Source organism: Strix aluco, chromosome 4 (genome assembly GCF_031877795.1).
Source record: "Strix aluco isolate bStrAlu1 chromosome 4, bStrAlu1.hap1, whole genome shotgun sequence".
NCBI classification, from domain to species: Eukaryota; Metazoa; Chordata; class Aves; order Strigiformes; family Strigidae; genus Strix; species Strix aluco.
The window spans coordinates 64,968,135-65,040,223 of record NC_133934.1 but is presented as its reverse complement, the minus strand read 5'-3'; the positions used below and the strand labels follow the sequence as shown (position 1 = coordinate 65,040,223).

The 72,089-nt window shown below is 44.0% G+C and overlaps 1 protein-coding gene across 10 annotated transcripts; it reads right to left on the bottom strand.

Moving 5' to 3' along the window:
* Positions 1 to 33,024: 33,024 nt before the first annotated feature.
* Positions 33,025 to 70,328, bottom strand: USO1 (USO1 vesicle transport factor). 10 transcript variants are annotated; one of them, XM_074823344.1, is made up of 26 exons: positions 70,174 to 70,328; positions 69,658 to 69,744; positions 69,475 to 69,539; positions 63,269 to 63,348; positions 61,054 to 61,065; positions 57,412 to 57,512; positions 55,321 to 55,423; positions 55,106 to 55,161; positions 54,344 to 54,464; positions 52,458 to 52,636; positions 51,537 to 51,677; positions 50,633 to 50,721; positions 49,720 to 49,874; positions 49,258 to 49,469; positions 48,385 to 48,405; positions 44,194 to 44,304; positions 43,403 to 43,521; positions 42,828 to 43,009; positions 41,736 to 41,857; positions 40,584 to 40,722; positions 39,170 to 39,333; positions 38,492 to 38,581; positions 37,613 to 37,699; positions 35,913 to 36,011; positions 35,224 to 35,439; positions 33,025 to 34,026 (listed from the first exon to the last, which is right to left on the bottom strand). In XM_074823344.1, exons 1-26 carry the CDS (start codon positions 70,237 to 70,239, stop codon positions 33,949 to 33,951), a joined length of 2,895 nt encoding a protein of 964 aa, XP_074679445.1. In that variant the 5' UTR covers positions 70,240 to 70,328; the 3' UTR covers positions 33,025 to 33,948. The 10 variants fall into 10 exon arrangements, with proteins under 10 accessions (XP_074679445.1, XP_074679446.1, XP_074679449.1 ...); XM_074823345.1 differs by having other exon boundaries at positions 49,258 to 49,463; XM_074823348.1 differs by lacking the exon at positions 48,385 to 48,405.
* Positions 70,329 to 72,089: the final 1,761 nt, after the last annotated feature.

The window sequence follows — 72,089 nt, the reverse complement described above, 5'->3', positions numbered from 1 at the left end:
AACTGGCAGTGCAAGCTCAGCTCAAAGAGCTCACAGGCTCCAGCTCTAGATACCAATCCAGAGGAAACCTGGGTTCATCAGTCACTGGGGAGCAAGTCCTTTAAACAGGCAGCACAGGGACAGACAGATGAGTGAAGATAAAAAAACTGTAGGAAAAAGCCTGTCTGCAGCTCAAGCCCATCCTTCCTTCATTCTTGCTCTGATCACAGTGTTTATGCAAATAATTTGATAAGCCTTAAGAAGTTGAACCGGTTGGCTGTTGACTTAAGCAGATGTCAGCTCACTGGCTGAGGGCTCCCACTGGTCCGGCAGATGAAAGGTCAGTGTGAAACTATGGTCTGGTTTAACACTCCTGACCTGTGTCGGCAACACAAACCAGAGAGAAAGTCAGTAGAACTTTTCCCATCACCTTTCTCCCTGACACCAAGCCACTGTTTTATTTACAAGGCTCAGGCTCAGGCAGCTCATCTACTCAGCCACAAGTGGTCAAAAGAGCATTCCACTACAGCTATACATTACAGACCACATCAAGCATGTAAAAAATAAATGACTGGGCCTCATAACTTTGATACTGCACAGAAACTGTGTTATTCTCACAGAAATATGTATTACAGACACTTCCTTATTTTTACCAACTGAATTCTCAGCTTGTTGGATGCACTGAAATTTTTTGTCAATTTTTTTGTCCACAGCCCTGAGGGAACAAAACCTGTTTTAAGGAAAAAAATACAGAGATTCATGCCTCATTCAGAAATCCCCATCTTCTGGGGTCTTAAGGAGTACTCAAAATATTGCCAAACTAGCAAGAACTGGCAATTCTTAGTCTAATATGTCAGAGTAGTTTGCATAGATTGTGCTTACGTATAGTTATGCTATGCCAAGCAGTTTGTCTCCTGGCCTGCTTGAAATTTACTGATGCGTGAAATAAAGTTGTTCACTTATCTCAGAGAAGCAGCTGCAAACATGGCCAACAAGTTCTGGGCATCCAAGGCCTGCAGAGCCCTGATCAAAATCCTCCAGCTCTAGAAGTAGACTGGTATGAGGCACTTAACCAAGCAACATTAGCTCTTCAGTGCTTGTCTACAGTAGTCACTGGGGCCTTGTTTGTCCCCTGTAACACACACTTAAAACCCAGTTTCTTGAATTTGGAAGATGGAGCTTGCCCCTAGAAATATCAGACAACCCTCATGGAGCTTTGAACTACTCATTCACACAGATCAGGAGGGGATGCTTTTTGGGGTCTGATCCTTGTGATGGTCACAGAAATCTTTAAGAGACAACACATCTTAGGAGACTGATGCCCTGGGATCAGTAGAGTTGTGTGAACACTACCTCTCTCTTTGTTGTTGGATCCTGCTGGAGATTTACACGCTGCACTGGATTCAAGATAGTGCAGGCAATGCGCGGAGCCAGCAGTAACCTGAAAGGAGCTGAACTCCAGCTGAGTGGCCCGTGTGGCTGGGGATCTCATTCACTCGATTCACAAGCAATGAGCAAGGGACAGTGTCTGAGCTGCAAGGGTCCTGGACAGTTGTTTAACAAATACATTTTAGTCAATCCTATTAAACCTGTCAGACTTACATATCTCATCAGCAGTCTCCTCCCTCCTCCACCCAGGGTCCACTTGCCTTTAAACAGCAGACGAGATTCAAAATAAAATGCGTAGGAAAAACATACCCCTACTTTCACTAAATGTGCTAAATGGGACTCTGTGGAGAGGTCACAAATCCAGCTGTGTATCCTTTGAAGAGCTTCTCTAGAGGAAATACATTTTCTGAATCAAGGCTCTGTTCTCCTCCTAATTTATGAATAGCAGAAAGCAAGAGCATCCCAGCTATGCATTTGGTGGGTGTAAAAGAATGACTCATTATCTTAATGGAGAGTTATCTGGGCAATAAATGAATGAATATGTGACAGTGAGTCACCATTTGATTGTACGCCTAGGTGGAACAGATGCAGGTACCATTTTGCTAGGGATTGGTGTAGGGCAGAGTTCAAGATGGGTTCAGGGAAGGTAGGATGCTTTTTTTATAGCTTAACTAAAGACCTTTAGCTGTAAAATAGAGTTGCCCAGTCTCTCAGGGTTCATTTCATTAGCAGCATCACCCAAATAGAATCGATCTTGCTAGATGGAAAGGTCTCAGAGCTACTTAGCTAGGTTTCCCCTGCAGGATCTCACAAAGAAAGCCCAGTCTTGTCCAAAGCCTGTCCAAAACAGGAACTGGCTCTGAGTATCAGGAGGCTGATTTGGTGCAAGTTGTGCAAAAGTACTGAACCACCAAACAGCCCTCCACAAGCCCTGTGTGTTACTGCGCTCAGATCACCTTAGGCTGAGCAGCAAACCCACCCCGGGGCCACTGAGGGTGGGTTTGCTGGAGACTGGAGGTGGCAGGCTGCCATGCGGTGTGGCTGCAGCCCCCTGTGCACAGTTCAGCAAGCTGGGGAGGTGACTGTTGTGCCCCCACACCATGGCAGACTCTCCAATTTGCTCATGGCCCCCATTGCACTTACAATCCTGATTGCCAGCTGGCAAACACACACCGAGCTTCTCCTTGCCAGTTTGCTGACAAGCCTGCTTAGTCCCCTCAGCCCTACTGATGGTCTCCTGAAGCAAATGTAAATACAGAGGCCTCCCAATCCTTCCCTCCATACCCAACAGGCAGCAGCAGTTCAGGTAATGCTTGCCAGTCGCCCACAGCATACAGACCAGCCACATGATGCAAGAAGGGAGATAAGCTGATAGGAAACACCACGACTGGACTAATTTCTTAGGCTCAAGGAGCCATGCTCCTCAAAGCAGACCCCTGGGACCACAAACCCAACTCGGCAGCAGGCCGTTGCCAGCATAGCACCCCGGGTGCCTTCTGGACGTCCCCTTGTCATGCTGTTTTTGATAAAGCACAGCATGTGGCAGGGCTGCTTTGAGGAAAGCGTTCTGAGGTCACACCTGGCACCTCCTTGGGAACTAAGTCTGGAGGAAGATGCAAGAGGAGCATAGGCTCATACAACTTCCATCAGACCCTCTGTGTTCGACCCTGCCCTGTGTCCATGTCCCCCCTCACATGTCAGCCAGCTGGTTGCGTGAGCTCCAAAGCCTGGCACGAGGCAGAGAGTGGTCATGTTTTGGTGTTGCCAAAAGCCTGTTAACACTGCCAGCACTTGTGGCCTCTGCCAATGCTGGCAGGTGGCCTTGGGTGTTCCTAAGCTGTGCCCCTTGTGCCTGTGGCACTGCTGTGCCTAAAACTTGTATGTGGTCCCATAGCTGAGGGAAGGATGCGTGTGTTCCCTGAAATTCTGGGCAGGGATCTTCATCTGGGGGCTCAGAGCTGACATTGTGGTTCAGAGGAGCTTTTGTGACTCACCTTGGGCAAGTGTTAGCTCCACGTCACAGCCTAGGGCTTTTGGAGCGACCCACAGTTTTGATGTCTGCTATGAGGAGGAGGTTTGGGGAGAAGGATTGTGCATGCCTGCCGAGATACCTCAATCCAAATGTTCAGCAGTCATGAGATCCTAAGTCATTAGTTGCTTTTTAAAGCTATGGCCTGGAATTTCTGATGGATGATAGATGCCAGAAAGTGAAATGACTCTTGTGATCAAATGAATCCTCCCAGTATGTGAGGGAGTTACAAAACTTCATTGGCATCATTACACAACAGACATTGCAACTGGTTTGGGGACAGGAGTCTCCACCCTGAAGTATGGTCAGTACCACTGCTCCACTCACGTTTTTCCAGGGACCGGACTGGATTTGCAGGTGCTGGTAAAGTTGCTTTATGCGAGGCCATACAGTAGGCAGAGGCTGCAGCTGACCTGGCTGAGTCTGTGGGCCTTCTGATAACCATGGAAAGAGGGCAACCAGACCTGGTGATGCAAATGTGGATGTAGGACTTAACTTCTGTATGGTTACATGATGTTTCTTGCCTCAAGCTTAAAGCTGACTTCTACAAACTCCTCTGTGGCCCGTACCAGTGGGGCTGGGTGTCATCTAAGCTGGTGGTGTTAGTCCAGAATCACTGTGCTCCCCACATTAACCCCATATCATTTATGGAGATCCTTCCTATCATTCTCATCAGTGCAGTGACATCTTCTTAGAAGATCACCTTCCCCCAGCAAGCTGAGTCCAAACCCCCAGCCTACCTGAATCCCAGCAGGGAGTAAACAGGCAGCACTATCCACATGCGACTCCAAGCACCTGTGTTTGATGTGGCTTGCTTCCCCAGGCCCAGCCAGATTCCCACCTGCCACGGCACTTGGGGTAACAGGACAAACAAGCAGTACCAACATGACAGCGCTTCCAGGTGTTTTGACACTAAGCAGTTGGGGGAGTTCACAGCGGAATAACAAACTGCACCGATGGAAAAAATACTTTCCCCCTCTGTCTAACAACTCTGCAAAAGCCAACAGACAATCCATCCGAAGTGCCACATGCATATTAGGACTTGGTAATTGAATGAAATCATATGGCCTTGTGATGACAGGGCATAGAAGTCTATAGGGCATATTACTCAACACTCTTAATGTCTTTCTGGAGCGGCCACTCTTCTAGGGGAGAACTGCCAAGGGTATCTAGCAAGGAAATGGACAAACTAATATGGCTTGTTGGAGCAAATACCTTCAACCAAACCTCCAAATTTAGGTCAACGTTTACACACATAGATGCTGTGTGTGTAAATTGTGGTGTTAGTGTAAATATATAGTGACTAAACTTTAAATACAGACAGTCTGATTATTTTCCCCCCTGTGCCACATCTGTGCAACATCCAGTGAGGTCAGGAAGCACTTCTATTTAGATTACTTACTTAATATGCGTATTAGGCTTTGTGTAGGAATACAGAACTGGAAAGTAATTCCTAGTGCATCAAGTCCAGCCACCGGTATGGCAAACAAACACATTATATAATCCTGTTAATTCATTTATCATACTCCAGTTTAAACCCACTTAGTTTTGCTGCCCTAGGAATGTCACCATACATTCCTGCTGAGTGTCTGCACACTTCTTACTTTCCGTTCAACTGGGTTTAGGCACAAGTTCAGTCTTTAACACGCGTTCCACATCCACCTTGCTGATTTATTATGGACTCAGAAACTCACAGGATTTGATGAATCTGAGCTTAAGAGTTTGGAAATCCCTTCTGAAAAAAACTCCAGGCCACAACAGCCTGTTAAACACTCCTGCTTATCAAAGACTCAGACCTAGTTCTTTGTGCTGGTTCTATGTTAGCCTTATGCCTAAAAGAAAAATACTCATAGTAAAAATGCAAACACTTCATTTCTACAATGCCAACAGTCAGTGGAGGTGAAACAATTACTGGTTGTTCCAACGCTTTCCATGTGGCAGTGCTATAAACAGCATTTAGTCTCTGGATGAAAGCAGCCACCAACAAGAAACTCAGAAGCAACAATATCAATTAATTTAAAATAAGCTTTTCATTGTCCCCTGGAATTGTATGCCTCAAAGCTTAGTAAATGTTGTACTTATTTATAGTTTTATGGATAAGGTAATGATTCATTTTTAATGGTGCAGTTGTCCTCTCTAGGCTTGATTTTCTGGCTATTTTATGTCTGTATTCCATGGTGGACCCTAGTCCTCTCTTTGTATGGCAGATAATGAGCAAATTGTCTGTAAGGTGCTTGGTCCATGAAAAACAAAAGGGACATGAAATGCACTTTTTTTTTTTAATAATTATTTGGGAAGCTTTCTTTTTTTTTTTTTACTTGTCTTTATATACCACAACAAACGTTGTGGTTTGTCATTGTAGGATCTTGTTCTTTCTAACTACTCAAAGAAACGGTGATAACATCAGTAGACTGCTAGGAACAACATCATTTGATGTCTCACTGGGCTGGTTTGTGTGTAAGGGTACAGTCTAACTCTCCTGAAGTCAATACAGAAATTCGTACTCATTTCCACGAGGATCAGACCAGTATTGCTAAAGACGGTTTTTTGTGTTTTTTTTTAAAAAAAGCAGGACCCAGGAGCATTTAATATGAAGCGTAATCAGTGCATGGGCAAGTCATTGTTTGTGCACACAACTGCAAATCAGACATGTGATGGTTGTGGTAATTAAGGGTTCAAATCCAGCTGCCATTAAAGTGAGCATTTTCCACTCAGCTTAAGACTTCCCATGTGATCCAACATGAGTCCAGCAGACAGAGTCCTGTCCACAAGCCCATTTCATTCACCTCTCTGCCTTCTCTCATGTGCCATGGAGAAGCCAGGAGTAAACTACTGGGGCAATGCATGTCTACCAAATAGCTCAATAACTTCTCTGGCACCTATGAACAGTGGCACTTAGAGCCAAAAGCCATTAATGCTGCTCCCATGGGAAAAAAGATGTGCACCTAGAAGGGCAATTCATCCAGTTGTACATCGAGGAGCAAGGCAGAGACCCACGTGCCACCACTGTTCATGCAAAGAAGAAAAGGGAGATCAGGAGGACTAAGGAGCATATTGTCATCCCAGCTGTGAGCTGGAACATCTCTCAGGGAGCTGACCTTAGCTGCCAAGAGCTCGAGCTTGCCACAGGCCACCATCCCCTGTGCCCTGAGATGAGGGGTGAGAGGGTGAGGGCGAGAAGGACAGGATGACAGGACAGGACAGGACAGAACAGGACAGGAGAAAGAGGTGGAGGCCATGCTTGTGCCAGGAGCATGTTGCAAAACCTGCAGCTGACCCCAGTAACTTGTGGCTTCTCTGGGCATCAGTCAGGACCCTCTCTGATGAAGTTGATGGGCATGCATCAGCCCTGCAGTAGCAGGCATAAAACACAAATCTGGGCTCAAGCCTGAGGATCAGGACCCTTTCCAGAGAAAAAAAAGAAAGAGCTCCTCTCCCAGTGCTACGCCCTTCCTTTCCAACCTCTCCCCTAAATCCAGGTTACCCAATTCCAACATGATTTAGCTCACAGCTGCCACTTTGAAATGCTTTCCTCCTCTCACCCTTGTCTGCCCTTCGCTATTTCTTAACCACTCTGTCACATGCCTTGCATCGCATGACTTAATCGTTTGAGACTTTGGACTCAATTTACATATATAAACAAATAAAAAGATACACCCCTGCAGGTGCTTTGGCCAGCTGGCAAGTGCCTGAGCAGTAGGTGCATTCCTGGATCATGACATTTAGCAGGGCACACATGTGACTTACACGAAGTGCTCCTCGTTGATAGCCATTGGCAGCAACCAGTGCCTTTGCTCCTTTTGGCCCTTCTCCCATGAAGATGAGATACAGCTAGAAGAAGGCCCAGAGCACCAAATCCAGCTATCTCTGCTCCTTTTTGTGCAAGCACCTTGCATCTGCTCCAGCACACGGTGCAGGAAACTCAACCAGTAGTGTGGGAGTGGTTGGGAGTCTCCATGCATGAACTGAGATGCAGCTGTATCCCAGTTGTACACAGGTAGCAAAGACAGGGCATGTTCCCGAAACCTCACTGTCTTCATCCAATAGCTTGCAATGGGAAAGGAGAATTGGAAGGGTGGGATGATAGATGCGTTGATGTCAAACCCTGACTTCCTTTAAATAATTAGCAAACCTCCCTTTGCCTTCTGCATATGGGCAAAAACCTCAGCTATGTTGTCTTTGTCATCTGATTCAGGTGGCAGTCATGGCCCAGGGTACCCCCTTTGTCCCTACCACATAAGCTTTTTGAGCTTTCATCTCAGCTGTAAGCTTATATACAGCTTGACAAAAGCATGTTGCTACCAAGGGCCACCATCAAAGTGTCCTGATATTTAAGTTTGGTGTGCAAATGTCAAAGCTTGGTTCCTGTCTTGAAAATTTTTACAAAAATGGTTCCAGGTATTACAGACCTCAACTGAATGTGGCTCAGAGGCAAACAAAAATCTATCAATACCTGTGGCACTGACAAAATCTAGACATTTCTTCCTGCAAGACTTAGGGAAAGAAAGATATAGTTAAAGCCCTGCTTAGTTTCAAGGGCACAGCAGTTTCTAATGAGGGATGTGAGTAGGAAATATGAGCAACTAAGGTTAATAAATGATCAAATGTGTTTTTAATAGTTAACATTTCTTGGCATTGCGTGAAAAGCATTGGTAGCTCCTGTGGCAGGCATGAGAGTGCCCACATGTTTTAATTCAGGCATGTCTTTAAACACTTGAGTCAATTAAAACTCCAGGGCAGCACAAGTTTCATTAATAATAATCCAGTGTTTCACCACAGGATACTCTAATTGTTCCTCATCAGGAAGATGTGATCCCAGGGACAGAAAGATTAAGCTTGTAAGAAACTCAAATGATAACATTCAAAGTGCTACCCTAAATGATAACGAATTGCCTGTTCATCTTGTAGGCTTTGATGATAGCAACCAAAACACATGCATGTTGGGCAGCTGGTTTTGGGGACAGACTTCCCCTGGATTACAGCAAATCACCAGATAGCAGCCTATCACAGTTTAAGGAGTCCCAGTACGTCATGATACTTCGCTCTTCCAGTTCAATTTTCATAAGACCCTTGGGAGCTTTGCAACCCAATAATTAAGCCTCTCTATTGAGAAATAAACATGTAGGAGCAACACAGCATCTCAGCATAAGCAATGAAAAATCTAGATGATTGATGTGATTTGGGATATCCTGTGTAGAGATGGCATCGGTTCATAATCCCAGGTGGCAACTCTAAACTTTACCCAACATGGCCATCCTTGCCACATTAACTTGCCAGTGTTAACTGTGCAGAAGGCACTGGCTATGGAGTTGCCTTTGGAATTAAAACAGCAAATGAAAGCAACAGAAATCACCAAGAAAGATACAGACTGTCTCAGGGACATCTGGGGAACACTTTCTAAGTCAGGATCCATTCTCTCCACCTAACTCCTAGCCACCCTGGCCTTTGTCCACACTCTGCTGCTTGTGACTCAAACACCTTTAGCCAGGAACTGTGCAGGAAAGATGTCTGGAGCCAGTGTGCAACCACACGAGAGACCAATGTGTGGAGGAACTTCTCTCTCTTAGTTTCTCACATTCAGAAAACCTCACCCTGCCTCATTTCCTCTAACCTCTGTTGGAGAACCAAAGATCCTCTACATGATGCAGCATGAGGTGAGGCGGGTGGATATCCATGACACAAGCGACAAAGCAGATCAAACCACTGATCATCACAATGCCTTCTCACCATGGCCCTAGAAGGCATTTAGTCCTGTTCCCTGCAGGGCAGCTCAGACAAGTGACATTTGGAACCAAGCCCCTAGTGGTAGGCCTCTGAGGGGACACAGGCAAGGACAGCTAAGGTTCTCATTAGCACTCCCACCCAGCAAGTTACTCCTCTGGCAGGATTTTATCCTGTGTGGTGTTTTAAGATAACACCAAGAATTCTCCTGCTCCTCATGTGCAGAAGGGTGTAGGCAAAAGCTATGTTATAAAGACAAAGAAGGAAAAAAAAAGTACTTTCTTGGCAGTAGTGCAAATGAAAGGGAACTGAAGGCAAGCCTGTGAAACTATTGGAAACTGGACTAACGAGCAGGAGAGTTGCAGTGCATTCAAGGGCTTGGAAAGATCTCTGCAGACAAGTGTGGTGCTGTCCAGAGTAGGTTATGCAGAGAGGAGACGTCCCAGTGGAGCGCTTACAGATCGATGGCACAAAGAGAACACCTGGTGTGGGTAACAACTGGAGCTTAGCATCATGGGCAAAGTAATTAACTAATTAGAAAATACAGGATAAACACCTGATAGAAGATGATAGGAGGATACGTGACAGAAAGAAGATGAAACAGTTTCAACCTAGATGAAAGGCCATCATGGGATATATTCAGAGGGCTGGGCAAATGGTACCCTCTCCATATGCTGGTCAGCCACTGGCTGTCACCTGTGTCACCCTGAATGAAGGGCCTTCCTGTTGAACCCTCATTGGAGTCTAGTCTTATAGCTGGACAAGGCTGGGAGAGGTTGGATCAGAGGCGTCTCTGGAGCACTTGGGCCACAGCCAGCAGAGGAGCAGCTGCCCGCTGGTGTGCTGATCATGGGAGGGGCAGACCCTGGACGTAGCAACCACCAGCAGCAGCTCAGCATGTCAGCACAAAGCACCCGGACACCTGGCTCTGTTGACTCACTGTGACAGCAAGCGTGCCCTTCTGCATTGAGAAAAACTCTGGGGATCAGGCCCCAAGGACCAGTGGCTGCTGTCCCCATGGCTGCCACGTGAACTAGCAGCAGCCAGACTGTGCACGAGGCAAAGAGGTGAGCATGGAGGAAGCCGGGCAGCTCCCAGGGGTCTGTCCAGACCAGCGCTGCAGCAGTGGAAGCTGAGATGTTTTCCCAGGGAAGGTTAAAGCTGGACAGAAGTCAGCATTAAAGACAGATCCAGAGATAAAAACCCTCAGATTTACATAGATTTACTTCGCCACATCATTCACAAACACACTTTGATCTTGAGTCATCTGTTGCTATAATTACTGAAAGATGGTTGATGCAAACACACTTCCCACTGTAGCTGGGTCACTGCAGCGGGGACTTGCTTGCTCTAGCACTGACCCAAGCCTGCATTCCCATTCCTTTCTCTGTTCAAAGGGCTTCACGCTGAAGGTTATCCAACAAGTAACTATTCTTTGGATATCAAACCTTCTTGACCATTATACCATGTGTATGAAGCAGTCGCCATGGAAAGAGGCTTTGGTATAAGGGAGAGCTATACAGAGCTCATCATGGGCAGACAAACTATTAAGCCATGCCTGGGGGTAGCTCAGGATCAGACAGTTCAGGTGCTTATCTGCGGATGATCACTGCACCTTTTGATGTTCCCCTGCTGCTGTTTGGACAAGCCCATTCAGGAGCTGTTCCAGAAAAGCCACTCCACTTTACGGTTTTAGCAGGGTAAGACAGGATCTGATCCTCGATGTAAACACGCCTTCAATAAAACAGGTGCATTTTATCTTCCGCAGCTCCCTGCCTTGCAGTCTGCCTCCACCAGCAAGGTCAGTCCTGCGTGCCTCCCGCTGCTCCCTCTGCCTGCTGATGGCATTCCTATGGGACAGGCCACAACTTGCTGTCGTTTTCTTTGATGCTGCCTGCAGGCTGCAGAGGATATGCCGATGCAGGGAAGAATTTGCTGCTTCGTGAAAAAGGGAGAAAGGAAATCATTGGGAGTAAGGATGACAACAGAAGAAGCCTCTAGCCTCTTGGACACAAGAGAGAAAGAGGTGCTTTAGAAATGCTGTCTCCCTCAAACTGGCATGCAACCATTACTCCAGGGGCTGGAGTTTCGTCTTAATTAAAAACAGTTGCAGACTCCAAAGCATCTTCACAGAGGAGGAGCCAGCACTGTCAGTTCTTGTCTTGAGATACGGCTGGTGCAAAATGGGCACCAACACAGCCTTGGAAATAGCCAGCATTAGGAGAAACCATCTGCACAAGCACAGCGGCATGGGGCAAGGGGCAGGTTCATATCTGTGGAGAGTCTACAGGGCTGGCGCTGAGACACAGGCCCATGCATCCCTAAAGGCCACCTGCAAAAAGATAGCGTTGCTCATTCCAGAGACAGGACCAGAACAAGATGCAAATGTCTCTGGGTGCAGTAGGAAAGAGACAAAGGCCTGCGGGCACACCACTCACACAGAGGGCCTGCCTTTAGTAACCACTTGACTGTTAAAATACTTCCAGCAAAATATTCCTCTTCATCTTGGGCTGGATACCTCCCTGCCTCGGTGCAAAGGCCTTTCACCTTCTACTAAGCGTGATGAAGCCTTGCAGAGAGACTGTGCAGAGCATGGCAGCCACTTGTACCTGGGGTGGAAAAGAAGATTTGGCCCCAGTTATTTTCTGTAGGGAGGGAGGAGGAGTTTTAGTGAGGAGGTGGTCAGGGAGACTGGACGCTGCTGCCTTCCTAGAGTTTGCTGTGCCACATCCCACCACCATTTTAAGTTAGAAATTGCCTTGGTCCTATCTGAAGTCACTGTTCTTTCTCTCTTTTTGTGCCAACAGCAGGAATGACATCAGAGGCACTGAGTCATCAGCAGATGTGCCTTAGACTCTGCCACGTTAGCCCAAACACTGTGCCCTCTGGTCTTTTAAAAAAAACCTTCCTGAAGTAGATCTCTGTCACCAATGTTAAAGGCCAGTTTACCAATGTAGTCCATTGCCGATCAGGAAAGGAGAGGGCCTTTTATTGGGTTTATCAGTTTGCACTTTGCCATATTAGTGGTTTCCGTTCCCACTTACTTGTCCTTCTCGTCCATGCAGTTTCACTTGCTCCTAGGGCAGTTACAGTCAGATTATGTATGTTAGCAGTTGCCACATGGTGATTTGACTTAAATAACGTAACAAGTAGCACACTGGAAATGGGAGGAGAAAATATTGATGGAAAGAGTAATTTTGGAGAAACAGGCCACTTTAGTTAGGTTTGTTTCACATGCTCTGTTTGGAGGCTCTTTTGCTTATATGTCACATAATTTCTTGGGTAGGAGACGGGGGAATTCCTCTGTATATGTAATGTAAGATTTTTATAATAAAACTACAGAAGACACTCAAATGGGAATACAGGCTTTGAAAGGGCAGGATTTCACAAGCAGAAGATCCATGCTGAAAGTTCCAGGTTAATCCTCACTGTTGCAGTGGTGATACAGTCTCTAAGAAGAGCCTTTTCCATGTTTCTTTTGCCTTGGATCAAAATCTGACTAGTTTGTTCTAGTAAGTCATGGTCCAGAAAGCCTGCAGCTTGTCCCAGGCCTCAATACATCTTTGACATCCTTGAACTTGAGCAACGAAGCCTGATGTATCTGTGATCTAGAGCGGGATGCAAGTTCCTCCCCTTCCACCCATGGCTTGAGGGTAAGGGCTCTGTAAATCGCACTGGTGTTGCAGTCCATCCTCCCCAGTGAGGAGGCCAACGGAACTGAGGGTAGTTGTTGGCAGTCATCACAAGCAAATCCACAGGGATATCAGTTGAGCAACATCATTCACTGTTCCAGCTGCTTGAAACCTGAGTCCCGCTTCACTCCCACACCACCCAAGGTGGCTCTGCCCACTAGAAGTCAAAACTATTCCTGTGGAAGATCTCAAGATTGAGGTCCTGAGGGAAGGACTCGACATAGCACTTGGCCCTTCACTGCTTCCTGCTCCTCTCCCACTTCCTTCTGTAGATCTTCAGCTTTCTGAAGTCATCCTCAGTGCCCTTCTGCCTGCTCCCGTCGTAACAAGACAAGAGGTATCTCTTACAGGCCCTGCCTGCTCCCTCCTGAGACAGCCCTTCCAGCAGAGCAGTCCTCCAGTCCCACCACTCCCGTGTTGCTCACCAGATCTGTTGCCTTGCACAGGACTCAAGCCCTTGCTCCTGGAAAGCCAGCTCTAGCTTGTCTTTGGGATAGAAAAGAAAAAAAATTACATTTTCTATTCCAGTCTTTACCCCTTGAGATGAACAAGCTCTTCCTCAAGACAAAATGTTTTCTTGGGGCAGGAAGTTGAGACATAGGCTACAGTCTAGGATCGAGACTCAATACAGGAGCGTGCTCATCTTTCATGTCACAGAATCAAGAATCACAGAATTGTCTAGGTTGGAAAAGACCTTGAAGATCATCCAGTCCAACCATTAACCTAACACTGACAGTTCTCAACTACACCATATCCCTCAGCACTATGTCGACCCGACTCTTAAACACCTCCAGGGATGGGGACTCCACCACCTCCCTGGGCAGCCCATTCCAACACCTAACAACCCGTTCTGTAAAGAAATGCTTCCTAATATCCAGTCTAAACCTGCCCTGATGCAACTTGAGGCCATTACTTCTTGTCCTGTTGCTTATTACTTGGTTAAAGAGACTCATCCCCAGCTCTCTGCAACCTCCTTTCAGGTAGCTGTAGAGGGCGATGAGGTCTCCCCTCAGCCTCCTTTTCTCCAGACTAAACAACCCCAGTTCCCTCAGCCGCTCCTCGTACGACATGTGCTCCAGACCCTGCACCAGCTTCGTTGCCCTTCTTTGGACACGCTCGAGTAATTCAATGTCCTTTTTGTAGTGAGGGGCCCAAAACTGAACACAGGAATCAAGGTGCAGCCTCACCAGTGCTGAGTACAGGGGTAAGATCCCTTCCCTGTCCCTGCTGGCCACGCTATTTCTGATACAAGCCAGGATACCACTGGCCTTCTTGGCCACCTGGACACACTGCTGGCTCATGTTCAGCTGCCTGTCAATCAACACCCCCAGGTCCCTCTCTGATTGGCAGCTCTCCAGCCACTCCTCCCCAAGCCTGTAGCGCTGCTGGGGGTTGTTGTGGCCGAAGTGCAGCACCCGCATTTGGCCTTATTGAAACTCCTACAGTTGGCCTTAGCCCATCGCTCCAGCCTGTCCAGGTCTCTCTGCAGAGCCTCCCTACCCTCGAGCAGATCAACACTCCCACCCAACTTGGTGTCATCTGCAAACTTACTGAGGGTGCACTCGATCCCCTCATCTAGATCATCAATAAAGATGTTAAACAGGAGCAGCCCCAAAACTGAGCTGTGGGGGACACCACTCGTGACCGGCCGCCAACAGGATTTAAATCCGTTCACCACAACTCTTAGGGCCCGGCCATCCAGCCAGTTTTTTACCCAGCAAAGGTGTCAAGGTGGATGTGTGCACCACTGGTGACCAGGACAGGTACATCTGTTTGTCAGCCAGTCTCTTGGCTTTCCAGCCACTCTCTTGTGTGGGTTATTCTTCCTCTTTCTTCTCTTCAGGTCTCCTTTTCATAGGGACTGCTCCCCTTCCCTCATCCTACCTCCAAAGACTGTAATTTTCATTAATTTCTTTGTGTTACAACTTGCTTTTCACAGTTATGTTTAATACTGTCCTAGATCTTAAATGCATTATATCATTACTACCTTTTGACAGACAAATTTTTTCACCATTGTCAAAATGAAACACACTAATATTATGGAAACAAAGCAATTGCATTGTCAAAACAGAAAGTTCATGTTCTGTAGGATTTCCATTCTATGGGAAATTACCAGCTCTAGAGTTTTGCTCCTGTCTGACCATGGGAAATGCTATAAAGTTACTGCTGAATGAAAAGGGGCTCCAAAGACTTTAACCCTCATGTTTTTCAGACATCTCCAGTGAGAACACAAATCATTGAATATGTATTATCTAGCTCCATTCCAATTCAACTGCAGGTGCTTTCTGGAAGGAAGGAATATCTACGATCTCTCATACCTGAAAATAATTCACTTTGCATTAGCATTACCAAACTGCTGAGGTATTCCAAGCCAAATCTGACCTTAGCTCTGCAAGGATCAGCCTCACTGAAGCTCATATGTGTCGTAACAACCCAGCTACCACCTCCCTGGTAGGAAAGCAAGTGGAAAAGTACTGCCAGGATGCACTTCCCTCACTCCCTCATCAAGGGCCGATGACACAACATAGCGTGCCTGGTATCCTCTGTTTCTCAAGCATCCTCTGTGCTAGGGAGGGACCTCTTCGAAGTCTGCAATAGATGGAGCTGATAAAGTGTGCCCACAGCAACTACGAGGAGTTGTTAGGTCACATGAGGCATAGTTCAAGATGGCAGCATCAAGAATTATGTCACATTTGGTTGATCCATGTATCATCACCTCGATTGCAGAAAGGATCAAAGCATCTATAAGTAGTTTAAGTAACCTGTACCCTGTGAAGGACTGTAAGGAATACTGGTTTTTAGGTCACAAAACAGGCAATTATGTACCAAGAGGAAATTGCCCAAATATTTGCAATGCATTGTTGCTTTTTTTAATTTCACCTTCATGGTGTGTCAGTTCCAAAGTGTCAATTATGTTTCCAAAAGGTACATGTTTCTGTAATTACACTGGGTCTACAGTTAAACTAAGATGTGCCCTGCAATCTGACACTTGACTATGGGAAATACTGTGGGTATGGGTAAGGCAGGCCAGGTAACCCATGAGCATCCTCACTTAATGACTGCCTTTCATTTCATCTAATTGCTGGTCTGCCTTGAGAAGAACCACAGCTTTCTCAGGCTACCAAAGAACCAAGCTGTCTGCCTCTGCTCCACTCCTTGATCATTTCCCAAAGCCCACCAGGGACCCAAGTTTCTGGGGGTAGTGACAGGAGGCAGCAGAGAAACACGGTGGTGTCCTGAGCCAGCAGTGAATTTCACTGGGAGAAGAAGGGAGCGTCTTAAGTACTCATAGTCCCAGAAAGAAGGCAGATCAGATCTTATAACTAACACAAGGCATCTTCCCTAAAGAGGTGCAATTCCTTTATGTTTGATTCTCAATTTTTAATTCACTTGATTTCAAATAGTTTGGGAAAAATAAAGGCGTGTGATGCAAGAGAAAACTTGGCCCAAGATTCACACCAAAGGTTTTCCTGGCTCACCCTGCCAGCACTCACAGAAAACAGCTGTCACTTAGGAAGCTGCAGGACATGTTTTCCATCTTGTGTATGGAAAGGGATGCATCTCCCTCCAGCATCAGCATCTGAGCAGCGAGGACGTACTGAGCCACTGAGCTAGGGTGTGGACAGCAGTGGGGGCCTGGCAGTACACCCCTCTCCTGGGGGCCAGAATGTCAGTGGGGTGGCAGAGCAAGAGTTCTTTCCCGCTTGTTTCTGCTCTACCTCTTTAGCCCGTGTCCAGCCAGACATGCATCTGATGTGCTGGCCTCATCGGACTTGAGTACTCCTGCTTCTGAAACGAGTAATGCTAGCTGGGAGAGAGGTGATAAAGAGCAGTCCCCTCCATGACACTGTTTACTCATGGCAGCACTCTTGGGTGTTGTGTAACTCTTCCAGCCTCTGCTTTGAGGCCTGCTGCTCCAGCCTCTTTTTTCAATATTTGTTTTTTTTCCTAGAGCTTTCTCATGATTCATGAGGCTATTCTGCTAGGAAAGAAAGGCGGGAGAAGCCCACCTGCGGGGAGAGCCCTGACGGCAGGAAGGAAGTGATTAGCAGGTGGCATTCGAGCTCCCTCTGGATGCCAGCCCTTCCCTACCAACAGGAAGTGCTCCTGCTTTGGAGTTTATTTGGAAAGCTTTAAAAATACTTACTAATTGCCTTGCATAGACCCATTGATATACGAGGAGCACTTTGCAATGTAAATATGCTCCCTTGGTACACTAAGAATTAGATAACAAGACCAAACTCATACCTCTTGCAGGAACATAGCTTGTCACCACTGCAGCCTCTGTCTCCACAGGCCTTTAGTTGTTCTTTTCTCTGTTTCCCAGGTTTTGTGCCAAAAAAATGACTGTGAAAATGTCTCTCTGATCAGTTGCTTGGTGTCTCTCTGATCAGTTTTATGTCCCATCTATAGCACTATCCGAACTCTGAAATTCACCCAGCCCAGTCCATCTTTGTCAGCAGACAGTGTAAATGAGTTCCCATTTTCCAACAAAAGCATACCTGAAAAGCAAAAAGGAGTAACTGGCCATTGTAGAGACACAGTCCTTCCCTGTTCTGTTGCAGGGCCTAACCTGTGGCTGTTGGCACTGACGTACAGAGCTGGGAGCCATAGCAGAGTCTCCAGGAGGACAGGGAGGTCATTAATACAACAGACTGTAATGGAGCCAGGTGCCAGATGGGAGAACATCCATAAACCAGAAGACGTAAGTGATTGATTGTTTCTGCAAGATAAATACACGTAGGGTTAGCTGGAGCCAGTCTGAACTAACAAGGGCATGCTGAGGCAGAGGAGGTGTGTGAATAGGGAAATGAAAAATTGATTAATAGTAAGAGTGGGTGGATTTCAGAAAAGATATGCTACTCTAGCGAAGATTCAGGCCAGGTGAAATGGGATGCCAGAGAGAAAAGTATGGGACTGTTGTCCCAGCCAGCTTCTTCCTTGTGAGTATTGTCTGTGTTTATGACTGTTTTGTTATATCTGTAGAATATGCACCTCTATCTGTTGCCTTGTAATCTTTGTCAGCTTTTGGATCTTGGTGAAGGAATGGTAAAGATGGTAGCAAAGACATTTTATGTAAGCAGCAATCCTTGAAACATTGCAACCCAGTTCTACCAAGAAATTTAGCCTTCCTTGCAGCTCATGGACATAATTCCCTTTCCTCATCCCTCAGCCAGCCCTGAATGCCCTGAGACTGTGAGCCAGCTGTATAGAGAGATACTGGCTGGCAGAAGTGCTCCTTTGACACCTGCATCATGATGAAGTGCCATTGACTCAAGGAGATCAGGATCAGGTCATCAGAGAGGAGAGAACCTCCCAGTTAGAGGAAACTGGTCAAGGGTGATAGCAAGGACTGATTTTTCACTCATTTGATAACGTTACTGTAGAACTAAGGGAATGAACGTCACTCACATTCAGTCATTTGCAAATAATCGACCTAAAGTAAACCATCCCCAGTTACCTCTCCTTCAGGTGTAGACAACTTCCAGGTCCTGGCTGGGTGGGGGATTTCCTGTCTGCGTTTAGTTTGTACCTCTTCCAAGGCTTGTGGTTTGCCAGCTGGTTCGTGCCTTCCATTAACACCTGCTGGATGTTTAACTCATTTTTAATTTTATGACTGGGGGAGTGAGTCCTGACTTCTGCAACTGGGAGAATTCATCCTGGCAGCTGAGTCTGTGCCTTCTTCTTCTGTCTTCTGTGAGCCAGAGGGTTTGCTCAGTTTTGTTTCACTGAAAATAACCTTGATAGTATAGAAATGGAAACCAAGAAAGGGAGCAACGCAGGAGCATTCTTTGTTCATTTGCCAATGGGCTATGCAAAGACTTGCATTCTTTCTACAGACTCTGCAAAGCATCCTCCACTCTCCCAAATAGAAAATAAAATTCATTAAATCTTCCCAGTCTACACATGAAGCTGCCTCAAATGAGGCTGGATTGGTGGTGCACTGGGAAAGCTTTTCCTGAGCACAATGAAGGAAACATAATCTTCCATTTTCCTAAACACCTGTGAGCTGCCAGTGTTTATGAGTATATGGTCAGTATGTATTCTGAATTAATAGGGAGCCAGCTTAAGCCTCTTTTTACCCAACTCCAAATCATACAAGATCAACAAGATCAGCTACAACAGCCTTGTCTTTGGAACAAGCACACCACAGAAACTCACTGGCTTTCAGATGCGACCATCTGCTTCACTGAGCAGAACGGACACTTTGTCTCAGTCCACTTTTGGTCAAGCGGCGTTTGCACCTTGAAGGGTGGTGCAGCTGCATCAACTTGGAAGTGTTGCTTTTATTTTTACGTTCTGCTTTACAACTCACAGGCTGTGAATAGATATATTTGAAATATATCTGTTGAGTAGATATATTTAAAAAGCTAGGATGAGAGGGGCATTTTTGTTAAAGAGGAACCAAAAAAAACAAATCCAAGAAAATACTGCCTTTTGCATCAACCCGAAAGCATGTTTTCAACAGAGTGAAAGGAGGACTCATAAAAACTTTGTTTGGTGTTGATCAAAGCATTTCCTTTTTTCAACATCTAATACTAGCTATTTACATCACAAACACATTTAAAAATTAAAAAATCCAAAGGGTTTCCTTAAAAGGAATTAAATTATATGAAAACAAAATGAAACTAAAATGAAAAATGTCACCCGCTCCTATTCCTTGACTCAGCTAAATGTATTTGCCAAATCTAAGCTATAATCCTTGTTTCCTGAAAGTGTATTTCTTTGAGTGTATAAACAATCCACCAGATTAAAATAATAGTAGTGCATCCAGTGGTAGCTTTTAAATATATTCTTGCCATAGTTTCTTTTCAAGTTTCATGCCACAGTAAAAACCAAATATTTTGACAAATATTAAGCCACAGGCTTCTTAGGTCAATGGGAACTTTTCATCAGCAGCTGTGGGTTTTGCTGTGGCCTGGACATACTCGTCCCCTGCGGATGTCCTGATGCAGTTAACCCCAGCACTGCAGTATCTCTCTTTCCAGATAAATACTGAAGAGCAAGGCCCCATTAGTACAGAGTTTCTGAGATAACAGGGGGGTGCCCCCACCCTGCTGATGCCAGCTAAGATCTTAGCATAGAAGGATCTTTGAGGCACTTGGAGGTATGTCATTTGACCTGCAGCCATGGCAATAAATTTTAAGTAGAGTCCCAGGCAGTTTAAAGGTACAGTCATGGATGTGTGTATCCATACTCATGCAAAATCCATCTCTGAGGTGCAGTGTTTCCATCACATGCCATAAATCCATCTCCAGGACACATTTCAGTCCTGTGTCATAAATATGCCATTGGCATGAATTCAAAAGAGGTGCTTTTTAAGCACCACCTTTTCTGGAGCCCCATTCAAAACTTCATGTGATAATAATGATAACAAAATGTTTCTACGAGGCCCCTCTTGAAATGAATTTTTTAAAAGCACAGAGAGGAACTGAAAAGCATTAGTTGACAGCATCCTATATAGATAGGTCAAAGCTGCCATGTCTGATTTGCTTTTGCTAAATCCAGAGCAGTCTCACTTTGGCTAACCTGCAGCTTTTCAGCAGGATAAGCGTGTGTGTGTGTGTGTATGTGTGTATATATATATTTTTTATATATATACATATATTATAATATATATGTAGTTGGTTTTGTTGGTGTTTGGAAAACTGTGAAGTCAGGTTTGGGAAAATACATGTTCATTCAAGTTTCCTCACTGACATGGTGTTAACAGCCCTCCCCACAGCAGAGCACAGCCCAGATACAACAAAACTACTTAGCGTGACACCAGAAATCCCCACAGACCAGAAGCACACCAGACCTGCAGTTGCCCTGTGTGCCATCACAGTCTTTAGAGTTGTCGGGTGTGCAACTCCCAGGAGTCTTGGTGCTTTGAGGGAAACAAAAGCAGTGATATAGGAAGGCAAAACTGCTTCTTGTGCTCTTACTCTATACTCTTCTGTCAGCACGGGGTGTGCAGGACGCTAGTATGAAGCTGTGTTACCTGTAAGTCTTTATTCTGCAGTGGCTGGAAGTTTCTAAAGAAGTCCTCCACCCTTTTGGGCTAGGGCAGTGGGAGCACAGGTGAGTCAAAGACCAACTCTCGGCACTGAGGTCTGCATGGCGTGTGAAGGATGTCTGGGTGGCTGTATGTGCTCAGCTCATGAAAAGGCAGCAGGAAGGTTGGAATCTGTCCGAGCAGCCCGAGCTTCCCAAGTGCTTTTGTTCACACAAACCGAGCAGCTCCCCTCTGCCGACGGCGATGGGACAAAACCCAGCTCCATACAAAACAAACACCGCAGCGGAAGCTGTGATTTTACAGAATACCTCCCGCTGCCAAGATTTCACAGGAGATTGCTCGCCGTTTACTCAGTAGACAGAGCTTGTCTTTGCCTGCTTGGTCTTCTGCCAGGCACACTCAGGCACTGGCTGCTGCCTGTTGCTCCAACATGCTGACTGTCTTCCAAGGCGTTACAAGAACCCAGCTTACATGGGGCCAGCTCCTTCCTCACTTACTTGCTTTCTGCTTTGATCCAGAAAACACTGAGCAGGCAGGACCTCTCCTGTTCTCCTCTTGTCCAGCTGAGGTATCGGAGAGGCTGGGCAGCAAGGAGCTGAGCACAGGACACATGAACAACATTGTCTTTAGGCCACAACTGCAAGGTGATCCCCATTTCTCTTCCCATTAGTGTGGCTTTTCCATCACACCAACAATCTTCTCTCACTTGTCCTTTGGACAAAGAACAGAAAGACAAAGGGTTGAAACAGTTTTGCTCTGTGCTCACCTGTGTCTGAGCGAACTGGACATAAGGGGCAGCTGTGGAAAGCATACAGGTGGCACATGCATGGTTTGAGACCTTCTAAGAGAGAGGCCATTTTAAATTGGGATCTCCTTCCATTTCTTTCCTGAGGAGTCTAGGACTCGGCTGTTTTTTTGGGGCCTAGATGGATGCAAGACATACACCCACACCTGGAAATCTGCATGGAAAACCACAGCCAGAGGTTCAGGGACAAACTGAGCGTGGGCTTCATGCTGCAAAAGCACTTGTCTCTCCAAGTGTGCTCCTTACTTCCAGGCAGCACCACAGCCTCTGACAGGTATGGGTCACAGGCACCATATGTGAGCAGGCAGTTGAGGCAGGCCCCAGAGCTTTAGTCAGCTCATGCACATTGCCGAATGCAGGATGCAACAGGCACTTAGAAGCACATCTTGGCCAGCATCCTCCAAGGAAAGGGGTGCTGCTCTCCCCTGCCAGCAGAGAGGGCTGGATGTAAGGAGTGGCTTTGGCAGAAAGCAGGGATCCTCTGTGCAGTTCCTAGTCTCATGTGGACTTATAGCTGCTGTCAGTCCTGTCATCTTCCCAGAGGTGGAAAGATGTGCTACATCATCAGTCCTGTTGCCCTGACACTTCATTTGGGAGATTCCTCAGGGAAATACAGCAGCAAATCTGCAAATAATAGATACTTGTAGATAGATCATCCTTGAAACAGCAGGTACCTGGAAGCAACTGTTTTGACTAATGTCCTGTTGCATACAATGAAGCAATAGGGAAGAAAGAATAACAGCCACGTTATCTGCACAATCAGAAGTCAGCACAACCTCTGATGAGGAGCTGGGAGCGTCACCAGGAACATTCAAACAGGAGCTGAAGGATGAAGAATACTGTATAGCCAGCCCCATTGTAAAAGCTACATTTCAAGGGTAAAAGCAGAAATGGAAGGGAATTTCTCACTTGGTCTTTTCCACTGTCTGTTGAGGTCAAAGCAGAAGGTTTCCAGAGCAAAGGGCAGATGTGACTCAAGTGTATATGAAACTTCAGGAAATTGTCTCAAGTCCCACAGTAATCACATCAGAGCACTTCACCCACAGCTCTGGGCCCAGCTCAGACACTCGCACGCTCTCTATGCTCATAGGAGGAGCCCGTCTTTAGATGGCCAAGTCAGTGATTTGTCTGGATGATGCAACCAGCCTAAGAGTGCATGCACATCTAGAGCATAGCTTTGGATAAAGGACATCTTTGCAAAGTTGTCCGGTGTCTGACATAGCTGCCATAAGTCCAGTTGCTTCTGTGGACTTGCAAAGCACACAATAAACAAGTGCAAGTTCTGACACTTCTTGTGATTGAGATAGCCCTTCACGGCCACCGACTCAGCTGTGACCAGAAAAACATAGCACTGCAGGCAGGACTGCTTGGTAGCATGTGTCATTCAGGGAACAGTAGTGCAGAGTCCTCAAAGCTGCACAGAGACATGAAGCAAGGCCACATGCACAGTGGCACAGCCAGATCTTTGAGCCCACTTGGTCGGCCGGCACAGGCAGGACAACCTGCGGAGATGGAACCTCATCACGACAACAGCACAGTGGTGGCATATGACCGTAGTTGGCATACGCTGGCTTCGGCAGCACACAGCACAGGAGGGGTGGGCTGAGGTGTGGCATTCTTCAGCATCCCAGCTTTATTTTAAAAGCAAACCAAACAAACAGATGTCTATACTGTATCCAGCTACAGTGGCTGTGGTGGAAACACCACCAACAAAATACACAAGCGACCGGGGCAAAGCATGATCTACCAAGAGCTGGGAGCAACAGTCCTGAGGAGCCTCGTTTACTCTGTTCCCCTTTGAATGTGCACTCACATGTGTGGGAAATAGGCAGCCACATGGACTGGAAATCCCAGAGAAAACATGCCTCTAGGTCTGGTCTTGGATTAAGAATAATGTGTTGAAAACACCATTGGGAATAAAGGTATAATTTCACTGCTGAAAGCTTCTAGCCTCTAGATGAAAGGAACTTGTTATTCTTCTTGTACAACAGAGCAGAAAAAATGGGGGACAGAAGCAGCAGTTGCTCTCAGTCCTTAGTGGTTGCAGGAGAGAGGCAGACCTGCTCAGGCTGCCCAAAAGGTAGCAAAACTCCCAGCAGTTCCAGCCCTGCAGAGCCCAATCCAAGCCCATTTAGTTCTGGCATGGCAGCCGGTCCTGTGGCCTGCAGCCACACATGTGTTTAGAAATACTTTGAAAAGCAGGTAGACAGGGCCCTGCCAGGAAGAGGAGTGAGTAATGGGCTACCTGCAGCTGAGGTTACTCACAGTGGAGGCCTTATATCAGTTGCCCAACCATCACCCCCTTCCTTCCCATTCAAGTGCATAGCGTGCAAGATAAAATCAGGTCCAGACAGCTTATGACAAAAAGTTGAGTGTAGGTGTCTGAGAGATTTAAAAAAAATAGTAGAGAAAGTTTGTTCTTATCCAAGCGGATTTCCTGGAGTGATGAGTGAGCCTGGCATGTTCCTACTTTACCTTTGGCATGTGCCTGTACATCTGAGCAGGCTGACACAACCTTGTCCTTTTTTACTGGGAAAGGAGCAGTTACCCTTACAAGCACTCTGTCAGAGCCTGCTCTGTCCTCACCTCGGCTGCACAGGCCACAGCACCAGCCCTTGTGCTGTGCACCCTCAGGGGTGGCTGTGCTGGAGGGAGCTGGGGAGAACTAACATGCTTAGAGAGCGTCTCACTGCTGTCGCCTTGGGGTGCCGTGCCTGCTCTTTGCTTGGTGGTCTGGGCCAAAACTGACTGCCTCCTACCACAAGCAGCTCCAGTAAATCAGACCCTTGGCAGCCTCCTGTATTCAGTACTCACTCTTGGCCCTGACAGGCTGGAGAAGCCCTTTGCTCATTCACCAGGCATCCTAACAGATGCTCTCTTCCATAACCACCTGGGAAAATGTTTTTCCCACCAACAGATGTTTGGGAAAACAGCTTCCCTGAAAAGAAACCAAAAAACAACCCTCCCAACAAATAAATGGCTTCCTGCATTTAAACCTTTCAGGCAGTCCATTCTCGTTCCTGGTGTTTGTGTGAGCAGAGAGAGACATTGACACATTTTGCACTGAAAAATGGGGAAGAGTTAGCATTGGTTTTATTTCCAGATTTTTTTTCCATTTTGTGCTTTAAAACAGCTTAGAAACCTTTAACAAGATATCTCAACACTTTCTCCTGCTACTCACACCCTGTGTGATCTCAAGCATGCCAGTATTTCCGGTCAGTAAAGCTTTTCATTCAACCTGGGTGATTTTTAGTAAATCCTTCATTTACTGAGACATAAGTAAACAAGCAGCCTTCCAGTCACCTTGCAGTGAACTCAGGAGCAGCAATTTAAACAAAAAGGAGGCAGCAAGAGGGGAGGGGAGAGGATGGGAGGGCAGCACAACGCCTGAGCTTGTCCTCAGCTTTGGAGCTAGCTGTGCCTGCTTTCTCACCTGCGTTTTCCAGGAGCCCCACAGCCAGAGATGTTGGCACCGTATCCACATACAGCACAACATGCATCACAGAAGCTTGCAAAAGCCCAGGAAAGGAAGTTGCGTGGAGGCTGAGGCACATCAAGCCGCTCATCTGCGGGGGTCGCACAGTGGATCAGTGACAAAACAGGACTTTTAACTTGGTCCAACACTCTCCCTCTTGGACTCTGTTGCTTCTCCATCAAAGAGTGGAAAGACAGGCCTTCAGGTTTCCACGTCTGTCACTACAACGCTGACTGGGAGTTTGGAAGGTTTGAACCCAAGTCGACACAGTGCTGGCTTCAGCCTGACAGCTGAAGCATAAACAGGTTTCTTTCTGTTCCATCTAAGGAGTAGGAACAAGGGGACTGACTGCCTTGAAACTGCCAGGCAGGTCCATTTTACTGGGGAGCTCAGCAGAAGAGCCTTGTTTTCTGTTTAACAACTACGCAACAAAACCCTCGGATTTCAGAGGCTGGCAGGCAGGAGCACACTAACGGAACCACCGTGAGCCTGCAAAGTCCAAACCCAAGTTCCATGACAAGCTCTTGTTTCAGATAAATTTACGTCCTCAAACTGTGCCAGCTGCTAAAACTATTTTAGGTTGAGAATTACTAGGCTTATGTAGCAGGAGAGTAAGTTATATTATAGCTGTTAGCCCTACAGCTCTGTTTAGTATCAAAAGCGACTGTCTAGTTAGCTTGGCAACCCTTCCACTGACCTCGGTAGCGGCAAGGCGCAGGGTTCCTGGCTGGGTGTCGGTGCCGTGCGTGTGAACACCATGACCTCTGGTGGCCATGACAGCGTTCGGCGAGCGTCAAGACATCTGGTGGCAAAGCCTTACCCAGGATCACTAGCCCAGATGGCTACAGAGACATGCCTAAGGATAAACAAGGTCTAACTAATTACCTCGGCAGCTTTCTCCCTCCCAGCCACACGCACACCCTCCTGAGCCACCGGCAGAAGAATGTAGCCTGCAGCAAACCCGCTGTCCCTTGCATCATCATTTTGGGGGCTGAAAGCATGCAGGTGAGAGACAGGGGTCCCCCAGGAGGGCAGGTGGAGACACAGCATGCGACTTTGTGCTGTCATCACCCAACTTGCTGGTGTCGTGGGAGATGACATGAAGACAACAGGTGGTTGTACTTTGGTCTCACTTTAGACTGAATCTTATTGTGAGTGTTCAGCAGTGAGAATCTGTCAGCATATGAGGTCCAGGAAGGCTTGTACTACTAGCTTAAACCTGTACATGTCTCAGCACTCCCCTAATTAGTGGGGAAGCACCATTTCTCCTTTGCCTTTGGACTGTATGCGTATCCAGGAGCTAAGCTCTTCAGCCAGTGAAATGTCCAGCTCCATGATTTACTGGTGTAAATACACATCAGCGAGGGAGCCTGTAGAGTTAGAGATGTGAACCTGCAGCAACCTGGCCCTTCCTCTACTGAGGCAGCAGAGATCCTACCATTTTGCACCTATTTCATGTCTTAAGCAGCAAATAGCAGCTATGCAGACCCTCTGTTCCACTCTGCACTTCATTCTGAAAGAAGAAGTATGAATAGACAGGACAGGCTAAAACTTGGGGTAAGTCAGATACAGAATGAATAAGAAAGGTCTTTCAGGTAACATCCCTGGAAATATGTTAAGGTACAGGCAACAAATCTGTCTGCAGAGGGAGGAGCAGGTTATTGGGAGTTCAAGAAGCAAATTCAGAGTCATGCAAGCACCAGCAAAGCTTCTGCCTAGACTCGTGTGCTTCCACAAGTTGGCTCCTGCTCTGTTGGAAATCTGGGCCAGCATGACTGAGAAGTACATGAGCACCAGCTCTGTCTTTGGCCCCAGTGTGGCCCAAATGGAGAGCCAAGCAGCCGAAGAGCAAGCTGTTTTCCTGTTGTGGATGCAGAACGTACCTTCCTTGGGCTCACCACGTGGCTCCTTGGTGTAAGACAGGGTGTTGAGAAATCCCTGCCCTGCCAAGAGCCCTGGCTGTGCCAGACAACTCAGCAGCCATCAGGAAAGCTCTGGGAACCCCTCACTGGTGGTGAAACCCAGATGAGAGCCTTCTCACTCTCTGGACGTGGGATATAGTCCTCCCATGCTGACCATCTTAGATGAGGGCAGAGACTGCAGAGCCAGGCACATCTCCATACTGCCCAGTTGATTTTCCTGGTGATGCTTCCAGGCACAGCCAGGGACTTGCATAAAAGTCAGACTGTTGTTCTGTTGCCTAAATGGAGACGCTGCACAGAATAGCCAGAAATGGTTCGTTCCCATAGCATGGACCTGATTTTGCGACTGTGTGCTCAGTGTCAGCCCTGTGAGCTGGGAAGCACCTCTCTCACCCAGTCTGTCACGTAGCCTCAACACCCCAGGTCAGTAAGGAGATAGTGATCTGACTGCAACGGCTGCATCTGCTGACATGGCTGGTGGAGTCTCAGCTGTCCTGTGCCTCAGGTCTCACCGATGATTGGGGGTAATTCATTTTTCTTGTTGCTGAGCTCATCTGCTGCTTGCTCTCATGGGGGTTGAGCTGGGGCCCCTCTGTAACACTAACCCCAGAGCACGTGCTTTCTCAAGGATCTTCCCATGTGTAAATGGACCAGCCTGAAGAGCAATGGCTCTTCTTGACTGGCACTAGTATCTCTTTCCAGTCAAGCAGGCTGTCTGCCCTGTGATTTATTACACTGCTTTTAGTGAAACACGTGCTGCCTGCAAGTAACCGTCAATGACTACAGACTGTCCCTTCTTTGCCCAGCAGTGAAATTTTCAGCTTCAAGGTGCAACATGATGCACCAATGGTATTTTCAGCCTTGGCCTAACCTTCACATTAGCCTCAGGATCTGAGTCCATTGCATCACAGTCTACTCCCAGTAGGATGTCCTTTATCAAGAACAGTGTCATAAGATTATTGGTTTCTTATATAAGTCATAGGAAGAGATCACAGGCTTGTCCAGAGCTGTTTCTTGTTTCTGAAAAGGCATTTCAAATAAATGTCATGTTCTGCGCCTGCTTCATGGAGCAAAGGAGTCAGATATGTACAGAAAAACCTACAGCCTTCACAACAGGGCTATAAAATTAGCAGAGAGCAATTTTTAAGTGCTGCAACTACCTATCTAGTGACATAGATTCACCACCGGCCTCCACAGAGAGGGCCTGTGGTTTTTCAAAGATCAGTTTAGTTGGATTGGCATGCCGGGTGAGCTACAACATCTCGCCTTGTGGGCACTTGAGCTGTAGGTGTCACTTCCCAACACCCATTTCTGCAAAGGGTCACTGCCAAGACTGTTTCCTACAGGCCACACATACATGCACACAACAGTGCCATGTAGGTAGGAGGTGTGATTTAGAAACATGCCAAATAGTGTAACAGAGAGAAGTAAGTAGTATGACAGAGTCCCACTTTAAATAGCAATTGAGAGGGATAGCGAGCAATTAAAGAAATGTGTTTCACTTCTCTTTTCACAACAGAGTTGTGCTACAGAAGAAAAGAGCACAACTCGGCCAACCACAGGGACTTTGCTCTTGTTTGATGGCGGTTGTCCTGCAACTGCTCTTCTTTGCTCATGAATGCTCGAGGCTGGGGTAATCCTGTCAGCTACTTATTTAAAGGAGAGATGCTGTTCGGTGAACACTTGCGCTCAGGAAGAACAGGAGAAGAGGTCCTGGTTCTCCTCCAGTGTCTTTTGGGGGCTGAGGGAGGAACGATCCTGTGGGACAATGGCAAACCTTGCTTGTAGGATGGATTGGTTCAGCAAGCAAGGTGGCTGGGGGAGTGCAGAACAGTTAAAAATCCTCTTGGTGGAAGGGAGAATGATGCTGCATGTGGTACAGGGGCACTTGATCCACCCTGAGAGGTGTCAAACTTGCTAGCATTAAGTCCTGCTCACACCACCGAGCACTGAGCACACTGACAGCTGGCCGAAGGGCTTTACTGAGCAGCCATGTTCCATGGACACCCACACTTGCCTCACCTGATCACCGCACAGGCTAGGGATTTGGTGGCTCAGCCACCAATTTCCCCCCTCAATCTGTCTCCCATCTCTCCTCATTCAAACTTTCCCTTATTCCTATAGTTTAAAGAATGGGAGACATTCTTTCTAGTAAAGTATTTACAAAAAAAAGAGATCTCTTAAGTATGCATTACTGAACACTTTGGTTTGATTTTAAGAACTTCACATAAATGAAGAGTGTTTGGCAATTTCTGAGCTTGCAGAAGACCAGTGGCAGGTGCAGGCTGCATAACTCGGGTAAGGCTGCTTTTGCTTCCCTGAAGTCTGTGCTTTGCAAACAACTGATCCAGAAAATGGTGTAGCAGCCATCTTAAAGAAATTACAAAGACTTCCCATGTTCAGACCAGGCAGCACTGGACCTTTCCTGAAAACCCTTGCCCCGAAAGGGTGTACAGGGAGGGACCCACACTGCCTGGTCTGGACATGGCGCATAAGCACCAGCTCTGGACTCCAAGTGGGTTATGGTGTTCTACTGAAGAGAATTACTTGCTTCTGGTCTTCACTCCTGGTATTCGCTGCAGCTCAGCCCCTCTTCGCCTGTTTATCTGTATTGATGTCGGTATGTGCAACAAGCAACCTAGAAATCTATGATGTATTTACCTCCTCACTATCATCAGTTGCTTGCTTTGACAAAGAGTCTATGTGGAAAGGATCCAAATGCTGTGCCGAGTGAGGAAAAACACCCTGCATTCATGATGTCCCAATCATGATGGGACAAGAACAGATTCCAACAAATTAAGAATAAACCTAATTTTCATGACACAGCCAAGAACGCAGAGTCAAGTGAATACCTCCTGGGCAAAGGCCACCCGTTTGACACTGATACAGTTATAATCCAGACGCGCCTGCTACCAGCAGGAAGATATACCACTAGGATGGTGCAATAAAATAATCAGTGAAACAGGTTTTCTAATTGGGAAAAGCGCTTTGAACAGGCTTCTTTAGAACTTGTTTGTAACCAGTTTGTCAGTCTCCTGAACTTCCTACCCCACCTAGTTATCTCTTCCTTCATTTTTTGCTATTTCAAACATTTTGAAGTTGCATCCAAAAGGAAGAATTTCCCAAGCATAACACTGCAGAGAACGGCAACAAAAAATGTTGCAGCATACCATCTTTCGGGAGTGGCACGGATGTCCAGGTAAGGTTGCCAGATCAACAGCTCCTGATCAAGATCAGGCCAGACCATCAATCATGTGCCTTGTGCTTTCACATACTGAGTCTGTGTTTATGCTTATTTTTCAGGTGATTCTGTCTCATCAGTGCAAGGAAAAGGTTTGTTTATTTTCCCCTATCTTCCTTTCTGTATTCCCCTTCCCTCTAGAGACACGCTTGCCTCCTAGGGCATGATCGCATACTGAAGAACAACTTACATAAATATCTATTTATTTCTGCCCACAGCATTTTTAAAGACCTAACAGAAAGGCACCCAGAAGACAATAAAGTAAAAACATCTGGGGCAATGTAAAAGGTGCGTAGAATAAACAAAGAGCCTGCAAGGTCACAGATCACCTAGTGAGACATGGGAGGGAAGAGCAGATTTCCCTGCTGGCCAGCTCTACAGGCCACATCAGCTTTCCAGGCTCTCCACACATGACAAAGCCACTATGCTTCCTGACACCACTCCTTCTCCATTGCCACCTTCCCTCTCTACGGGAAGATCCAACAATTCCAAAGAAAAGCACTGCTTCATAGGACAGCTGACAGTGATGGGGGAAGAGGTTCAAGCAGATACAAAGTAGATCCATCTTGTTTAAGCAGGGTAGGATGAACTGCCACCAGCTCCCTGGGGGTGAAACTGCTGACAGCAGCAACCGGGAACACCAACGCTCACAGGACACTGGGTGCTGAAGTTGTCACCTGTACCAGGGTTCATTAAAAAAGGCGTTTTTAAAACTGACTTCCCAAGACATGCAGAAAGTTGCTCCCATTTTTTCAGATGATAACACTGGTGACTGAATCACTCAGTGCAAATTTAAACTCCTTAAAAAGTGAGCATACTCCTTCTTTCCACTCTTCAAGTTCCATTCACAGTGGCACATGGGTACAGCTACATGCCTAGCAAGCCCAACTGTAGCCCCAGTTACATCAACGCACCTCTCACGGACCTCTAGGAATCCCTAAGTGAGGCTTGGAGTTAAGAGTAAAAATCTCACTGCAATTCTTATCAACACCATTTTATGTAAGACACATTGAAACTAGCAGGACAGCCCCATCCCCAGTCTGATTACCAGTCAAGCTAACTCTGTGTTTCAACCACACTGGAATAAAGTCCAATGGGAATAGTTAATAGGCCTTGCATCTGGTCAGGAGAGACAGCACATGGTAGCAAGCAAATGCAGCAGTAAATGAGACTGGAACTATCTCATGCTTAAATGCACTGAAAGGAGAAACTGCAATGCACAGATGGCTTCCAACACTTGTAAGTAGTTTAGTTTAAAGCTTGCAGAAGACATCACGATGACAAAATTCAGTTTAGGCAAGTCTAATCTAACATGAGCTTTAGAGAACCCAACAACAAAAATTATCTAGATCATTATATAAAACCCATACCATGAAGTCCAGATTTTTTTTTTCTTTAACAGATTACAGGCACCATGCTTAAAAACTCCTATTGCATTGTGGCTGAAGAACTCTAATCACAAACAGAATTTTCAAGGGATGAGAAATATCAGCCTATATCCATGCATACAGTGGGACCTGGGTACTTAAATTGTTCAGCTATTTGCAACAATCCTATCTTGTGACTGTAGTAAGGATGGTTGCATACCATTTCACCCACTTTGTACTAAGTCCCAACACAGAAAGCTTGAGCATTAAGTCACAGTTTTTATTATTACTCCCCCTGCTGACTTTAAAAGCCAGCACTCCATCCAGTTTGATACAAGAGCTCCAGAACACCATTGGCAAAGCAAAAACCCTTCACTTCCAGCATTTGCACTGAAAAAAAAAAAATTTAAAAAAAACAAGACCTATTAGCTGTCAATGCTGCTGTTGTACCACCTTCCACTTAAACAGTGACCACAGACTATCCTCTTTCTTCTATTTCATGTCAAGAAGAGTATAGTCATACTAGGAAGAGGTACTTGTTTAAGTCACTATATTGGGCTGAATTCATGCAATGTGGGTTTGCAAGCAGCAAAGCCATCAGTTCTTTTAGAACTTGTTCACATCACTGAGAAGCAGCAAGAGCACTGCAGGCCTTCCACCCTGGCTTTTTAACTCGGTGTAGTTTGTGCATCTCCTGCCTTTTAAAAAAAAAAATCTGCCTCAGAATCAAAGTACTCTTACCAGTAAATCTATCTGCAACTCTGGCTGTGTAAATAAACATGGCAAAGCCATCTAGAATAGCCTTCTAGGGCCTGCTGCTTCTGCCCTCATTCTTGGATTTTTGCATAGAAAAAAGAGGTGGACAGGCAACACCCATGATCTGCTTGCTCAAAACTCCTTGTTGATGTGTAATCTTAAGCAGAAAGCTGGTCACGCAGAAGTAAGGACCAGGCCTTGTTACATGGAAGTAAGCTCCCCACAGTCACCCAGCATTTCAGCTCCTGTTTTAGCATTGCTTCTCATCCTTGCTCTTTTCATCCCCATTCCAAAAAAATCTGCCCAAGGATGGAGTGCAAGAGTAGAGCTCATTTAAACTACTTCTTCCAACAATTTCATGTTAAAACACACATCAACTGTATGAAGTACCTTTGAAAGAGACTGTGTCCTGATCTTCCTCAAATTACCATTTGTTTAAGGATTCTATTTTTAACAAAAGCCTGAAGTTAAGCACCTACTGAAGTCCATGGTTTTGAAAAATGCAAAAACTGAACCAGCACCCCTACATACTCATGTGATGAGAGCCCCAGTAGGTGGCATATTGTTTTTTTCATCTGCCGCCCTAGACTGGTTTTAGACAATTTTACATGTGTATTAAAATATACTTTATTAAAACAGGACAAGAGAATTAAATGAGTACTAAGTGGACATACCTATTTTTATTACCAAAAAAAGAAATTGATGCATTTACTGTATTCAGTTTTTTCTTTTAAAATTTTGTCTTTTATTCACTCATCAAGAGCCAATAAATTATATAAATCATAGTTTTCATTTCCTTACTGAAGTAGTCAACGAGATTTTTAATTATTTTTATGCTGACTCGGTAGCACATTAGATCTTTAGAAAGAGTATATTGGTCTTTGTTTTTCCATAGAGATTCTTCTTAAAAACGCTACCTTTCTTATGCAGGTTTCCATGAAACCTCTTCCACATTATTAGCATAACGCTGCAGTTCCCCGGGGAGGTTCCGCATGCAGCCATATCAGGTGTCAAGGCACTCGACGCTGTGCAGGTCCATCCACACCTAGAGAACTAGCCCACGAGGCCGGCGCAGTGGCCACCGCGCACCGCAGCCACCCCAACCCTTCCACCTCGCTGCTGCTCTTTAAGGGAAGCCACAAATTACACTGAAGCTCCATGCTGAAGGCAGGGGCAATGATTCCATTTGACAGATGTTAAACCAAATACTTTTGTATTTAATTATGTTAAGAGTTCCAGAAGGTTAAAACCATAGACAAATGCACAGAACTTCTGTCAATGACAATGAACTGAGGCAGCAACATTGTCATCCCATGCTTTAAACAGTGTCTAAAGCAACTTCTAAACAAGTACAATTTGGGATACTCATGTAGAACTTAAACAGTGTTTTTTTGTTTGCTTTACCTAGTATGAAGGGTTTTCAAACACTTCAGTAACTTATAACTAGTCCCACTGGTTACCATTTCCCTGTCTGCTTCTCATAAGCAGACGTTTTGCTTTGTATACCAATAATAGATTTTTTTTTCCCCAATAGCAATGCAATCTATTTTTCATGGTAACACACAAAAGCATTCTAGTCTTGCTCCTCTTCATCTCCATCCTCATCTTCATCCCCCTGATCTCCAGATTCAATATCATCTTCATCTTCAACCTGAAATTAAGAAAGATTTCTTGTGAGCAGTAACATCCCTTAACTCCAATCCAACCTTTTGAAGGCAAGACAAATGCTAAGCGAGCCAAAGTAAGCTTAAAGCTAACCTAAAATTATCATGCTGTATCAATTAGTGCTTACTAAAGGCAGCTGTCATCTTGTAATGTCACAGAGTTTTTAACTCCCCTCCTAAGGGTGGCTGACTGCTGGGAACAGCCACCTCTGTTCACCACCATCAGTTCTGCCCGGTACATTCGAGTACCCAACTTCATATGCCGTTCACTTCCCCATACAGCTGCACGAACTAAAACGCCCCACTCTTCACCAAATAGGCTGAAGAGGAAAACATGTCCGTACAGTGCTTTGCAGTGCAACAGGTGAAGCTACTAATGTCTTCTAGGGTATTTTCTCCCCATTTAAGTAATTTAAGTCAGACTCAAAGATTCCTTAGCTACACTTACAGGATATTTTTCAATACAAATAATGCCTCTGCCCAACACACTCTTTAAAACCCCATTCCTACAGCTGAAGCTGAACCAGATGACCGTTAACTACCAAAATGCAACCCCTTCTTTAAGCAGGATCACATAAATGACAGAATGATTGTCTCCCGATAGGAGACCCAGGCTCTAGCCTGGCGTTCAGCCACAGTAACTGCAGCACAACAGCCACTTTACATCCTAATTACAGTCAGTCACACATCCAGCTGTGAGCCACAAACATTCTTGAAAGAGACCGGCCAGAAGACAAGGCTCCCAGAAACTGCCCTGACAGTTTTCAGTGCTGCTTAAGCAGCAGACTAAAGATTTCTAGTTATCACTTGTATTATCTGTGGAACAATTGCTTAGAACTATAACAGGGCCATCATCTGCTTTCTAGTTGGCAGCCAGGATAAGCTGCGGCAAGGCCAGGCACGTGGTCAGGTGTTGTTCCAGACATACACACGACAAGTGTTCCTCACAGGAGTTTGGCAAGTATGTCTCAAACATCCCTAATCTGAACACTTCTTTCACAAGGCAGTCATCTTCTGTTATTGATGGCTGCCAATATAAGTCGAGAAAGCAACTCTGGTAGATTCAACAACCCCCTATTTATAAAAGATGCCTCACCAGACTTACTGGATCAAGTATTGCCATACCCACATTGCTCAGACCTGCCTAGGACCTGAAAACTTGCTGGACCCATTGTTTTGCTTACCGGTACACCAAGATCCTTCAATTTGATCTTCAGTGCAGATAGTTTCTGATCCTGGTCAGCCAAAAGCACCAGAAGATCATCCTGTTCTTTCTTCGATTCTGCAACTTCTTGCTGAAGTTTGCTTTTCTCATCTTGCAAGATAGCAACCGTACTACTGGATGAATCCAGGTGCTGTTTTAGTGATTCTTTTTCCTCAGAAAGGGCTTTGACTTCACTCTGGCAACAGGAAAAATCCCACCCCAACATACACCATAAGCACTGGAACAGCTGAAGCCTTGTTTCCTACAAACACATTCCATATGCTACCTTTAACAGCTCCAACCCCACCAAATGCCCTGTGGCCTTGCTCCCACACACTTCCTTACCTAAACTCCCCTTATTAGCAACCAGGAGTAAGGTAGGTAGAAGTCTTAACATTGGCTACCTTGCTTCCAGCCAAACTGGACTGTCCATATCAGAGTAAAGCTATTTCATAAACTGCCTTTATCAACTCTTTAAAGACAGACAAGGCCTACATTTCCCAAGTGAAAAACAAAAGAGGAGGCACACCCAGCTTCCCCTACATAGCCTGAAACAAGATGCTGAGGAAACAAACCACTTCCACCCAAAGCCTTTCCTATTGTAGGAGTTGTCCTAACTGAAGGCTGAGCATCACAAGTGACTTTGTTTGGTGTTCATGCACTACCAACCTTCAATTCTTTTATTTCTTGCTCAAGTCGTCCCTCCAATTCAGAGTTGTTTGCTGCTGTTGCACCACTGTCTCCTAACACAGGATCTGCAGTTGTGTTCTGTGGACAAGAAATTTGGTATCAGAGCACTGACTATCTCACATACAAAGAAAGCAAGCTAAGATGTTATACAGTAAGTCAGTTGTAGAATTTAAAAGCATATTGTCTTCTTACAGTGTGGCAGTTATATACATCCTGTGCTGCAAGGCATCAGGAAACAGATCGATGTTTCCTGGGGTCTCAATAAACACATATGCAAGTGCACACAAAAAGCAGAACACAAGGTACAACCCTTATTTCATAGAAGTTGCCCTCTAAAGAGACTGTTAGTTTTTTTCTAGGCAGACCCTGTCTATTACAGGCCACCAGCCTTCACTCAGATGCTTCTTAAGTGCCAAAGATTTTTTTTTTATTCAGCTAAATATCCAAATCTTTGTATGTGACTAAAAATACCAATAGTTTAGTCTCAGCCAGCCCTACCCAAAGTAATTATTTCTAAAATGTGGCAGCTGTCTTTCAGCTAAAACTGCAGCATGGCATGAATTCAAGGTAATTGCTTCTCCAGTTCTACCAGGCTTAAGCAAAGCTCTAGGAGAGGTAGGCAGTCTGTAGGACGGCGAGGAGCTGGTCTGACAGCTGGCGGCAGCAGGGAGCACTTGCACTGCCTCTGCCTCATGAACACACAAGGCCAACACATGTGCAACGGCATCTTGTATCAGAGCAGCTGAGACTGTTGACAGTGGAAGCCTTAAAAGCCTTCCTCTCTCAGATGATCTGTACATTAAACACTTGATATTTTCCCCACATAAGTCCTCTTTCTTGCAATACCAAAATTAGTATTTGGTGCACAAGTCAGAACAAACCAGCCAGAAGCACGAATTTAAATTGGGGAATCCAGCTACCACAGACTAACTACCCTGTGTTGATTATAGCAGAGTTGTCAGGCAGGGCACACAAGAGCTACCCTCATTCGGCTTGAGCACCAAACATCACATATTGTCATCATTTCAGTTGTTTGTGTGGCCCATGCTCCTGCAGCTTTATCTGTTAGCTCTGCTGTGGAAACATCTAACATTTACACATGACTTGTTGTTTAAGTTCTCTAGCTCAACATTCACTTTCTAATGCTGTTAGCTAGTTTTGAGGACACAATCACATTTATTCAGCTATTCTATAAGGCTTTATGGGCTAACCTTTTCAATACACAGCTCTGAAGCATTTGGAGATCTGCACAGACAGATGCACCTACCATTTGCCATTCAACTGTACATGAACTTTCAAATAAGTATCCTCACCTGTTCAGAAGAATAACCATCCCTTCTCATGTACATGATATCATGTATTTGTGTCTCACAGGAGACTATTTCCTTTGATCAGGGTATAAGCTTAACACACTGAATGGTTAGTATTCCTTTGTTTAAAAATACGAAGGACCAGTGGCATCACAGAGCATTAATTTCACTGGAAGTCACCTCTTTCCTCATAAAGGATTTGTCTAGTTAACATGTTACTTCCTTTAAAACACTGTTGGAATCACTTGCTGATGGATATTCCTAAAACAAGCTTGATTTAGGACAATAGCTACAGACAGCATAAGCAGGAAAGCAAAGCCTTCAAGATTTAGTCCCCAAAGAGAAAATAAGGAGGTTTTTCAGTGGTACCATTATTTGTAGCCTTTGATTCTCAATCTGAAGCTTAGAGATTTCTGCAGACTGTAGTTGAATCTGACTCCTAAGCATTTCTAATTCCTTCGGGAAACAAAGACAAAACATACTTTTAAGTTAATTTGATAAAGCAAGGTAGTTACTCACATTAAATTTTTCTTCAGTTAAAATGCTACCAGACTAACTGCTTCATCCTAGCATACATGAGAGGAAAGCCCATCTCTCTCTCTCAATGAGAGCACAGCAACCTTTTCTCTAGAAGACAAAACTAGTCAGCAATATGCAGCATTTTCCATCCTGCTCTTACTAACTCTCTTCTGTGGAACACCCAACAAGGCACCTGTCTGATCTTCAGCTGTGTTTATGAAGGCATTTCACACCACTAGCACTCCCATTAGCATCCTCTCCTCATTACCATTCTTGGTGCAGAAACCCATTATGACTTATCAATCCAGGTATTATTAGTTCTCTACTCAGAGAAACACTGAGTATTGTTTGAGTAACAGCTAACTTAAGGTGCTGAATCTGCAGCTATTTAAACACTTACTCTATGCTGTACATCTAATACCTGGAAGCTTTAATAACAACATTTAAAGATATGTTTTGCAATGGATAAACAGATAGATTTTGCAAGTCTGAAGAGTCAGTTGAAGTGTCTTCTGCTGGCTCAAATGTGCTTAGCAAAAACAACTGATTCATTTTTGGATGCATAATCTTGATGCTCCAAGATTAGGTACCATCATCACATAAAGGTACACCATTAAAGGCATCAACATGCTCAGGAGTCAGTGCTCCTCCCTGAAGTCTGACAAAGCTCCCTTCCCATGCCGAGCTACCGCTGTTTGCCGCAGCTTTGCTGAAGTACCACAAGTTCACCTTCTGCAGTTCATTACTAAGCTCCAAGCCACCAGATTTGCTGGTCTGCGAAGACTGCTCTGTTGCTCCCATTTCCAGTTGTGAAGTCTTCTGTAATAACGACAGGAAAATCAGCCATAGAACTAGACAGACTAAATACAGTCATGTTGTCAGAACACTAAGCAAACTGTATGCTTGTGTGGTAAGAGTTCCCAGCAGAGAAGGTGCAAACAGGCTAAGAAATACATGTCAAAGCTCTCCCATGAAATGAAAGCAGCTGGATGGTCTCTTGAAGTGGATGCAAAAGCATCTTTCACCAATTCAAATGCAGAAGACATGCACAAAATAAAAGCAGCATGTGTCATCCTGCATTTTGACAAGCAGGCCACCATGTCTTAGGCATTACCCCCACTAAGCTCCTAGGAGATGCTTACCATTTTTTTTCCCAATCAAAACATGCTAAAAACCACTGATTCTACAGCACAACAGGTTAGCTGCACAAATTACTCTTGGAAACAGTGTGAAGCAGAAAAGGCTCTGCTCAAGCCATCTCCCACTGTATTTCCTATTACCAGCATGCAATCAGTTATGATTGCTTGGCTGCCATCATAATGAGGACTTACACAGCTTAAGGCAGATTACATTTGAAAACAGGAACTGGAAGCTGCATCAAGTTCTGCTGAGACAGGTAGCACTTACCAATTTTTCAATCAGAGAATCCTTTTCTCTTAACTGCCCTTGCAGTAGTTCATGCTTGTTTTTCCATTCTTCCAACTCCTCTTTCAATTTGCTCACTTCTTCCATCTGAATGCCATTCATCTGAAACGTATCACTGTGGGAATTATGATGCTGAGTGTCCTTTCCTAAAAAATGAAGTTTATAACAAAGGTCACAAACACTAGCATCATTTTGAAGTTAGTTTAAAATACAACAATTAAAGTATTTATTGCCTGTCCTCCTCCTGCCCCGCAGAGCAATGCAAGCCATTCTAACTCAAGAACCAAAGCAGAGTATTTAAGAATTCTCTATCAAAAGCTGAATGAAGAGCTCTAATTTGCCATTCCTTCAAGTATGTATTTGTGGCTGCATCTCCATGCTGCTTCAGTCATTCAGTTAATCCAAAGTAAGCTCACAGACAAATCATTCTATAGACAAAGAACAATTGTTTCCTTAGGTATTTTTAATCATAAATAATCCTGAAGGCAGAATTACTTTTTGAAATCATGTCATATCCTGGTTATGAGACATCCTGACCTTTGAATAACTTGAATATACTGCCCTGATTTAAGCATTCAGTTAGCAATCTCTCTAGTGACAGTAACAGACCCCATCTTGCACATCTGCCATACCACAATTCTTCCCTAATTCATGCTTTCATTCACAGATCCAAACTTCAGCACACACAGTGGCACATCTGTTCACGTTCTGAGTCTGAACAGCAACAACTGCTTTGAACTAGAAACAAAAGTGTAGGAAGCCTCTACCAGCAGCTCCCTGATAGCCAAAGGTTCCTACAGCAAGCTTCAGCTCTCACCCCCCACCAGGCACAGCTGCAGGGAAGTAGCTAGGGTAGCCAGGAAGGGCTTTGCTTTCATCATGGGCAACCAAAGCGATACCAGGATCAGGTCAGAAGCTACTGCTAATCCTAGTATGTCTATGGGTCCATCTAAGTGAACTGTCGGGTCTACGGTGGTCTTCTTCAAGTGCTCGTTTTCCCCATGAACAGGCCTCCGTGGCAGATAGGTCCTAGCTGAAGTGTTCAAACAGATCTTGCAGAAAACGGTAATATTATTTCAAGACCCAAGACTTGAGCACAAAGCAACAACAAATTAAACCTCATTCACAAGTTTAAAAGCACTTAAAGCAAAAACCTAATATTTTTAGATAATGAAGCAAATCTGATGCTCAAAAAAAAATTGTTTGCAGTGCTCAACATCAACTTGAAAAAGGTACATTTCATTGCTATGGGAAGTCTTCGTACGCTGCAGAACATACAACAGCATGCCTGAAGTGATAGCAGGTCATCTGCTGGAGCTGTTCTGTAGCTTACCATGAATCACACAATGTATCTTTGCACTAGTAAGATTACTTTATTACTCTTTCTGCAGCCTACCTAGCTGTACTTTAAGGAGATTATATTGGTCCTTATGCTGTTGGATCTGCGACACCTGCTGTGTAACTGTTCCTTGGAGCTGTTCATTTTGAGATGTTAAAGTGTTAATTCGTTGTTTTAATTCTTCAAGCTCCTGGTCCTGTGAGGAAAAAAAAAAGACAGAGTAATAACACTTTTCAATACAGTACTGTCAGGAGTGCAAATAAAGACAGAAAAACCTTAACTCCACCGTTACACAGCACTGGTTAGTGACACTGTCAGTGCTACCTGTGACAGATAAGCAGAAAAGCCTCATACAAACCTAGCTAGCTATTTCTAGGAAAAAAGCCTGGGAAAGACAGAAGCAGCCTGTCACACCAGACCAATGCCTTCCAAATCTTTTGGAGGAGACCTCCAGCATCCCCACACCAGGGACAGCAGGAGAAAGAAAAAGAAAATACATTAAATCTATCTGATGATTGTAATTTTTCTCCATCACACTGAAGCCTGCATGCATTTGGTCCCTTCAAGAGTCTTTAAAAAAGTCATGGTAATTGCAGTCATCACATGTTCAATAAAGCCTCACCAGCAGTTCAAAAGCACCCCTTAATTCCACATGTACCACTATATTGTGTCCATTCCAGACCCCTGAACTAAAAACACCTACTTCAGTTCCCCATTAGCCATTTCAGTTGATTAGCTGCTCCTCTGCTTCTCAGTCTAAGCTGTGGCAACAAAACAACTGAACTACCTTTGGAAAAAAACTTTTTGAAGAGTCCAACCACAGCAAGTATACCCAAAGTTCACTGACAAACTTCATTTCTTCATTCAGCCACATTTCATCTGTCACTTTTCAAAGGTGAGAGCACAGAACTAAGAATTACATCTCTTTGCAAAGGGCTGCAAGTTCTCCAGTTACTCATTTGAAAAGAAACACTTAAACACGGGGAAGAGCTGATGTACCCCAGAAAAAGAATTATACTTAACCACTGTTCTAACACTGACATTTCAGTTGAACCAGAACTTGTCTTAAGTGTTTTCAGAAGTGTTTCCGCATTGCTAGATCCCTTGTTACTTGTTTTGGAACATCAGGTATCAGACAGCACTGAGGTGCCTCTGAAAGCCAGAACAAACAACATCTGGAGGCACATGTACTGTGTTACTCCCTCTTACCTGCTCTCTAATGACTTTTTTGTAGTGAGTCACAATGTTGTCATGCTGTTCCAATGTCTTCTTGACCTCCTCCTCCTTTTTATCTTCCTCGCTGGACTTGTAAATAGCTTTACTTATGACACCTGCCAAAAAGAGTTTCTGTCAACTAAAGCCCAGTTCACCTATCTTTTTTTGTCCTCAAAACAGTCTCGCAGCCTCACCCAATTTAACTGAGTTCATGGCATTAGAAACTCAACCTGCACTTTAAAAAAAGCAATTGTCACAAACAGGTTTAAGAAAATAGGAAACAGCATTTTTTTTTTATAGCAAGGTTTGCACACTTACTGCTTTACACAGTTTCAGAAAAGCAAATGGGTGGTTCAAGTCCTTCCTATCAGAAAAGGTATGTTTTACTTGCATTATGGCTCCACTGCAACTGTTGCCCAAGTGATTGTGCAAATAAGTGAAAGACTTAAAGACTACAAGGGCAACACACAGATGAAATGTGACTGGGCAAAACCATCTTTACTGTTGCTGCTTCAAGGTTTTTTCCTTCTCTAGACCAATTTAAGTTGGGCAATATTAATAAACAGGACACTAGTTAGAGGGTAAGGATGATGACAACCTGTCTTTTGTCAAAGACAGAAAACCCTAAAGGAAGTCCTTATTTTTTAACAAGCCACAAAATTCAGCATTCATCATTTTTCTTAATGAATCAGAAACAGCAGATACTAGATTGCGTACTTGCACGAATCAGCTTCTATTACCATCATATATGCTCAATAATTTAGTCTCTATGTGAGTACAGGTAAATATACCTCTTGGCCACAGTGTGTGATAACTCACTGCATGTATTAAGAATCATTTCACCTAAGAATATAGTTATCCAGTTAGTACAAGCTGATTATGGGCTTGAACTGAGAGTATTTTTACCAAATACTTGAACTGTGAGCTTGGATATATGACTGCTTAGAGCCATTACTGTAACATGTTTTTCAGAACATTCCGTTTTAGTACCATCACACTACTTTTCAGGAGGATTACATCCAGCACATTTGGTAGTTCAGTCATCAGTTCATCACAAAAACTGCAGAAATGAGCATAACATCTCACCTTCTAATTCCTTTACAAGCTTGGTAAATTCATGATCAAACATCATGTGGTCTGGGCTAGAAAAACTAGGCTGTGGTTTCTGAGCAGCTCTGGAATAAAGTTCATGTTTGCTAATGAAGCCAAGCTTCTCAATGAAGTTCTCCCTGCCAATCCTCTTCTCAATCAACTGTTTCAGCTTCTCTCTGAAAGGAAGAGATAAATCTATCACAGTGCAGCACTTGAAGAGAAATGAACCCATCCTTCCCTCAAGGTGGTTTTTGCAGTTACAACTCGGATTATCTGTCTCAAGTCTGAACTGCACTAGATGCTTCATATTCAAGAAGCAATTTTTCAGCTGCCACTGGCATCTGTTCTCAGCCCAGAAATACACACGTTAAGACAATCTATGCAAAACCACTACCTGCTTTGCCTAGCTGGAGGGGCATTATTTTGCATCCTGTAAAGAACACATATAGGAAACATTCAACCAAATATTCTCAACTGCACCGCCTCAGTTAAAAGCCTCTTTCTTAAACCACCATCTGCCCATTCACAGAAGCATTCCTACAGTTTTCTTATTTCTACATCATACTTACTTCCTATAATTTTCAAGGGAATTGTCATTGTAGTAGATGGAAATGCCAAGCAAAAGTGCACACAGGCCTTGGACAAGCTGCTCCTCTTCTCCAAGGTTTTCAGCTATCTGCCCTGTGAGCTAGAGCTCATGTTAAGGATATTTAAGATATTTCATAAGCACAACACATGTAGCATACTTCTCCCTGTATAAACTCCCAATTAAAATTGTTTTCACTCATAAACCCAAGCTTGATTAGGAAGCAGGCAAAATAACTGATGAAACCCTCACAAAGCTAACTCCTATTTTGAAGGACTTGGGTTCTTCATTTTAGGCTTCCCTGAAATGTCTTTTCTCAGTAACTGTCTGCTTAACAGAAGAGGTTTGAAAGTTTGTTTTGGAACAACTAGTTTAGATAAGGTGACAGTTTAGCATTACGTACTTTAATCACATTTTTTCCTGAAAAGCAAGCACAGAAATAGGCTTCAACAGAAATAGGAAACATTCTTCCTACCTCTTTGGTATAAGCGTAAGTAACACTAAAAATATCAATGGGCTTGTCACAATAAAAAAATACTTTTTGCTGGCAGGAACGATGTAACTTTTCACCATACTTTACATGCACATCTTACAGACAGGTCAGCGTACGCAGAGCACTGTCAACACAAGGCTGGTTATATCTCCTGCCCCAGTGCATTCTCTGTCATGTCATGCAGTATCCCTGCAAACTGATCTAGATAAACATTTAACCTGAATGTGAATAATCCAAGTAATTTCAAGGTAAGCGGTTCTCTGCAAGCAGGTCAAGGATACAAAAGGTATATTGGCTGGATTGTGAAGGAAGTGGGTGACAGCAATCGAGCAGTTGCTTAGCCATGTGCAAAGCAACATCAGTAATCCAACCCTTGTCTGTACTTTGCTGCCCTGAAAAGAATAAAACCCCCCATTGTTATCCTTCCACAGTGGAGGACTCAAATACCAAAAAAAAGCTGTACTCATTCAGAACTTGCCCGCTTTCACCTCATCATTTTAAAAATGACAAGTCATGTCTTTCAAAATACGTATTAGTTAGTTATACTGAACACAGCTTTAGTGCTTTGATGAAACAAGTATTAAACCATTCATATTTAACTGTTTTCAGGGCAAAACAAGCAACACAGATGTGAAATATGACTCAGTACAAATTAGCACCAATACAAATTGTAACAAATTAGTTCTGCATTTATAATTAATACTAGGGTAACATGAAGGAACACACACACAACCCCTGTAAAGAAGGAATAAGGTGTAAATTAAGTCAAGTAAGGATTCCCTATAAGAAGAGATGCATCACTAAGACTTCCCCTGCTGACTAAAAAAAAAAAAAGCTATGTGTTCCTAATATTATCTTCTAAGTAAAGAAGGATAATACTGGAGTGACTTTTGGTTCACACAATATCCACATAAAGCCATAAGAGGAATGCTAACTGCAGTATTTGTTTTTGTTAACCAGGGAAAATTAGTCTTCACCTGCAAATTGACTTCTCATTTCTGTCCCCCTTGTCTTTGCTGCAGATATTGTGGGCACAGCAGCGTTAAGACAGGCATACATCTCTTCCAATAGTCAACATTCAGAAGGCAACCAAGAAGAGCATTCCCTGCATGGAAAACTAAGCTTCACACAAGCACCTAATAAATTGGGTAGAGTAACTGGAAGATAAAGTCAAGTCTTAAAGCCAAGATGAGGCATACAGAACTGCTGGAATATCTTCAGAAAGGGCAAGAAAATACACTGGAACAAGTGGTCACAGGGATCAAGACAGTGGCAAAAGAGAGAAGTATCCATCAATAACAAAGAAAGTCTGTGCTTGAGACAGTTATCTGCACTTGAAACACTGAACTTCCATTCTTTCCTCTGATAATCCCTATGCTTTGGAGCTCAAGACAGTGTTGTTTTTAACTTTAGCTAAGCATTAGGGGGGTGGGGGAAGCTCCCCAGTGTCTTTGAATAAGCCAGTTTGCCCATCAAAACAGCCAGTGAGCAGCAGTCTGGTGAAAAGTTCTTCTGTAGCAGGCTCCCAGCTACCCCACTGCCACCATGGACCACAAGACAGGCAGGAATTGAGTCTTAGCAACTCAAAGAAAATACCAAGCTCTGAAGAGACTGCCTTCAAGGACTTCCTTCTGAGGTGCTGTGATTGACTGCAGTACATCATCACCACTAAGATGAAATGACCTCCTTAGAGGAGGAGAACACAGATTACAGATACCGAGGCTGTGGTTGCCATCCCTAATGCCGCACGCATAGGAGAGGAAGCATCTGGCCCTTTTTCATTATTATCATCATTACTTCCTGAGACCCAAGTGAATGATGCCAGAGCAGAGAACACAGCCACCACCACCAACCCCACAGCGCCCACCTGTTGTATTTCACAGTGAGTACTACATACCCTACTAGCAATCAGTTTACTCTTTGCTATAGGTTTGTCTGCAGCCTTGTTGTGACCCTGTCGTGCTGCTGCATTAACACATAGATTATCTTCCTTGCTGCCACCCTTCTAGCTGAAGGCCACAACTGGTTTCCAATGACCCAGACCTCACTGCGAGTTGCAAACTTCTCCTCTTGCCCTCTCCTTTCCCCTGCACTGGCTCATTTAGCTTTTTTCCCCCATCACCATTGTGCATCTCCCCTACCCAGCTTGCACTTGGTAATTAGCTGAATGACTTGCATGTAACACACCTCCAGATCTCTGCTCATGAGGTGTCATTTATTTCAAAGACAGTCTAATGACAAGACACATTTAAGAGATATTCACTAGCATATAGGAGGTTTACCCACAAAGGCAAGACAGGATGCCCAAAGAGCTGTCTCACCACTTTTTATTATCCACTAGGTAAGGCTAAGAACTGTGTTCTCACTCCAGTCTTCAGGTGAAGCATGAATTAAGACACAAGGTGACAAATCATAGGTCTTACAAGCTCATACAGAAAACTGCCACATGACACTAGTGTAGTGAACTACCATAGTACTGTCTTGTCAAGCAGCTTAGCTGAAGAACCTGCAGAACACGCAGGCCCGTCTTGCCTCTAGACAGATGATTTGCTTCCTCACTGCCATCTCACAGATCTACAGGGTCACTTCAGTTGAAACGGACCCTGGAAATCACACTGGCTATACACTGCTTCACCACGAGAGTGCTGTAAAAGCACCAGTTCTGCCCAAATTACTTCCAAATTAGATGCATTAACAGCCTCATGACAATGCCAACTGTGTGACTTAACCTGCCCAGAAACCCCTTCCAGGAAACATGACCCTAACGCAGCAGCACTGAAGGATGGAGTGAGTGTTCTGCATCCACTGGATGCATGGAGCATCCATCCTCCACACTTGAAGCGTGCTCTCAACCTGCAACTACCATTACGCAACAGAAAAACTGCCCTTTTTCCCCACTCATTGCTCTTCAAACCTCAGACTATTTCAAAACTTCCTGGAATACCCTTGCCCCAGTCCTTCCACTCTAGGGGGAGAGCTGTGCCCCTCCCTGTGCTCACTGGTAAAGCCTCTATCAAACCAGAGAACAGGCCACTTGGCTTAACCACCTCCACCAAACTCCTATTTCTACAAATGCCAGACTTTGCTACACTTAACCAGTTTAATTGCTGACAGTCTGCATTTAATCCCCCAGTAACCACCTATGCAATGCTGCTTTCACCCTTCTGGGATAGACAAAAGTTACTTGGAGTGACCAGAATCAGTCCAAGGAAGTTAAAAAGTTCAGACTAAGTAATCACTGACAAAATGGCTATGACACCCATTATGTGCACAAAGACATCAGTCATGCCAAAATTTGTCAAAAGATCAAGTCAATTCTCCCCTCACTGAACAAAAATAAGTGCTTTCTTCAAAAACAACAAAAAAGCAACACTAGAAACCCTGTTCCACTTATTCACATTCATAAATACAGGTTCTTACGGTCCCAACACTACTAGCCAGGTCACATGCTGGAAATAACCACTGTAACTAGCAGTCTTGCCCTACAGCACACTGGCACACCTTGTGCTTCTTAAGACAACACTGATAGAAGGGTTGCTTATCTTGTCAGAAATACAAAGTTACTTTTGCTTGTATGACCCAGCATTTAGAGTCATCTGCTGGAAGCAGTCACAAACCACATCTATTCTCAAGCACCACATGCTATTCTGAGGTCAAATTAACATGTTCTGCCTAAGGATTTCCACACAGTCCAAAACACCATCTAAAAAAAACCCACACGGCTATTTTCTAGACATAGCATAATGCCTACTGTGATAGATGACAGCTCTGCATGGCTGGTGTTCTACAATTCAGGACTGGTAACAACACAACCCCACCTCCCAGGACAACTGTGATAAATGTGGTAAATAAAGCAGACAATTCCACAGCAGCTATGTTTCAAAATTGTTTTTTCGGATGCCAATAACCAGCTTAGCAGTGCTTTATGTAACACAGCCTGAAAGTCAAACAACTTGCTTCAGGGGTCATTTGCTAGTAATGAGATCCCTGTTATTCACAACTAGTAGCTCCAAGGTTAAAACTTCTGCTGTTAAGAATGTAGAAAGTGGCCAGAAGGTTTTTCTTTTAGCAGTCAGAAAATCAGCAGCATGTTCCCACTTCAGATTGTACCAGCTGTTTGCTACAGGCCCGTCTAAGAAAACAGCATTTCTAACAGTTTTAATTTTTCTTACAAGAAAGTGCATCTGTTAGGTGAACAGACAGTGAATGAGTTCGCCCCACTGGAAAGAAAGCACCCGTGCTACCCAAGATCTTTATCCCATAGTTTTGTGGAGCACCCCCAGAGAATCCCCTGGAGACACAGAAAGAGCTTGTTATGCTAGGAAAAAACCCAAACCCAACTGCAACACAAAGCTGTAAGTGGAAACACGTCAAAAAGCAGTTAAAGAAAACCTCCCCAGCAAAACCCAAGACAATAGGAAAAGGCCTGCTTTTGGCAAGAAAATGCCGAAGCTGTGCCAAAACATACATACCCGTCTGTCGATCTTATCACCCTGCAAGTTATATACACATTACTTGAGAACCTTGAATGGAACACATTTCAGAAACATCCCCCCCAAGTTTGAGTCCCTTGGGTCATTTAAGGCTAAAGAGCCACAGGCAGTTTTACTGACTCAGTAACTTACCTTAGACAAAAATGCCAGGCAACAGATAAAAAGGAGTACTGTCTATTTTCAGGTAAGACAGGTTTTAAAAGTCACATGAACTAATACAAAATTCCAGCATTCTGCCATTATTCGCAGTTGCAGGGAAGTCTAATTGCTGCCAGAGTTAACCAGCTCATTATTATTACAACCATTTGGGAAAAAAGCATGCGTAACAGAAGCAAATGTCACAAAGAAGCACAGGCTAGGAGATGAAGTCCACTCACTTCTCATTTGCTAAGCCATGTGTTAACATGTTGAAGAAGTTCAAAAAAGCTTTTAGCTTTGAATAGCAAAACCAACAACAATCAATACATGAGAGCCTGGTATTTTCAAGATGTTTCAAGTTAGCAGTTACAGGTTAAATACTAACCAGGCACCACTTCAGAAACAAAATGTGACTGGGGATCCTGCCAGTTTGCCTTGCCTCTTAAACCAAGTTTAAGGTCTAGATGCTTTAGGACCCTCTGCCTACCTCCAGACAACATCAAGCAGCAATCACTGATAAAAAAGCAAGATTTCTTGCTTTTCTCTTCCCCCTGAAGCATAGAGTGCTTTAAGTAAAGCTTAAAAACATCTGCAAAATCCTTGTCCTCATTAAGCTAGCACTCATGTCTTCCTGAGATGCACCTGCACAACAGCAGCATTGTTCCTGGATTCCCGGAGTTTTAACCCAAAGCAGGGGGGCAGTTGGTGCCGTACCTGCGAGAGGATGTTGGTGCACTGCTGCAGCAGCGACACTGGTGGGTTGCCGATGCTTGTTGCCAGCTGAACTCTCAGGAGCTGTTCTTTCAAAGTGGCGTTTTCCTGTAACGCGTGGGCCAGGGCCACAGCAGCACACCAGTTTGAGAGAGAGTCCGTGGAAAAGAGGCCCCCACAGAGCAGCTGGCCAGCTGAGACAGAGTTACCTGTCGCTACCAGAACGGCCAAGAGGTATAAGTAAGATTAAAACAAGCCACAAAACCGGCAAAATATTTAAGACAGCAACATACAGTTAAAACCCAAAAAAATGAAACTAGTGAAGTTTTAGAGAAGTCATAAGCCAAATCATCTTGCTTGGATCACACTTAATGGCAGGTAAATAATTTTGGAAAAAACATCAGTTGATGCAGTAAACATTTGTGCTAGTTTACAATTCACTGCAGAGACGTTAGCTTTGTGTACCGTCAATAGTAGATGGCAGAAGCGTTGAAACAATTTCTCCTTGTCCTTTTTGGTTTTTGTATAAAAAGCACTGGAAACAGTAGAGAACGGCACAACGCAGCACAAAAGGCTGCCTCTCATTTACCATGGACATCAGAAGCACGACAATTGCAGGCCTGTTTGGAAAGAAACAAGGAAAACCATTAGGACAAAGCTGTGAATGAAGACAACTGCAGATACACTATCTGGAGCATGTTCTCCAGGTAAGCAAACAGACTTTTGCCTACTCCATCTATTACATTTCAAACACTTTTGTAAAACCTTTGATTTTAATTCCAAAGTTTTTCAGTTATTTAAAACACAAACCAGTAGATTCATTATACACGACTGCAGCGAGCTAGTGTTCCTCCACAATACTTTCATTTCCCATTGAGTCCCCTGCTACTCCCTGATAGCTTCAGTGATACCATAGAAGATGCCTCATAAAGCCACCAGCAACTTGTAATACAGAATGCTCTTTTTCTACCCTCACCCTCATATTCAAATGTTGAGATTAAGATCTCATTAAGCCAACACCTGCTGTTCCCCAGTCTGAGTAAATATCAATTACCTGCCTATTTTCCTAGCCTGTAAATCCTTTTGCAGACTGTCCTCTGGCTGACACTGGCAGCTTGTCCCAATCTGGGATTTTCTCAACTACTGCCCATTTGCTTTTCAGGTACCACACAACAAATAAAATCAGTTCTAGGCCTCATCTCTGTGGAAACACACCCGACACCTCCATGCTATATCTAATACACCCAACGTGAACTTGAAGCTGTTGCTCTGCATCCTAATTCCAAACTCTGAATTTAAACAATCCTTTGGATTAGACTGCCATTGCCCATACCAATACATCATTACCTAACACAGTTAAACACTTTTCTTCCTCTACCTTGGTGGATTAGAAGGTGCATTTACAGAGGCAAAGTAGTCTTGATTCATCTGGCATCCTCGAATGACCTCTGATACAGTATTAATAGTCTACAGAAAAGACAGAGAAAAAAATTAAATGGACAGTTAATTAAATGTGAGCCATAATTACCATCTAGATCACTCGAAATTATTCAAGATCACCCTGACAACTCATACCAGGTCTCAGCATAGAGATTTATTCAATAAAACCATTTCAATTTAAATCCAAACAACTAACAGCTGTGAAGCATGCTGAGCAAAGGTTAAGGGACAGAAATCTCAGACAGCTCTGTCATACCTAGTTACCTCCAATTTAATTTTCTATGTCAGATCAGTTTTGCTATGACAGCCAGTTAAAGTGCACATTTTAAAGTTGAAAGGTGAAACCTTTTAAGAGATAAAAGCACTGGAATGGACGCCATGCCAAAGGAACCAGTCTACACTCAATCTAAGCATATCATTTTATCAAGGAATGAATACCTCATCCTACACTGCTGACAGGGCTTTCTAGAAGCTAGAAATCCCTCATCATTGGAAACCTGCCAAGTCAGAATACTTCTAAGACTCTCTCAAAAGAGAAAAACAACAAAAAACCACACCCCTAAAACAGGGAAAAACATGAATCAGTTCAGCCACCCTGGGGTATGCTGAAATCCAACAGAAAAACAAATCTGAATACTTTCTGGTTGCAGAATATAACGTAAAAAGCTACCTTACATTTCTGTTGCCCACACAGGAAGCTGACATCTCTTGCACCTTTCTTGCTACTTTCTTAGCAAGTACTTTAATTGCAGTTGGTCTCTACAGCAACCAGTTATCCCTGTAGACTCCTGCTTTCACCCATTTAGTTGCCCCCATCCCTACATCTACTTGCTCCCTCTTACTTCTGTCAGGATATCAGCAGGAACTCCAGTTGCCATCAGGATTGTGCAGAGCTGCTGTAACAACCCACAGTGAAACATTGCCTTCTGACAACTGCTGGTAGCACCAGGAGGATTTGTGGGAGACACAAGTACCCGCACAAGCTAGAAAAAAGAAACGTTTCTATGTGAAGAGAGCCTGAGACCTTCTGAAATGCAAACAAAATTTGCCCATTTGAAGTTTAGCCATGAAACAGAATTGCTCCTAAAAATGGAAATAGAAGACAACAATTAAACAGCACGTTCATCTCGTCACTACATATGGCCATTTGATTTTAAGTTCAAGTGAAAACCGCCAAAATCTTCAAATATCTGACTTCATTGCAAACATTGCAACTAAGTGATGAGAACTCAAGCTGTAACTAATCTATTATTTGGCTCACCATTTGTCAGAACTACATATCAGAGAGTGAGAAACTACCTTCATCATTAATGTTCAGTTTCCACACAAAGTGCACAGAACAGGAAAACTTTATTTCAGTTTTTTTGGAGAGATGAGTAGAAGGTAAGATGTCCAACAATCAATAACTATGAACCCATAGTGAAAGCAGCTACCGGAACTCTGTTAATGCACCACAGCCATACATGGATTCATACAGGAGGATTCTTTGTACAGAACACCCCTGATTATGTATTTCACTCAAATCACTGTTACATCTTAAGTTTCACAAACTGAAGTTATGCGATACGCCAGCCGTTACAAATTCACAATTCGGCAATAGTATTTGTGCTGAAAGCAGTACGTCTCATGAATGTTGGTAGCCAATTCTGAGCTAGACAACACATGGATTTCGCAGTTAACTGTTACATTACACTTACTCTTCATTGCAAGAGAGCTGAAAAAGCACTGCCAACAGTGCTTAGGAGTTAGATGAATTGTTTTACCTGCAGCATTAGGTGAAGATTAGTTACTTTCTGTGCAGACCACCCGCAGTTGTCATCTCCAACTTCAAACCAAGGCTTCATACGCTGAATGTATGAACCTTCTTTGAAGAAATTCTGATTTGAATTATTATTCTTCAACAAGTTTTGTAATAAGAGGAGGCAGTCTTCCACTACTATTCCTGGTGAGATAAAAAACAAAAGATCAAAATATCAATCAAAAGATGACACAGAAAACTAACTAGCTCCTCCATGCACTAAGGCTGTTCCAGATGGAAGAGAGCACACACTTCTGAACTCTTCATTCTTAACAAACATTAGATTTGGATCAAGCACTGTGAACCTCACGTGTGAAAAAATAATCAAAGGTCACTCTAAATTAAATATATCGATGTTGATCCAGCATATTTCCAAGGAAACCATAGTTGTCTTTCTTCCACATGTCTGAAGCAAAAACATTATTTCCAAAGCAAATACAGTTTGTATGAGTTAATGGGTAGGAATGGGAAGAACTTCAAACAAAGACTCACAATCACTTTGTGTCTCGAAGCATACATATTTCAGAGTCAGGCTACACTGTCTACTTAAGCACTAAAATGAAGTTTCTCTTGAACTGCATTGTGATTCAAATGCAGCAATACTTACTGGCTTACACATTCATTCTCTTTAATTGCTGGCTACATCTTCAACTCATTTCACAGCTTCTTTCTGGGTTATTTTGGTGGAGAAACAATTCTTAGAAATAGCCCTTACAATGAGCCAATTCAAACTCAACTCACTGGAGTTGCAACAGCTTTTTTTTTTGCCCTCAGATTTTAGCTGTACTGAAAAAGCACTACAGATGCTCATCAACTACGTACTCTGTGAAGAGAAAACCCTCAGACAACTCTGTCCAGAAGATAACACAAATAAAGGCACGCCGCTTCTAGTACTGCTGGGATGCCTCCAAATCCAGACTCGACAGAAAGGATAAAGACTTACTCCTTGCACTTCCGAAAACACACAGGCAGTGCCAGACTGGGGAGTGATAGAACAGAGACCCGCTGACACATTCCCCCTTCCCACTCCTGCTACAGAGCCATCGCTAGCAATGCAGCCCTCAGCAGGGCTGCAGGCAGGAGGAATGGACACGCAAGTGGGGGGGAAGCACTTGGGAATTTATATACCAAGTCTCCTAAAATTATTAACTGCCTAAAAATAGCAGCTTTGAATCAAAGGTTTGCTTAATCCTTCCATGCCAACATACCTAGAATAATTGAGCCGCGAAAGAAGCATTAACTGCTCCTGCAACCCACAGAAAGGTCATGGAGCAGCAACCTGTCTTGTTACTGAAACAGATCCTGTAGCAAACTACGACTGGTGGTAAAAAGAGCACTTAAGTGCTGCATCATTTTTGCTCATTTTTATATCCTTTCCCCCCACAACAGGTAAATGATTTAGCAAGGAGCTGACCAGGAAACTGAAGTTATTACTGCAGCTGGGGAAACTCAGCAAGCTGTTATCCCCAGCCACTCCTAGCATTCAAGGTTCTTGCAGGAGGAATGCAGATGCTTAACTCTGTGACAAATGCAGCATACACATATCTGACACTGCCATTCGAACTATAGACATCCACAGACCTAAGCCAAACAGGAACATACACACTCATGCACACATGCGCAGACAAATTAACTGATGTTTTAACTATCTCAAGACTAGTTTTCAAAGATCTTGAAACCCTGCCTACTTGCTCAATCTCTTTTTGCTTGATTTGTTACAACCAGGGTGTTTGTTTTGATCCTTCTATCCACTGACCTAGCTCCACTTACATACTCACGTCAGCCTGTAAACATTGTCACCTAATAGTTTGTACAGAAGTACAAGACTCTAAGTCATAGACTTTTCTGTACCTCCATCACTGTTTCCTTCTTCTGTTATGATATCCAGAAGTCTCTCAAAGGCATTTTCAAAGGCAACAATCTTCTGTATGGCTGCATTACTTTTTGTCAATTGCTGTAACAACAAGACTCCCTTAACAGGTGGGAGAGAGAAGAAATTAAAACTTAGTTTTACTAGAACTACCTTGCTTTTCACAAGTCACAGCTCTTAAAAGGATGCTAAATCAGCAACATAATCCTCAGCCAGAATCACAGGACAGAACTGCATGCCCTGCAATTCGGCACATCTAACAGAACCCACCATGGACACCACACGATAGCTCCTTCACGCCTCACTGCACTTCAACATAGAAGCACAGTACTGTTAAAAAGGATGCGACGTGGCTATTCAAAAGAAAGAGGGAACTTGTAAAGCACATCATCTCTTCTGCAGTAATTAGACCATTCTGACATCTGATGAGTAACGAGGAAGAACTGAAGCGAACCTGACAAAAGGCCAAGAGGAAGATCAGCTAACATACTAGGAAAACCCTACACAAGGGTCAATGTTTGCATTAAATAACAAAAGCAAACTGTTACTGTGTATGTGAATTGTGGTAAGACATCCAAAAGCCACCCAGCTCAACTGAGGAATGAAATATTCCCAATTAGCATCCACAATGATTTCATCACGTGCATTGGTTTAACTTAATCCAAATTCTGCACAAGTACTAAGCAATTCAATTGACAGCTACTATTTATTCAGAGGATAAACTGCCTTTGTTCTGTACTTACATCATTTCGTATAACCTCCCTAGAGTCTGCTAATAAATCCATGAGTCTGGAAACACCTGTAGGAAATGCATTAAAAAAGAAGAGTGTAAAAAAGGTGCAGCTTTTTCATGCTAGAGGTCTTTAAAACACCTTGATCAGCACTCCTCTAGCCCTCTGCTATGATGTTTGCTAAGCTTCCAGCTTCAAGTTTATCAGCAATAAACTTGGCTGCTTACCCATAGGGCTGACAAGAATTATCTGCTGCACTTGAGTTCCTTGCTGCTTTAAGAGGGATGTAAGTAGTTTCACTCCAGGCCAGCGAACATGGAAATCGAATTCCTGCAAAGATGGAGAAAAAGTACATTAATAAATTCCTCAGTATTAACCTTTCTCTTCTAGATGTCAGTTATGAATAGACACCAAAGAATTTAATCTGTCACTTTTTTCATCCATCCTATTACAGCACACAGCCAGCAAGTCAAAACACTATCCTGTTCTGTGGTTCTTTCTAGTCTACCATCAGCAACATGGACTCCCAGCCATTTCCTTTCCTCCCTCTCCTCTGGGGGTAGGTTTCCTAGGTATTTCTTCTTTCTAAACACCAGTCAGTCCAATCCTCCCACATTACTCATAAATCCAAGAGGGAAAGAACAGCAAGCCTTTTTATATCTTCTTCCTATTCCCAAACAGTAACAGCAGCTTCTCTGTTTAAAGTGGGTCTTGTCAGCAAGAAAAAAAAACTCAAGAACTGAGTCCATGGACAGACTTGACCAAGCACAACAAACCTTTGGGCTCCCCGAGTCAGCTCAAACTCATTCAACAGCTGGTGTCTGGACCCACATCTCAACTGAGTCACCTCACAGAGCTTTCTGTACTTCCAACCCCGCTGGTTTTAAAGCATCACCTGCAAGTAAGCCAGCTGATCATTTATTTGGACAAGCAGTCTTATTTTAACCCTGTTTCTGGTTACAAGTGAAAACTGAGTGCATGTCATCCTCTCCTCAGTACCCTACCTACCTCAGCTACTGGTCAAGGTAAACTTCTCCACTCTTGCAAGACAGAGGTCGTAGCTAATCAATTTTCTAACTGCCTCATCAAACAGGCTAGATGGTTTATAAAGCTTTTTCTAAAACTGACTCTTGTACAGGACAAACTCTGAATGGCTTGATATTGCTAGCAAAGAGGATGCTGAACTATGGCATCAGCAGAGAAAAAAGAACACGACTTAAAAAAACTCACTGCAAGCTTCCAGTTCTGCACAATGCTATATACATTTTTATCAAATGACACTTGTGTGTGCAACTGCACGCCAAGCTAGTGCCAACAGCCATGCAGCTCCACGTACAGGTTTCACCTATCTTTAGGACAGATGCTTGCTGTTTTGAACTGGCAGATCTCAGATTTGGATCAATAAAATCAACAGCACCCTGCTGCAGAGTAGATCCTAGTCTAACTTGTAACAGATACATCAATCAAGTATATCTTGGATTTTCCTAAAACATGTATTGCATTTATTAATCTCAGGAGTATGTTTATAAGCCAACCTTTCACCTCACAAAATAGTTTTATAGGACTGTCAGCCACAAACTGAAGTTTCAGAAAAATAATTTCACTAACTCACTAATCATAGCCTACAAAACTGTGCTCCTGATTTGCATTTCCATCTACTGAGGCTAAAATTCAGCATTCAAGGGATTAAGCCTCACATATATTGACAAACGTTTAATACTGCTGAAAACATGACTTAAGTTTCCTACGGGAAGAGAACAACATCACCTTTTTACTGAAGATGGACTGAAAAGAAAAAAAAAGAAAAAAGATTCATGTTTTTCTTTCTCTCTCTAGCACAATCATATTCTTAGTTTGGAAATAAAATTTTTAGCAGTTGAAAATAAAGAAGCAGTCCTTGAGAATAAAACCACTGGAAAATGAGTTAAACACATCATGCTGATGGAAAGCAGTCACTCTTTCTATTTGAAGTGCATCTCAACAGCCATTACTATCTCATTATCATTTAATGGTAATCTGAAAAGTTATCCTTCTATGAGTGACAACAGTTGCTGTTCGTGGACCAATAATTCTTACTGTTTCTAATCAAATATCTAAAACCCTTTCAATATTATCCTGTCTTAAAAGCTGCACTAATGGCATTCATCCAGGTCATAGTCTTGACTCACCTCCAAACCCACATTCACTGTGTCTAAGAATACCTCACATTTGACATAGGCTTCACCAGTAAGGTAAAAACATAGCTTTAACCATTAAGATAACCTCCCTGTACAGCACTACATATCCCTCAGTATTCCAAGTATAATACTGTTACTCACCTCCACAAGAGTCAACAAGAGTGTGACATTTTCTTGCTGTTTAATGAAAATCTCTGTAAATTGACTTCCCAAATCATCAACTTGTTTTGGTAAGTTTTCTTCTGTAATAGTAAAAAACAATGTATTACAGCACACGATTGGAAAAACTTCAGGTAGTTGTGATTTTTTTATTCTTACTAAAATAGGGCCATGGGTGACAAAAAGGTTGAAAGTCACTGCTATAATGTTGATTGAATTATTTTCAAAATAAACACTGACACAAACTTTGCTCAAAAGAGAAAACCTACATTATTCTAAACATAGATTCTGTTAATAGATATTTTGTTTTAAAAATAGGAGGGAACCAAGAATCTACTAAACAAACTCATTTCAGCATTAAAAGAAAAAAATCCTATCTCCATTGATCATAATCAACCAGTTTCACAGTTGTCACCCTCACACTTGCCTGTTGCAGGTATAACCAAGCACACTCTTAAGTGAGCAGAGAATTCAGAGAGAAAAAAAGAATCCTCCCAGAAGAGGAGAAGCAGAAAGCCCCAAAGTGGTTGCATTCGCATGCAGTTGAACTGATCCAGTAGAGAAGTTCCTTATAAGGACTATTCACTACTGCACAAAAGCAAAGTACATTTCATACCAGGAGGCTTGAAGCAGGCGCTGGGGAATATAAACCATCTAAAGCTAAATGGCTCAAACACCTCATTTATTTATTTTGGTTTAGCAATAGAAAATACCTAAACATCAGGAAAGGAGAGTAACTTTGACACAGATGAGCATCAAAACCTCTCAGTTTTGGAATCTGAATTAATTCCACAAGGGAAATGAAGTCCCATTCTGTTATTTACTCTTCAGTTGTGAGGAGCTGGGGTAGTACATGAACTGTCTTACACAATTATTTCATGCATCACTGTTGCACAAAAAAAAAAATCAAAAGCATTCCACAAAACAACAGAAAACATGCAAACAGCATCTCTGCACCACTGCTGTTTTCTAGGCTGAAGGACAATTTACAAAGCTATTTCACAAAACAGTTGTATGTAGGTACTACTGGTTGGCATAGTTAAGGAATTTCAGTTGAAAAGCTGAGGAAGAGCAATTCTAATTCAAAGGGAGTGTTTTATTATACTTTCATTTTGGACAGGAAGAGAAGACATTTCATTCAAGTCCAGTACAGTTTCTGAGACCTCAGCTTTTCAACAGCTCCCCAGTAGTTCAAATCGAGTCCCTCTCAATAGGGGCAGGAATTCACTTGTACATGACACCAGTGGCCACCCCATATGAAATGAGTCTCTCACGAAGTTTAAAAAACAGGTTGGGTTTTGCTTGGTTGTCTTTACACAAGGCTTCTGCAACATCACAGGAAGCCAATGAACACAAATTAACTGCTAGGGGAGCAATACACAGGGTACATCCACTCATACCCAATTCCAGCCAAGCACCCTTCCCCCTACAAAGCTCCCTCTCCCTACACATCCCGCAAACAACGTGCTGCTTTGGTGCCTTCTCTCTTCATAACCGCCAAGCCCCTCCTGTCCCACAGAGCACGCTGCCACCTGCCCAGGCTCTATTCTGCAGTTTAGGCAGTTCAGGCAGCCCAACGCTTCACTGAAGAGCCGCAGCAAAGACACTGCTGCTCATCTTCGAAATCAGGTTGCCCTAGAAATCATGCAGATGTACATTCAGGACTGCAACACCATCCCACACTAGCTGATGAAACCACAGGAAATACGTGGTAAAGCCACTGAATTTCTGACCAAATCCTAAGGTCTTGATTTGGTCAAGTAAAGGCAAAACAAGGATTTTTTTCTCCTGCTTAAACCACAGGATTTACAGCCTTATCAAGGAGTCACTAACAAACCATTAACAACTGAGCAGCTGTAAAAAGGGTCAAAGACCACACATAATCTTCAAACTCTGTACCTTGTTAGGGGTATGGCAAAACAGAGAAATGAAAGGACCATAAAAATTTAGTGCCAAGAAAACAATGTAAATTCAACCAACCCAATTCAAGCTGTTAGTGGTGGTGATTTGCTTCAAGGTATCAGTTTGTAAGATCTCATTTTTAAGGATTTCCAATACAGGAAGGAGGTTTGGTGTCTGGAAGGCCAAACAAAGAGAGTAGCTGATCATTTCTCTAACGTAGTACAGCTACAGTTCTCCCTTGGAGCAGGCTTATAGGTAGGTAGCTTACAAGAGGGAGAGAGAAGCAGCACCAGTCTGTTGTAAATTTACAGCTGCAGAAACGATGAAATACTAACAAAAAATGCCAAAAGGGAGGACAGACTGTGTGCTAAAATAACTCCAGCCCAGGCATGCAGCATCTAGCAGAATACAAGTCCGATAGTGAGCTCTCTGAAGCTGAAGGGCTTATCAAGTCTGGGTCACTCCTGGTTTACATGATTAAACAAAAAAAACCCAAAACAGGTAAGCCAACTCCACAAAAGTTCAGTTGCTGCACTTGCTACTGTAGAATAAGAGCAACTCAGCTGACTGTCATACATGGATTGCACACGCTGTAGCTTGCTGTAAACCAAGGAAAGCTTATAGACCTAAACTTTTTTAAATAGATGCTTAAGTCAAAATATTTCATTTTGAATTTTCCACGAGCCGTGACTGAACATCTTGTTCTTTCCCAAACTCACCTACAAACAGCAAGTGTTTGACCTATGGATTCCTCCTAATCTCAACTCTTGTCCTTGCACAAGTTCTGAGTACCAAGGCAAAACCTGAGCAGTGTACTCAACTTACACGGCCTCTTACAAGTTAGCTGTAGTTTTTATTTATTCCAAAAGCTTGACTCTAGTTCAGGACGTTTAGAATTCTTCCATAAAAGGGACAAATTAAAATTGTCTTCTTTTTTTTCTCTCTCAACTCTTGCTTTTTCCTATCAGTATTTCTTCCACTAAATTTAAATTTAAAAAAAAAAAAAAAAAGAGAGGAGCCAGACAGAAAGAAAAAGGCAAAGTGAAACTGCATCTTCTACTTATGTGGATACACTACAGATCTTGCAACCAGACTTCAACCCATAATCGGTCTTTAAATCTACACATTCACAGGGCTCAAAGAGAACAACTTCCATCTATCAAGATTAGCTCTTAGTGATTCACTAACAAGCAGCACTGCAAACTAGAATTTAATCTTAAAATAAACAAAGTACATTTTGATAAAACCAGTTTTAAAAGGAGAACATACAAAGTGTTAGTAGTAACTTACAGTAGAATTGAACACTGTATTTTAACATGCATTGCTTAAAAGAGACACTGTGAAGGATGCTTACGTGTAGCACATGCATTTGTGTCGAACTTCAGGGCTGCCTGAAAACAGACACTGTTCACAAACTTTTGCTCATTAAAATCCTACCAGTTCTGAAGCTGCACATGACATCCTAAACAAGAATTTATTATTATAATCTCCAGAGATCTGCTGGCATTCAACATGCCCATTATTTCTCATCACATGAGAAATAAAATTGGGAAGATGCTTCAGCTCCAAAGAAAATGTACAAAGCAGAATGCAAAAATCTTTCACTAAGCTTCAATGCAAGTCTTTACAGTGTCTTTTTTAAACAGTAGCGAGTGTTACAGGTGTGAGTAGCAAACTAGGCCTAAAACAAAGTGCCATATTTATACAAGTAAAGGTTTTTACCTTCAGAATCATCTGTCAATGCAGATAAAAGAAAAAGAAACAAGAGAAAGGTTTACAAGTTGAATAGCTTTCCAAACAGCACAACCAATAGCAGCATAGGCTCAGATTTTACAAGCAGCCATCCTAGCTTTCTACAGCAGCAATTACTCCTTCGAGTAGTTCTTATGAAAGTGGCTGAACTAAACAACCCCATACTGTTACAACACTGGTGATCTCACATAACTCAAGTTTGTCAGTTCTTTGCTCCTTGTAATAGCGTGCTAATAACATTCTGTCGAGTCCATAATCAAGGCCACCACCATGAACATGGATTCACCAGCACTGTAAAACTGATCTTGTTCAAAACCTCTTTCATCAAGATCAGGCAACTGGACAAACAAGGAAAAGGAGGACAGATAAGCAAAGCAACAATTTGAGAGATGGTTAAGAATATCATATCACAGAAGGATTTCAGCTTGAAAGTCTCTTGCAGCTACGTAAGACAAGACAGTTCATTGCAGAAGGTACTGTGAAAGGACAGATCACGCAACATAATGCCAACATACTGGCATAAATTTATTCATATTGGAGAACCCTCACCTACTTTCCATAAGGTTATTTATCACTTAAGGAGCCTTTGAAGAAATATCGTGGGGTAGATACTGCAGACAAGATACTTCAACTCAAATGGCAGCATCACCTCATATTTTGCCCATTCACAGGAGCATTTGCACTCCACTACATGTAATGGAAACTGAAAAATGAGATACAAGTGCTGTGAAGAACTAGAAAGACTCTTGAGGTCCATGGCAAACCAGGATGTTATGAACCCACAGATATTCAGCCATCTTCTGCTCACACTCTATTTATGCTTGTCAAAGACCTCTGAATTTTTTGGGGCAAGCTGGCATGATAGATTTTCACATTCATTAGAATGGATGTCCTACAAGCTTTTTTATTTGTTGTTGATATCTTCCCCTTAAAGTCTTGGAAAGCAAGACTACAACCCTTTGGCTTCAATTACTAGTTTAAACAGTGATCAAGCCAAGACCTGATTTGCAAATACAAACATAAGTGGGTTTCCAAATAACACCTGCAACAATGCACAAGTAAAATGTCAGAAAGGTCAACTGAATCCCGCAGTTGGCACTACTATACACCCTGCTTCAGCTTAACGGCTAGTAATCTTTCTGGCAGAGCCACCTACTTGGCAGCTGCCTGCATGACTGTAACTAGTACCCGGTCTCCATTCTCCCCAGTGATGGTGATGAGAGCAAGTGCATAAAGGCTCAGCATCTGACAGACATCGCACTTGGGTTGAGGCCTCCTCCCAAGCTAGCATTTGCATGGCCCTCAGCCAGATGCCATCCCCATTCTCTAGACACGTCCTTGATGTTCAAAACAAGGAAACTCTGACTGTCCTGCCCTCCGCACTCTTCAAGAGCCTGAAATGGTTATAATACACAGCTGTTCTACTTGTCACAAGCATCTGGCTCTTCTTCAGTCTGGGCACTCGCAGCTCCTATTCATGTATTTAAGGAACATTCTTCTTGCTCAAGCCTACTTTGGGTAACTGCTGTCATTTTCTTCAGTGTACTGATGTTTCTGTGAAATAGGGGGTTATTTTTAAGAGCTGTAACCACTTAACTGGCCTTTGAGACCAGATTTGATGGCCGATCAAAACAGGCCTTTGAAAATAAAGGCAGGGGGGTCTGGGAGTTTCACAGCCTAGCTGTACAGTGACTACTTCTACATGTAGCTATCTTGGGAAGGACAGGCAGAGTCTCTTTCTAAAATGCCACAGTAGGGCTGGAAAAGGAGGCTTTCACACTTACATATAGCCACCTCATCATAAGCACCTGAGATTTTCTCTCAATATCCTTCTTAAATCATTAGATCTTAATGTCCCATTTGACAGTAACAGCCAGAACTGTCCTTTCCCGATAGCAAAAAATTACTCGATTCTTTATTTACAAACTAAAAAAAAAGAATTTTCCTATTCCAACCTGGCTGCTGTTCACAGCACATAGTTTTTGAAATTTATAAGCAAAAGATCCAGTATTACTTTAATGCAAGCTGCATACAACAAGATTTTTAGCGTTGTCATAACAGCTACACAATAACAAAGCAAGTCTTAGCATTAGTAAATCACAGAGTATTACAGTTTATAATTTGAAAAAACCCACCAAGGAAAGCACCCCCACAGTTAATAGAACTATTACTACCAAGCGCTTACCTTGCTCCTCCTCTTCTAGGTCATTCGATATTACATTGTAGAGAGTGTCCAAGGCATAGCCAATTATTTCAGAATCTGAACTGCAAATGAAAGAACCACTTTTCTTTAATGACTTATTTCCAACTACTCTTACAACATTGTTTTTCTGCACAGGCAGAATTAGTTCAAGTGCGAAGGACTGATATTGACAGACATTTTTGTAATACCATGTAACCATGGAACTGCCTAGTCCCTGAATGGAGTCGAACTCCTTTTCCCAGTTCCATTCCCTCAGGCAGCCATATCCAGAAAGTCTGGTGACACAGGATGACCAGACAGGAAGCTTCACTGTAAGCATGACTTCCATTGCCTGAGTCACTCCTTCCAACCTGCTACTCAAGTATACTAGGGAGAAATCTCTCAGAGGGATTCAGACCCCTTCCCAGAAAGTCATTCAAGAAAGCTGCAGACAAGCTTCAGCACCGTCCCAGGAAAGACCCTCCCTGCTACCCTGTCAGCAAGAACCAGGGGCCAAAAGCTTGCTCTCCACATGAAATCCATGGCGACAGCTGCGGATTCTCCCGAAAAGGCCAGCCTCTGTGTCACCAACCAGGACTACACCCAGTTATTAGGGGATTTTGAACTCCAAGCATCCCCAGGAAGCTGCCGGGCAGCCAATATAACCCCAAAACATTAGTCCACCCAAATCTCTTCTCTTAATAAACCCTGCTTTAAGAGAGACCTATTTCTTCTGCACTACAAAGCCTAAACAATCTGTAAACCTTATGCTACAACAAAGACTGAGTGCAAGAGTTTAGGGGGGGGAAATCTCACCATTTTTGCTGATTGCTTTGTTGCTTATAAACCAGAAAAGTATGAAAGCACAGCTGGTCAAAAAACAAAGGAAAAGAAAACCTAACATCACAAAGGAAGGCACTTCAGAGTGCAGGGAGACATACCTCACAGTTGTTTTCATGTCTTGCCCCAGCATCAGAAGAGCATGCTGGCAAAATAAGAACTCTCATTCAAGCTTTTCAGTATTTGCTTTCACTGACGTCTAAGGCATACAAAATAAGGCCTCCACACCAAAGATAAATTTGCTTTTTAAGAAGCTATTGGGCCAGTTCAGAGCAGAGGCCTAAAAACAACATAACCAGCAATCTTAAAAGCCAAAGCTTAATTGAGGCCAACTATCTCTGCTAGACCACTAATTAAAGATGAGACCTACAGCAGTTGTTGCAACCAAGAAAACTAGAGATGTTTCAGGGTGATCCACCAGCTTTGAGAAGACAGAACAGAACAACGCGTACCTACATTTCTTGTATCACTACAGCAACAGCTTTAGCGAGCTGTCAAAGGGACACCTCACCACCCTTTCTACAACTCTCACACTAAATCAAAAGGTAGAAACAATCAGATGTCAGTGTAGTTTGTTCTTGCACCTTAGGTTTTGAATTGAGTCCTTGTCATGCTGACATCCTCCCTGGACACATGCTTTTATCCTCAGTTTTTCCTCACTCAACTCATACCACCTGCTTTTAAGCTGGGCTGTAATGGAAACAAAAGGGGGGGGGGGGAAAAAACTCTTCCTCTGCCAAACTGTTAGTCAAAGCAAGTAAAAGAAGCTTTTAGTCCATGTAAACCATCTCATCCAGCAGGTATACTCAGATTTCCAGCCTGCTTATGTTTTCCCTTTATTGTAATTTTAGTTCTTCAACACAGGACTACAAAGCCTGTGGTTTCCTTTTAATGTAACTGAAACAATTCCACATCTGAAAAGACACATAGAAATTATTTCCTGGAAACTTAAAAAAACTCAAGCTGCAGCCTTGCTTTGCCTTTCCCTCACAGCAGCTACAAAAGAATAAGCAAATTTTATGTAGATGTGGTAAAAGCAGGCCTTGTTTCTCTTGTGAAAGAGGAACCCATCACAAAACAAGGAGCACAGCATACTATCTTTGCTGTTCACTGCCTTGCTACCATCTGCTGTTCACCACATACAACATCTTATTGATTATTCTGTTCAGACTGAAGCTGTGCAGCTTTTGCTCTGTAGTGAGTATCAGTCAAGAAATAGACTTCCAGTCTCTCATGCATCCATAAAAGATGCAGCCTTTATGCAGTGCAATAAGGCAGCATAAGCCACCTCAGGCACCTGCCCTCTGCTAGTTGTGCTTTCATGTGGCACACGACCAAGATGTCAGTGCAGCACTCCATGAGTTCACAAACAATAGCAAAGAAGTATCATATGGAAGTGAAGGCACCCTTGTATTGCCCTGCCCAGGTAGGGTGCCTCAAAAATGTTTGTACCTGTTCTAAAACTACAGCCTTTCACTGTCAGAACAGACAAGCATCTTCTATACTGTCAAAAAAAGCATGGAAAGGCAGAGTGTTTCTATCATGTCATCAAGCACAGCACACCTGGAAACGAGGGCTTTTTGTTACCCCTAAAACTCAAGTAATGGAAAAGCTATCAAAGGGGTAATGACGTTTATATTACCTCTTACAGAAATTTTAATGAAAAGCATATTACAATTGGAAAATTTGGAACCAATAGCACATAAATAACTCAGGTTTGTGACTTTCTCTTAGGTTCATATTATGTTTCAAACTATGAGAATTATCTCGCTGGAATTTAAAAACCTTGTTATGTAAGTAGAACCAAAGCAGTTAAAGATCAAGTTGACTTCTCGCTCTGGTGCCTTCTCTCACACCAACAGTTAGTGGTACTGGTCTGTTCTACAGTCAATGCCAAATTTTTTTCAAAATAATCCCTGGTGGGATGTGGCAACATCTAGACAGCAAGTCAGGATAACTCCTCTAGTAGATCCCACTTCGTACTTCATATTACAAAATAAACATCTGGCCTAAGAACACTGGTGTGTATAAGAGTCTGGAACATTTAAAGGCTGCCTCAGGAGTGTTACCTGGCTCCAAGACAGCTGATGTGCATAGCTGAAAAAAATAGTGAAAGAAGTCAGTTTTCTACAGGACAAGTTTTAAGCAATCAGGCAGGAGATGAAGCTTAAGGCACTCTACAAGTAAACCATATAACAAGTGAAATGACATGTTCATTTAAGAGACAGAAGTGGTGTATTTCTGTTCCAGGATAAAAGCTCTAGCTAAGTTGAAGCAACAGTGTAAGATCTGAGGACAGAAATGAGAACAAGACACAAGAAGCACTCACAATTTCAGCACAGCCATGCAAACCAGGCCTTTTCCCTACTAAAGTGAGGAGATGAAGCTATAAAATGCCTCTCACCTCGTACTAACAACTTCGGAGTCAAGAAAATATCAGCATGCCTTATAAAGAGATAAAGACCAAAGAGATAAAGAAAGGCGCTATACACTGCAAGGGAAGTAAATGATTAGCACAGCAATAAGAGTGCAAATGGAAGGAAGGAAAGAACTACTACTACAGAGCTGATACCATACTTGTGCTTATCCCTTCAAATCCCAAGGGAAGGAACAGTTGATTCACCAAAATCAGGAGATACATCGGAGATGAAAGACAGCTAGTTTTTTACTCAAAGGTTGCATGAATAATTACTAACACAATTCTCAGAAAAGAGCTGTGCTATCATACTTGGCTGAGAAGGTCTTAAAACCAGATGACTTTTCGATTGAATCTGATTTCACAATGAGCTTATTTGCATTGGGAAATAATAATCTCTTAGCAGGAAAGTTGCTTCAATTTTTCATATTGCTATTACATATTCCAGCAAGACAAATGCTGCTGAAGATCAAACAGTTGTGCATCTTGAACTATTCCATTAATTTTTGTAAAGACATAATAGACAAGTGTGTTTGCACTTGTTACTGTTCTCACATTACAGGTCTCTCTACACCAGCTATCCATGCCACTCACACGCTGAGAATTCAAGAGACCCATGCCTGCTGCTGGCTCCTCCCCCGTAATTCTTTCCACCCAAACACCCCACCCCTGCAAAAAAAAGGCTGGAGAGCAGATTAAGCCTCATCTGATATACTCCAAACAAGCCCTGCTTCTACTCAAGTGGGACCTAAGAGGGGAATCCCGTGGATTATGTTCACATTCTGATGCACACAAAAACACAGCAACTACAGGTGCACATCCCAGACAACAGGCAGATAGGTGTGTAACATCTCCAGTCAATAAAATAACAACCATCAGCAGCTTCATGGCCAAAAAGTTTCACCTCAGGAGCTCAGTCACCCATCTTCAGGCCAACCTAATAATCACTGAAAAAGCACACACTTCCCTAAAGCTAAACTGCAGAGGAAAACAGAAGTCACTAACTATTTTGACTTCAGCATACTGTTTTCCTGGTCCTTTCATCTTTCTAATCAAATTAGACCTTCTGTAAGCTTGAACTTCACAGCAACAGTGTAAATGTACAGGGCCAGCACACACAAGTCACTCACATGACTACAGTAACATGTGAGAAGACAACTTGAGTCAATCATTTGACTTCTGTTTTCTCTGAAGTTGCATTGCTGCTTCTTAAAAATAATCTTAAGCAGCTGCAATGCAAAAAAATAGAGAAGGGAATGAGCATTTTCCACTTCTGCAGAAAGCTTCAGGGCACCTGAGGTGGACACTGCAAAGGCCCAAAGATCACACCTACGGGCCCGCACTGAAACAGCGATGACAGCGCTCTCCTCTGTCAGGCCGCCATCCTCTCAAGTTCAATATGCCAGTCACACCGGGCATCGGGGACAGCTGAGCCTGCAACTCATTTATTCAACCCGTTACTCAGATGAGCTGACTTTGATTTGTATTCCTTGTATTGAGTCCCCAGAGCCTCACCTCTGCAGTCACTGACACCCACACACGTGAACTTATCAGACACAGGGGCTACAACTCAACCTCTCTCAAATGAGCCACAGCATACATACAACATGTAGGCCAGCTGATGAGCTGCTCTACCACAAAACATGCAATAGGAAATCAGATTATCAACATTTTGTGGAAGAGAGCATTTTTTCAGTTGAAAACCCAAAACCCACAAAGATATATTTATTGTTTTTTGAACTGCAGCCCAAGTCACACAAGACATCTGCACAGAGCTCCAGCACACACAAATTCCAAAGGGACAACTGAAGTCCAAAAAGCACTCAAGGGAAAGCTCTCAAGTTCCTGCTCTGAAGGGTTCAGGTCAGCATCTCAAAGGAAAGAAGATCAGTAGAGCCCCGCCTCCCGTCTCAAAGTTCAAATCTGGCCTCAAGAGCAGGTAAGTGGATGAAAGCAGGCTCCTTGACCTAATTTTTTGAAGGGCTTTCCCCTTCGTGTCAGTGACAGTTACATCTATAACCTTTTCTCTCACTGTTTGCATCACACAAGTTGCATGTAGGCCAGACATTCGTTTTTAACTACCCAGTCAACAGAATTGAAATAACACCTCGTTCTGGACCCTGAACTGCTGCTTTTCCTAGTTCTCCTCTGTCTTAACATTAGAAGATGCTTCCCATGTACACACATGCAAGCAGTCCACATATGCCTTTATGAACCTTTATGTTTACCAGCTTTATGTTCAAATCCAGACTGAAAGACTGCAAACAGGTTCCAAATTACAACATGTGGGTACAATCAAGTACAGCAATGCGATAAATGGCAGAAAGAGAGGGATAGCAAAGATACTTTACATGCTGAATTGCATATTACATTCTAGTCCACATAAAGTATTTAGACTCATCATCTGTCTTAACAGCAGCCATGGAGTCCAGCTCTCCTGTTTACTGGAACCCTTCAATATAAATGTCTGCATTACTCCCCGTGACAGAATTATTCTACTAATTTATCTGATGACACACATCTGAGAAGATACACATTTGCTGACTTAATTTTCTCTTCTTTCTGTCTAGTTCACCTTTTGCCCAATAACAGGTTGATTTGGGTTCTTTCCAATACTGTATTTAATTAACATTGTCAATTTAGATTTAGCTTTCCCCAGCGGTGGAAACTGACCACTGAGAAGCATTAAGATGCACTTTGGTGCCACCTTTACTGTAGAACTGGCCTTTCTGTCCCTCTCATCCAAGTTCCTGGAATTCTGTTCTTCTCACCTCTGGATATGCTCTAAGTTTGTCATCATTAAAAGCCACCGTGGCAGCAGTTGTTAGAAACCCAGCTCCGCTCCTAGCTTTGCAGGCACACGGAGCCAAGCCTGTATTTGCTGGTTTCAGCAGCAGAGAAGGGTCAGGTTGGCAAGCTGGAGGTGGCTGCCAGAAGCCAGCCACACGCTTACCGGTCTGTCTGAAGAACGTGGATGAGATGTTCCATAGCCTGGATGCCTACCTCCAATCGGTATTTCTATTTGGGAAAAATTGAATAGTTAATGGTCTAGTTCAAAGTCCAAACAAAGCTTTTTAAGCAATATATCACAAAACTATTAAAAACTCACACAGCTCTTCAGGAAGTTGGTACTTACCTTAGATAACGACTTAAGAGCACGTACAGCATCCCTCCGGTCATCCAATAAAGTGGAAGAAGCTACGCGGTCACAGAGCTTCTGAATCTGGAAACGGAGAAGATGCGCGTGGTAAGAGCGAGGCTGCCACGGCTGCCTAACAGATTCCAAAGCGCTCCACCTCACACAGCCCGACCTCGGGAAATGCCCGGGCGAGCCGTGAGTTCCCCACGTTCAAGCGATAACGTCACTTCTCCGAGCAGAAGGCGGCACCACCGGCACAAACCCGAGCCCGTCAGTACAACCCCGGCACGCTCGGGAACGGGGCAGGACGCCGAGGGAGGCTGACGGACCCGCTCGGCACGGCGCTGTCCCGGCCGGCGGCGGCTCCACACCGGCAGCCGCAATCGCTCCCTGGGCCGCGGCCTAGCCGAAAGCAAGCCGCCGGCACAGGCCCGCGGCCACCGGCTCCCGGCGCAGCCCCGCTCCCGCCGGCAGCGGCTAGGCCCCGCCGAGCAGCCGCCCCTCCCCGCTCACCGTCTCGGCGCCGGAGGGCTGCGGCCCGGCGCTGGGGCCGCCCATGACGCCCCGCAAGAAGTTCATGGCGGCGCGGCCAGCAGAGCTCGGCCTCGTCCCCAGCCCCTGCTGCCGCCGCTCCCGGACCCGCCGCCGCCCCCGCGACGGAAGCGGCCGCCGCGCCTGCGCCGCGACGTGGCGCCGACGTGGCCGCCGCCTGACCGGGGGCGGGGCCGGGCGGGAGCTCCGCCCCCTCCGGGGCCGCGCCCACGCGGGTGGCCAGTGGTGGGCGGGGCCTGCGGGCCGCGCGCCCTAGCCGCCACGGCTGAGCCCCTCGCCTGCCGCGGGCCGTGTCTCCGGTGGCCCCGCGTCCCTCCGCAGCAGCGGCGCACACGCTTCCCCCGTCCTGCCCGCCCGTGGACTGCGGCACTTCGTCCCACCCACAGTTAACGGAGCCCCAACACCCTCCTTCCCCTCATGACCGAGCAAGCGCGTTGAGCTTTTTAAACACGGTGGAACGCGAGGAAGCTCAGCCTTCGCACCCAGGTTCATCCCAGCTGATAGTGCTCTTTGCTACTCCCCTTCCTGCCTGCATTTTTCACTAGGAAAAAATAATAAAGTAGGGAAGAGCTGTGAATACCACATCAGCAGGAGGTTTTGCTATGTATTTGCTCAGAACGAACAACAGATCCACAGAGGCTGGGGGCATTAACCTGCCTAAGATCTAAACCCGACACACTCCAGTAACCCAGTTCCCCCCCGGCATCACAGGGCATCTGCATGTCCAGAACAACCCCAAGACAAACCCTAAGGCTTGGAATTCAGAAATTGTGTTTGATCATAATGAAAAAGAAAATTGTGATACCAACTCTGAACTAGAAGGAAAAAATTACTGTATTACATTTTTGGAACAGAATAAACTTAGTGAGAAACAGAGGGTTAGCCAGATACCAGAGATGGTTCAGTCTGAGAAGAGCACTAAGCAGTTAAATTTCTTTTGGATGCTGAATTTCCCCTCACCGGGTGCTACCGCAGCCCCTTCTGTAATGCTGCTGAGGAGCAGCGGCCAAGAATCAGTGCTGCCAGCGCTCCAGGCAGTGCATCTGCACCTCAGCTCCCAGCCTGATGCAGCCCTCCTGACCGTTTCCCACAGGATTTTTAGTTTAGTAGTATGTTAGGGGTTTTGTATATTACATTACAGCATATTTTATAGCAACAATCGCAAATTAACACAGAAAAGAAGCCATCCTCTTACTTGGGACTAAAACTGGTTCATTTCATTCCAGGGAGAAAACCCCTCTCACATCACAATTTAAGAGCTTTGGGAATTTTATTTTCCCCATCAACTAAAGAATGAAACCAACATTTTAAATTAAAATATGTAATTGAAACTAAACATTTACTCTTCCCATATCCTAAAACTAATAGCTTTTGGATGTGGCAAACCCCTCAACCTATTAAGCAGATGCAGAGCAATCCCATCTCATTTCTGTAATCCTTCACAGACACACACCTGCAATTCATCTCTCATCTGCCCTGCATTGTCCCTCTTTGAGGAAAACCACTTTTCTAAGCAACTGCCTTTTTCCCAGCATCATCTTCTACAATGAGCAAGAAAAACCAAACTTCCTCCAAACCTCAACTTGCCAAGCACTCTCTCTGCTGTGCCACCAGGAACCTACCCAAAACCTCATGGCTGGCCACAGTTCTCCTTTTCCACCGACCCCATTTTTTCCCTGCGCAGACTCCAACTAGCACAGGAAGCAGAGGATTTCTACCTTGCTGGGCAGCAAGGAAACCTTCAGGGAGGTTTATGCGCCAAATACCAGGTGCTTGACAGCAAACATGGCCACGTCTGCAGCAGGACACAGCCAGCCTGCCGTCACAGCACACAGCTGACACTGGCTTCACTCTGTCCTTCCCCCAAGGCATCAGAG

Bases quoted from the DNA above. Each gene is read 5' to 3' on its own strand.
- USO1 (XM_074823344.1), bottom strand. From the start codon at position 70,239: ATGAACTTCTTGCGGGGCGTCATGGGCGGCCCCAGCGCCGGGCCGCAG. The intron at 44,305-48,384 runs GTATGTATGTTT...TATTCTTTTCAG, and splicing joins GTGATAAGATCGACAGACGG to GGCAGCAAAGTACAGACAAG. The intron at 40,723-41,735 runs GTAAGAGGGAGT...TTTTCCTCACAG, and splicing joins AAAAAGTCATTAGAGAGCAG to GACCAGGAGCTTGAAGAATT.